Raw genomic sequence first — 72089 nt, 5'->3', positions numbered from 1 at the left:
ATGGGATTCTTATTGTTCTAGCAAATTTGAGATGAATTTGCAATGTGGGCAAAAGAATGGAAAATAACATTTACTGGGTTCCTAATACACACCAGGAAGGTGGGCTGGGTCCTTTTCTATTGTTTCAGATCTATACATGACTTCTACATGATGACTATGCATTGTCTCATTTATAGCCAACAAAACGAAGTCTGAGAAGTTCGTTCACTGAGATGTTTCTTGAGCAACTACTATATGCCAAGCACGCTTCAGAGCAGTTGGGATACAATGAGTAAACAAGACAACCCTGAAACATACTTGACATGGGAGATGGGTGGGGATCAAAAAACAAGTGAACAAAGAAATGAATGAGACAATTCAGACAGTGATAAACGCTATCAAGAGCATGGAAGTATCATCAAGTATAATAGGGAAGAGGGTGGGAAGAATTTCATGTACACTGGTTGATAAATGGAAGCTTCTCCAAGCAGGTGCCATTGAGCTTAAATCTGAATGATGAGGATGAACCAATCAAGTGAAGACCTGTGGAAGGAAGATTCCAGACAGAGAGAACAGCAAGCACAAGAGCCCCAATGGGAGATTCGCCTTGACATTCTCTTAGGATGGAAAGGCCTGAGTGGGCTGGGTGCAGTGAGCAAGGGAAGATTGGTAAAGATGAATTGGAGAGATTGTGAGGGGTGGGAGGGCAGATCCCAAAGGCTACTACCAGGAATTTCAATTTTATTTTAACTTACAGGAAATCACTCAAACCTGGGTCCAGGCCTATATCTCACATTTGCAGGGTCCAGGACAAGAGTTTAAAGGGAAGCCCCAAGCACGTTTCTCTTCCCCCTCTGCTCCATCCTGCACCACAAAGAACTTCACACTCACGTGTGTGGACACCCTAGCTCTTATATTCAAGCTCTGCCCCTGCTCCCTTACCCCAAAAAGCCATCCTTGCTCACTCCTCAAGCCAAGGAAACCAGGTGATCCACCCTTAGGAAGAACTCCAGAAGGATGCTTGTATATCTTTGAGCAGGAGATCCTAGGACCCTAGTGCCCAAAGTGTGGTCTAGGAGGTCTCTGGGCTCCAGACAAGAATGTCCCCCTTGGTCCCTTGGACTCTTCCCCAAACAGAACCTCTTGAATTTCAGGGCCTGGGACAGAGACACTGGTGGTTCAGGTCTAAAGGAACACTATGCAGGTCTGCCTGACTTCAAGTTCCAGGCTCTTTCAACTAAGCACGTTTGTTCCAGTAGTGGGATCTCCTCAGCAACATGGGTCCACCAAATCTCACATGTCTGGATATCCCATAAGCACAGGGGAATTGAATGATTGTAGGTTAGACATTCTGGGCCAACACCGTGGTCATTATAAGCTCCAGGTTTAAACTGAAAGCTGGCCAAAGGGAATCTATGTAGGAACACAGGCAGTATCCACCCCAAAAGTGCTGAAAACTCTTAGTTTTACAGGCTTTTCAAACTTCCAGGAAAGTCATCTTCTTAAAAGCGATGCTGTTTTATCATCCATTTCCACTAATACAGTCCAAATATCCCTGCAAAGAGACACATGAGAGCTCATATCCACTAATGCCTAGTGGGCAACTGAATCCCAATGAAGACTGGTTGACCACACGAGGAGGTCAAGAAGCTTCCAGCTGTCAGCAGGGAGGGGACATTGTTCATTGACAGGAAAAAAAAAAAAGGTGAAATAGACTATAAGTGGGTTCTCAGGACAAACTTCATCCACTAAATTTATGTCTGGAGCAGAATGTTCTTTGAGAAGCGTCTATAAGAAAAATACCTAGCCTGACATATTGGAGAAAGAATAGATGAAGGAACGTATATTAATTCGTTGCCTATGGTTGCATAACAAACTATCTCAAACGTAGGGACCTAAAACAGCAATAAATACTCACTATCTCTAACAGTTTCTGTGGGTCAGGAATCTGGAAGGGGCTCGGCTGGGTGCTTCTGGCCCAGGATCTTTTAGAGGTTGTGGACAAGCTCTTGGCCAGGGCTGCTATCACCTGAAGGCTTGACTGGGGCTGAGAGTCTGTTTCTAGGAGAGTCTGGAGAGTCTGCTTCGAGGAGTTGTGGCTGTCTCCCACAACTGGCCGGCCGATGCTGGCTATTGGCAGGAGGCTGCTGGCACCATGTTGACTTTCCCCAGACGGGATGATCAAGCAGGGGGCCAGGCAGAAGCTGTTATGCCCTTCATGAACTGGCTTCAGAAGTTACATTCTGACATTTCTGCAATATCCTACTGGTTACATAGGTCATCCCTACGCAGAGTGAGAGGAAACCCACAGGGCATGATCATCAGGAGGCAAGAACCAAGAGGGGTGATTGGAGCTGGCTTTCCCACAGGAAACAAGAGCATGCATCGAATCTATGGAATCTTACTGTGATATTTCCTTTTATTCTCTCAACAACTGTAGGAATTGGTTATCATTGTTCCCTATATTAGGCTCAATGAAGTTAAAAACTGACCCAAACTCACAGTTATTAAGTAGCAGACCTAAGAGTCAAACACAGATCAGACTGGACTCCAAAATCATAATCTGTTAAACTCTATAGTGCTCTCTCTCTGGGTAGAAGAGACAAAGCACAGGTTGTTAGCTGGGAGTTCGAGTTGGAAAAAAGAAAAGGTAAGTGAGACAAGCCCCACCCCCCCACCAACCCCGGGATTCTAGCCCTAGCTGCCAATACTTGGGCAAGCTACTTTACCTCTTTGTGCCTCAGTTTACTTATCTATAACATGGGACTAATACTAGTACCTATTTAGTAGGGTTATTTTAAGGATGAAATAGATTGATAGTCAAAAAATTCTTAGAATGATGACTGGCACATACTATGTGCCATATGAGTGGGGTTTTTTTTAATCAATAAATTATCAACAAATCAATAATTAATGGTACTGAAAGCCCTCCATATTTTAATCCTGAGTTATCCTTTAATCTGAGTTACACTGGGAAATTGTTTTTATTATTTGTCCGCATCATCAACTTTGATCTGAAAGCCTGGGGTTGTCGAGGTTGCTGACCAGACAACCAGTGATCATTGTAAGTATTGTCATGTGTGTTAGAATGATTGGTTGGCATGTTTCTCTCCTGTCTCCATCAGGAGCCTTCAGAGAAGCTCTGTCTCTTCCTTTTCATGTTCCCTGTGCCTTGCACAGCACCCAGCTCACAAATAAATAAAGGACACACCCATGCAATATTAATAATGCTATTTTTGATGATGACATAATGGCTTCCAGAATCACCGAGAGAAATCCTGGAATATCTTCCACAGGCGGGGCTGCTACACCATGTCTGAGTAAACCCTCCTTTCACTGTAAGAGTGCTATTTTTAACCTTGGGCGGGTAGATGACTAGTTATTTCCAAAGGATGGTTGAGAACATGATGGCTGTGACCCTTTGGAATTAAGGGAAAAAATGTGCATGATGAGGAAAACCATGTGCCCTTTTCTGGCTCTGTCCTTTACCACTGTCCTGCCTGATTCCAGTTTGTTCACATTGCCTTCTGTCAGGTCAAAACCAACGCAAAACAAAAGAAAAGAAAAAGAGAAAAAAATTGTTTCAATGTGCCATCCATAGTAATGAAAAAGCACACAATTTTTTTTTTTATTACATCAGAAAGCCTGCTAAATGGCTGAACGCCTTGGGAATTTGGCAATATAACTAAAATAACAGCTCTAATAAAACCACATTTTTACTTAATATCATTTAAAACAAGATGCCATTTTTACAAAATGAAAGGAACAACCACAGAGCACTGGAATGATCTTATGAGACTTTCATGCAATTTTTAATTGGTTTGGCTGTTTCCTAATTCACTAATAAAAAGGATTATAAGAACATGACCATGTTATATCTGTCTTTTATTTCTAAGTAAAATTGAATACGTTTTGTAATAAAATTGAAAGAGTAAATTGATAGTTCTCATTCCCCACCCCCAAAAAATCTATTTCTAAGTGACCTTGATCCAACCCGTTCTGGTAAATGAGATTTAATAGTATCGAAAGTATGTCTAATAAGGCATGAGTAGGGTAGCGATGTTTTGGCATAAGAACCCTGGTCCCCCCAGGGACTCACAGTGGGACATTTGCCAATTTTCAATACCTATTTCTCTCAGAAGACAACCTTTCTTTCTGCTGAGGAGACCGACAAATTAGAAGGCTAAGTCTTTCTCTGACATCTAGTGTCAAAGTGTGAAATAACAGACTGGAAAACAACCACTCATTAGGACAAGGACGTCAATCTGATTTGCTAACTGTGTTGACAAGCAGCACTCCTTAAGGGTTGGCTCTCGATCTCAAAGCCCTAAAGGTTCACCAGGAAGCAGCTGGAAGCTTTGCCAGCTCACAGGGAGCCCCAAGATAGAAGGAGCAAAGAGGTATCCAGAAGTTGGAAATGCATTATTTTTCTTATTATAAAATATGTCTTATTGATCCAAGACTGATATAAAATCCTCGGTGCTTATTTATCTTCCAGTTAAAAAAAAAATTCAGAAATCATTGCTCATATCTTGCTAAACTGCCTTCTTATTCCAGGTCCCTTTTATTCTGGGTCTCCTCCCAGCCCACACGCTACCTTCACATGACCTTTTTACTCTTGAATTTCTCTGGCATATGGAATTTACACAGAATGCACAATATAGGTCAACAGATGCCAATGCAAAAAAAAAAAAAAAGTGGGAGTAGTTTCTGATTTCTGTTTTCTAATACTTGCTAGCTAACACCAGGACATAATGATACATTACTATTTTTTTTTTAGCAGAGAGCTCATTGGACCATCTCACATTTTAGGATTTCAGGCAAGTTACTGGTAGCACCATTAATTTGTTTGAGAAGGCATCATCTTTCCTCTGAAAAACTGTTTGCCAGGTTCATACTCTCAAAACTGTTTCAGGATAAGTGGCTTCTGTACTTCGGTGACTGTAAGGAAATTACAATCATCCAGGAAAATAGACAGAGTCAACTGAGGGAGCAGAGGAAAGGGGAAACTTCCTGGGAACCAGAACCACCAAAGTCAAGGGAAGGATGAGAGCCCGTGAGTAGTTAATCCATGTCTTCCTCCAAGCAGCCCACTGAAATCATCCCAGAATTATCGAAATTCTACGGTGACCATGCATCTCCCTAAACTATATAAAACTTCCTCAGTAACCTACAACAGACTTCAGTAATATTCCCTGCCAAGAAATCCCCCTGCAGTTTCACCGATTCCTGATGCTTTAATGTAAGTCCATTTCTCCCTCCTTTTAAGATTTTTGTATTTATTCCCTTATTCAACTTGTTCGCTGCAGGTTTACTTGCTGTCTACTATGAGCCAGGTAGTGTGTGGGGTCTGGGAGAATAATGGAGGAAAAGGTCATGGGACAAGTCCTCAAGGTACTTGAAGCCAAAGGTGGTACACTTGATGTTAATTAGATCTTGTCTCCATGGTATTTATGATCTGGCCTTAGGACAGAGCCCCTCAAGCAGTCATTGCATTTCTCTACCCTACAACACTGAGGTCTCTCCTGGTTGCTGGCTCTCTTTCTGTCTTTCTGTCTCTCTTTCAAAAATAATCATTATCAAGTCTGGCAGGAGGCTCCCCTTCCTTCTGAGCTCTGATCTACAGGTTGGTCAGGTAAGCCTACAGTCCATAGGCCCACAAGATGGAGACAAGAAGAATCAACCCCTCACTCTGTGGTTGCAATGTTCTTGGGGGAAAAGAGGCACTGTGGTGGCTATGTTCTAACTGGAGTCTTGACCCTGGAGACCCCATCTGAGCTTGTCCTAGAAAGTACGTGGCACAGCCATAGAAACACCATATACCCGAGTGACAGGCTACAAGATGTTTCCTCCAATGGGATTGCATACATTTCTTTGGCCTATCAGCCTCATTGGCAACTATAAAATAGCAAATTCCTAACAGCGGCTTATTAGCTCAGATTTCAAGAAGCTATTCCACTCAAAAAAAAAAAAAAAAGGAAGAGATTATAAATAAGGAAAAGATAGGAAAATCAATAAACACTAAAGGTTAACAACTACCACACACACAAAAAAAAAAAAAAAACAGCAAAAATATCTTTGAAGACTGATTTTTTTTTTCTTTATTATGTTTCAGGGATGAAATTTCAAGTTAGTATATGTAAATGTCTGACTTGGCAGAACATGGTGAATTAGTCTAAAATATGGTAAAAATTGTTGCTGACCTCATTGGAAGAAATGGCTTTTTAAAATCCCTCTTATTTTTGTGTTTCAAATTCAGTGACTCCAGAATGTATGTTTCTGAGCCAAATGGCACCGAGAAAAATGCTTCCCTTGAAACTTAGCATTAGGAAATTCTTAAGGTTTTTTTTTTAAGCGTAATTATTTCTTTTCATTTTATTTTAACCGATTTTATAATCCAAAAGCTTTCCTTTAACGAAGAAACTATGCTAGCCATGGTTAGAAAAGTTAGACAAATTAGATGGTAGAGAATAAAATTCAAATATTAACGGTTGAATTACCTGCCACCTTTTTAATTGACCTGCTATACATCACCATGTGTTTAGGGTATATATGGCAAAGATAGAAACTTAGACCTGCCGGGAAAGAAGAAGTTTATAAACAACTAAAGTTCAAACAGTGTGATTTGAAAAACAACATCTGTCCCTTTCATCCGAAGCGTCTCATAATTTACTACAGAGTAACAGCAAGTATTGATTTCTGCCCTTCATCTTCCTGATCTGCCATTTATCACTGTTTACCTCCCAGAGACTCATCGTCAGAATACCATTGTTCATCAGGTTTTGTTTTTTGTTTTGTTTTTTTTCCCCCCTCATAACAACACGTAAAGAACTACAGAAAAGGCAGAGATTTCAATTAGCTTCATTAGTGCATAAAGATGCCTTCCTCAGCCAATCAGCGTTCAGGGTCAACCCAGAGCCCAATTTTCTTCTCGTGGGCCAAATAGTACATTTTGAAGAGAAGGTCCTGGGCGTGCTCGGGTGGCTCAGTTGGTTAAGTGTTCAACTTTTGATTTCAGCTCAGGTCATGATCTCATAGTTGGTGAGTTCCAGGCCCCACATGGGGCTCTGCAACCAGTGCAGAACCCATTTGGGAAACTTTCTCTTCCTGTCTCCCTCTGCCCCTCCCCACTCACGCATGCGTGTGCTCCCCCATGCCTCAAAATAAATAAGCTTAAAAAAATAAAAATAAAGTCCTGGTAGAAACTGTTCCCTTATAGCTAGTCCCATCGAAATATATTTCTTTTTGTTCGAGCTTATCAGGATTCTGTGATCATCAAGGCTGTCTGTGAAGAACTTGTTTGAGAAGACAACTAAACTTTATATTTTAAAATAGTAGCAAAATTCCCCATTCCTTCACTAAAAGCGTTCCAAAAATGTCCCAGTTTGCTCAAAGGGTCAAGATCCATCATTGTTTATAAATTAAGTCTATTCCTCATGAAATTCATGATGCAAATGATTTAGTAGAGCCATAGTTCTGGAAGAATCTTTGAGAAATCATCTGGTAAAGTCTCAAGCCCTTACAAAGCAAAATGTCTAAAGCTAGACTAGCAGATGTGTTTCTTCTTCTGTAAAAGTTTCAAAGGCTGCCTTGGAATTCTGGGTTGAGGATTTTTGAGAATTGATCCAAACTCTGCAGAAAAGAGTGTTGTGATTAATTATTAATGTCTGTCAAGGGTACAGGAAAGGGTAAAAGGTTGACTCTGGCCTAAATTATCTGAGGGCATTTTTTCTTTTTGGGGGTTTGCTCACAATCTTTATCATACATTCTAGTGTCTTATTAACCATCCCCTTATAAAAAAAAAAAAACTTTCAGAATCATGTCCCACCTTTGTCTTCCCTTCCTGAGACATCAAAAACGTTTTCATCTTTCATCCTGGAACCTATTTTCCAAGCCTTTAATCATCTTGTTGCTTGTTTCTACAGTCACTTCAATTTCTTCACTTCCCTTTGAACAGTGGTGACCAACACTGAGTAGTTCTCCAATTCAGACTATAATCTGACTAATTCAGAATATGGAGAAATTATTGCCCCTCATCTTTGTATTTCTTCATCCATCCTGGTATCACATGGGCTTTGTCATAATCATCTGACTAATGTCGATGCCAGATCACTGTTACCTGTGTCCAGACATCATTCCAGATCTCTCATTGGCAAGAGGGATGTTCAGAGCTTAGCATCAAAATAGTTGGCCCAAAAGAAATTTCCATTTGAGGGGTTAGAAAGTTTGGACAAAAGTAAAAGATGTCTTTAAGAATATATATATGTAACCATTTTTAAAATGAAAACAGATGTTTAAAATGTTCAAAAGGAAAATTTAGTAAAAGGCAACACTTTTGAAAATCAAATTTAAGAAAATCAGATTTTAACAAGATGTCTCATGGGATACCAAATTAAAGCTCCAAGCATGACCCACATCTATGTCCTGTCCTCTTGTCAGCCCTCCGGGCCCACCCCACCCCAGGCCTTGTTCTCCAAGGGACTACAGGCTCTGCATCAGAACTAACATAAAGAGAAGATATGATGCTAATTTGAGGAAGCTAAATTTGGCGATAAAACAGCTTAAAAGTAACATTTTAAACGAGGAGACAGCTGAATTAAAACAAATGTAAGAAGGGTCAGTCCCAAGTGAGTTGACACAGGATGATGGATGTGCCCAGAAAAGTTTAACTCTCTAAAGTTAACATGAGAAATATGCAGCCTCCTAGGGATTTCTATTTTGGGGTGCTCCAGGGACTTCCAGGACCACTCTGGAATAGAATCCTTCAAGATTATCCTAGAACATTTTAGGCTTAGAAGGGAGAGCTACCTTCATGTCCAGCTGGCTCCTTACACTTCGCATGCCCAGATCTGAGCCCATCCTTATCCCCCTCACGTTAATCCTTCCTCCAGCTTCCCCGCGTCATTAGCATCGTGGCCAGTTTCCCACTGTCCGATCTTGTAACTCGGAATACTCTCTGATGTCCTCTCATCAAATTTTTGCTGAATCATGTGGCATCTAAGTCAGGTCTTTCGTATTCATTTCTTCCATTCCCATCCCGACGGCTTTGTTTAGTTACTTCCATTCTACTTCTTTCCTCAAGTACTGCAATAGCTTCCCAGCCCTCTCCCCACCCTTCCTTCTCTTCCCCTAGAACCCACTCTATAATCTGCCAAATTATATCATGCCCTCCTCAGAAACATTAAGTGACTCCCCCACGATCCCACCAAGTCAGTTTAAAACTCCTAACTAGGAGAGTCAGGATGTTCTGTAGATCCTAATCTATTTTTCCAAACACATCACTTGACCCGGGGAGCTTTTCCATCCCTATACTGTTGTTGTTGTTGTTGTTGTTGTTGTTGTTGTTGTTGTTTTGGCTCATGCCTCTGAACTAGTTTCCCTCTTCCTCCCATATGTACAGCTTCCAAAATTGTATCCACCCTTTGAGTTCATCTCAAATGCTCCTGAAATGCATGTGCCCATGGAGCACAGGTGGATGAGGGCCAGAGCGGGTTGCTATAAGGCAGAGGTCACTGTTACCCAGATCTAAGGGTCGTACTACTTAGGAAAGCCATGGATGGCTCCAGGGAAACTTGTGAGTGTAATAAAGTCTATGAAAAAAAAAAATACACACACACGCACACATTTTTGCAGAAATGGATTTTATCCCATTTAATGACCTTAAAAGACAGAAACACCCACCCAGAAGTATCTTTCCTCCTTCCTTCTCAGCATCAACAACACTTCACCTGCATTGGAAACCCTTGTCTAATTACCTTCTAGTCAGAAAGCACCTCAGGGAATGGGCTCTATCACCCATCATGATATCTCCAGCACCTTCACTGGTATTTCTCACACAATTATATTGAACATCTGCTAATTGCCAGGCATAATACTAAATGCTGGAAGAAAGAATATGAAAGATGAGTTCCCTGCCCCAGTGGAGCTCAGTCTAATGAGGGTGCCACTCAGTTAATGCCACAATTAAAATATTTTGTGAAAAATACTCTGATGGAACATGAACATGGTGTTATGTAAACATTGATGAAAGACATCCTAGTAGGGCCTGAGGTAGTTAGAGTTTCTTTTCAGAGATGGGGAATCTGTGCTGAGTCTTAAGGAATCAAAATGGGATAGCCAGATACCAGAGAAAGAAAAGATCTTCAGGGAAAAGAAATAGCATGTGGAAACACTTCAAAAGCATTGTGTATTATGTTTCCTCTCAAGGATAGAATGGCATGGGAAGAGAAGTTTGCAATAGACGGGTTTAGGATTCTAAATTTTATCATGAGCAAAATGAAGGGGCCAACGAAAGATTAAAAGCAGAGAAAGGACATGATCATATTTGCATTTTAGGACAATCATTTTTGCAACACAGTGGAAAATGAGTTATAGCAGTGACTTTTTAAGAGACTATTCAGCTATTTTTTTTAATGCCATTAAAGGTCTAAATTGGTATGACAACAAAGGGGATGGAAAGGTAGGGGGAAAGTCTAGAAATTTTAGGGGGGTAGAATCAACAAGATACAGTTACTAATTAGATGTGAAGAATGAGGTAGGAGGAATCGTGAATGACACTTGGGTTTCTAGCCTCTACATCTAAGTGATAGGTGGTTATTTTCTGAGACCGGGAATACAAAAGAAAGGGGCAGGACCTAATGCGTTCAGTCGAATTTGTAGTTTTTGTGGGCCTGGATCCAGAAAATTGGTCTGAGTCAAGATGCAAATTTTAGATTCATTACAAGATACGTGGTGATTAATTATATAAGTTTTAATTAAGTCATCGTGCAGAGTACAGAAATAAAATGACTAGAGGGTCAAGAAAAGAAGAAGGAGCAGGAGGAAGAGGAGAGGAAGAAGAAGATACAGATTAAGAGTGTTTACTGTGCTACGGAATCTAAAGATACCCATGGGAGAGCAATCACTTTGGATTGGTGAGGGTAGAAGTAGATTTGCTTGAAGTAGGCTATGAAAGAATGAATGAGAAATGAAACAATTGGCCGGTTCCCTTAGAGACCAAGTGGGAGGGTCTTCACTAGGCCTGTGCCTGCAAGACTCAACTCTGACCCTCCTCCAACCAAACCCTCCCATTGACTAAAAGTCCTTGGGCTTGGGGCCAAGGAGCATACCCACTGGAGCCCACAGGCTCCTTCAAGATTCTATTCTGATTATCCAGGACCCTAAATCCCTGCCCAAAGTCCCCATCCTCACTTCTAGTCCTCTTTCCCCTGGGTCTAGTCCAATCAATTCAGAGGTCAAAACACGTCACAGGTTTGCACATTCCTAGGCTGGAATGGCTGAGGGGCAGCCATTTGCAGGATGGAGAAAGACTGAGGACTGATCGTGGATACGTGGACTGGGGTCTCTGCATGCATGAGCCTTAGTCCCTCATGATGAGGAATGGAGCCAGAAGCGAACAGCAAGGAAAGCCTGCTGTAAGCGGGAGGCACGGCACCAGCTCTCCCCTACAAAACCATCCTCTACCCCAGAACTCCAAGGACTGAGAATTCTAAATTTGATGCTGACCTTCTAGGTATGTTCCTCAAGACGGAGCAATAGAACACATATATTTACCAGCCTCTTAACTTGAATACGACTTAAATATTTAGATATGCAGTGTGCAGCCCTCCATTGCTCTCGCCTAAAGCCCCACGAATGTCACGTTGGGGCCCACTAGAGACACAGACAATAAGCCACAGTTTCAATAAGGTGAAGAGACAGCAAGAGGTTAAAGTATTAGGACAGAAAAAAAGTGTTTCGTTTTGTTTTGTTTCACTTCCGATGAGACAAACTCATGCTCATTTTATGCACAAGAGAAAACTTCCGATAGAGACAGAAATTGGAAATGCAGGGGAAAAAGAGGTATCTATAAGAAATCCCTGAGGACATAAGAGAATGAAATTCAAAAAATGGTGGTGGTTGTCGTGGCGGTGGTGATAGGCATGAGCACAGAAAAGAGGGAGGAGAGCTCCTTCCTCCAAGTCAGGAAGAGCAGCTCTTGGAATGGGGATGTCCAGTGAAAGGTCATAGGAATGGGAAGCTGAAATGAACTTAAACGGAACATTTAAGGGTTGTCTGCATTGACCTTTTACTTGTCCTTCGAGGAGCTCTGACAAGTATTAAATACGATGAGAGGTAGAGAATGTGAATTACTCTGGGAGAGAAATTAGCAGAGTCAGTGCAAGTAGGCAAGTAGGTTGAAGCGAATTTGGTAATTTGGCTTATGGAAAGAAATCTGGATTTAAATATTACTGCCAGAAAGATAGTAACTTTTTAAAACAAGATGACTAAATGTCAGATTAATTAGTATAATCTACCTCCCTCATAAATCCAGTACTATAATTCTCAAACTTGATTTTGCAATGCCTAGTTACCTCAAAAGCAATTGCAAAATTATACCCAAATAGTCAAAACAGGTTGGATCTTGATTCACCTTAAAACTTATAAATATATTTGCCCTATATCAGCATTTTGTAAGAGGGAAGAGAAGTTGTAAAATAAAACTAAAACAATAAGATCTCAGAGTGCCCAAAAGCGTGTCAACAACTATACTAAGGAGTTAGAATCATTCTAAAGTTCCTGGATAGACTGGATTGAAGCCACTAATACGATAACACATGTGGGAAAATTAAGATTGATTTTGAGCCATGAGATCAAGAGAGTGGAGCAAGTCATTCCAGCTTAACACCCAATTTAAAAAACTATATAGTGTGTATGTTTCTAGACAGACAGAGTCATGCTAAACACCATGTTCTCCTGCACTCAGTGACAAACTCTGAACATGGCCAGGGAAAAGGGATTTCCTGGCCCACAGGCTCCCATGGCTTTGGAATATGGACCCATATCTACTCTCCATTCCGCTCTCCATCAGACACACTACTCTTACCATGAAAGGTTTGGAAAGGCAACAGAGGGTTCTAGGTTTCCAGAATTTAAACTAACTCATTCCCACTGAAAATAATAATACTGTAATAATTATTAAGCTTATTTCCATGCTAGCTTATACAAGCCTTTTAGCCCATTTTATAAGTAAAATCATTCTGAATTGTCTCCATGGAAAAATATGCTCTGAGTTTACCCAAAAACCAACTTAGGAAAATAGCTTTTGGAACCCAACCCATCCCTATAGTGGGAAAGACTCAACAGTTTGTTTTTGTTTTTCCACCCCCACCCCTTGTTCAGTTTATCTCTTAATATAATAAAGTCCCTCGTTTGCCATATGAAGACAGTCATTCTTGCTTTAGGACTCACTCTGTAGCCCTTGTGGGTCATCAGTTAACCCGAAGACTGAGTATGAACTCCCATAAACATTGGCATCGTCTGTGGGAATTCTTGTTCTCCCAGCCCTGGATTGGCTCCCTGGTGGTGATGCAAGCATCCATCAACATCTATCCGGACATTAGCCAAAAAGAGAGACTGGAAAGAGTAAAGATATGGAGGCCACTGGAATGTTTCTCACCTACAGTCATTCAGATGGAAGACGAGGAGAGCCTGGAACAAAAGAGTGGCCTGTGGGGCCGGGGGATTTGGGGAGGTAAGAGAGGTAGCAGAGGTAAAATCCACAGGAGCTGTCAGCTAATTGCTCACGAGGTGGGATAAGGATCATGAGAAAGGGACGAAGACCTGAAAATCGCTCTTCTATCCTCCCCCCTGGTAGCAAAGTTCCCATCTCCTCTGTGCTCCCAGAGAGTCTCCTTCCATTTTCTCTAGGTATGAGTCTTACTGCCCTGCTAGACTGTAAATTAGATGAAGACAGGAAGCATGTCTGCTGAATCTTTCATTTGCTAGCCTCCAGGTACAGCACCTAGTGCCCAGTGGTTTATCAATACATGTTTTAATGGTCACCTTCCTGCCCCGTGAGTAGGCTTCACATGTCTCCCTTACAGAAACAGGACTAGGTAACATTCCAAAACACTCCTTTCCTTGGGCTCCACAAAGTCAGTGGACATCCTTCCCTACCTGCTGTGTTCAAGAGCTGCATGTTTCCCTGGACTGCAAATACCTCTTTACATTGAGTCGATACTCTTCAGAATCTACTCCAAATTTTCCAGCAAAGTTTTCTCTTTTCATCCTGCCCCCCACCACCTTACCCCGCTCCCCCCTGTTCCCCAAAATCTAGGCTTCTTTTAACCTCATGTGTACTTTTTTTTTTTTTTTTTTTTTTTTTTTTTTTTTTTTTGGCTAGGGAATTTTATCTTTATTTTGGTCTATTCTATTTCTTAGTAAACATAGGAGAGAGCTTCTCTGTTTAAGTATGGAGTCCTGCACAATACTCTCTTTACTGTTCATATACCTTCATTCAAGGCCCTCTGGAAAGATCTCTCTGTGCCTGAAAGTCGTGGGGTTTGGCACAGAGACTGTAATGGCTTAGTCCAATGTAGAATGGTGTAGCTATCTATTGCTCATTTGACACCTCACATTTATCACTTTGATGAATAAAAACGTCGCCACTTGCCTGCAGCCCCCATTCTTGAGCGGTAATGGAGAGCTCTGTAGCTTATCTTCCTGATATTCATAAATTTGGACCAGTTTCACCTAAGAGCACTTTCTTAACCACCTTAATTCAATTTGACTCTACCTAAGACATTGAACTTAAGACATTGATTAAGCTCCACTATAAAAGGGACTCTGACAACTTCCTGTCTTTCATAGGATATCTAAGATCATCTTTGAAGTTAACCCCGTGTCTTACTCTTTCACTATTTGAATTAAGTATCAACTGTAAACATAAAGATTTCCACTGCTCAAGCTTCTTTTAAATTATTTCTGAGAACGTTTGTGCCTTATCCTTAATAAGAATGTTTCCCCGTGATGCTTTATTTTGTGTCACATTGGCTGAGCCATGGTGCCCAGACATGTGGCCAAACATTATTCTGGATGTTTCTGTGAGGGTGTTTTGGATGAGATTAACATTGAAATTAGTGGACTCTGAGTAAAGCAGATTGCCCTCTATAATGCGGGTGGGCCTCATTCAATCAGTTGAATAGAACAAAAGACTGACCACCTCCACCCCCCAAACAAAGGAGAATTCTTCCGGCAGGCAGTCTTTGGATTTGAACTACAGCATTGGCTCTTCCCTGGGTCTTCAGCCTCTGCCAACCCTATTCTCACTGCAGATTTTGAACTTGCCTGCCTCCATAATCATGTGAACCAATTTTTTAAAATAAACTTACACACACACACACACACACACACACACACACACACATCCTATTGGTTGTTTTTTCTGGAGAATCCTGAATAATACACTCCCATTCATCATCCAGGTCTTTGAGGTGGAAGATTTCATCTTGGCAGAAAAGTTTTGAAAGCTTATTGGGGATTCTGATTAAAGATCTAGAGAAGGAAGGGGGAAAAAAGGATGCTCTGGAGGTCTGATCCACGGCGAGGCAAATGACATGAGGGAAAGAATGCTAGGGGGAGCTAAGGGAGAGAAATAGCCTCTTATGATAGTATCCCAGAAATAATCTAAGAAATTACATAGGTCTCTGAGAGAGTATTAATAATCAATGCGCTTTGATTAATTGACTTGAAGATATGTTGAAGTTGCATTTTCAGGTTCCATTGTGTATACTCTCTGGGTATTCCTTGTGTTGTTACCTCATCCAAAACCGCAGGGGACTGGCAGAGTGCCTACTCCACATTAAAATCATTTGTATGATATGGGTATTGACATGATGCTAGGATACACAGTATCTACCCTGCTTTTCCACTGTTAATTCCAGTCTTTATTATTCACAGAAAGCAGTAAAGCTTTCCTTTTCTCATCTGGCTCCTACAGATATGCCCCAGTTTATGCAATGAATGGGTTTCTGCAAAGGCATGTATGTGATGCTTATCTTTGTGAATTGCTTTATATTTTGAAGACACGTTAGACGAATTGTGTTTCAAAGAAACTTTATGAGTATCTCACTTCTTAATGTCATAAGTCATTCTGATTCAAGATCATAACATCTCTCTAATGTATTAGCTTACAAAATTCTGGTTTTTGCTTGAAGAGGTTTAATTAAAGCAAGATAAAACTACCTAATAATGTTCACTTGCTGAGTTACTGTAGAAATGCCTAATGTATTACCAGAAGGTAACTTAATGTCTCCAATAAATGCCAAGTGGTCCAAACCACACTGACTGACAACTTAATTAGGTATAAATGTCATGATTATTCCTCATCTCTTGCATTTTTTAGGAAGAAAACATTCACTCGGTGAAGGGAATCAGAATCTATTTTTATATCCCTAGAGTTATAAACATTTGTATCAAAATATTTACAATTATAGTATATGAAATATCAATCTATTGAAGAAGAAGCCAAATACAGTACTAGATCAACCCACCAAAGTAATGCAAATTACATGAGACATAAATGTCACAGAAATAAAGTAAAAGACAAGGCAATACATGGTTCACTCCAGTCATAGTTCGACTTTCCAACCTAATGCAAGTATCTCTTTTGGGTATATCTAATATGTAAGTGTGTTTCTGCACATAAGACAGCCTTCTCTAATCATGTGATGATTAAGTCACAATTAAAAAGGTCATCGTCCCGCAGTTTTGGCTTGCCGTCTCTCTACCCCCAGCCACGATAATCTGGTGGCCTGCCCTCAATACTCCCTTAACCAGAATGAACACAGAGAAATATACTTAGTCATAGTCCTTTTACATAAATACCACTAGTCATGGCATAACAACTCCCCAAAGAGGAAAATCATGTGAGAAACGGGATAAGGAGAGAGCTGGGAGAAGGAAAGTAGGCAAGATGTCTCAGATTCTCCCTGGGTTAGATCTTCTCAGGCAATAGAGGAAATGTCTTCCCATAACAACCCCTTTAGACAGAATCTGAGATGGCTTGAAACAGCTCCTCCAGGCCACAGCAATGCCTGCTTAACCAGGAATAACATACTGCAACTAAGTCCTATATAGAAATGCTCCTATGGCAACAGACAGCCAGTTACCATCTGATTGGGTACCACAAGAGTTTTTGCTTTTTTTTTTTTTTCCTTAAAGAAATTATCTGCCCATCACCTATATTTTTAATTATCTCATGGGAATTTTCTAACTTTCCTGGGAATGCAGGCCCTGTATTCTTACCACGACCGAAATCTAGTATGCTTAATACTTCACAATTATATAGCACCTTTAACCCAAGGATCTATTTGGTTTTGTTTCGTGTGTGTTTTACTAAGCTTCCAGAACGGCCCTGCATCACCTGTGAAGTGGAATAGGCAGGACCTCTGAAAGGTGACTACTCCAGGCAGAGTCAAAGCGAGAGCCACCGCTGAGCCTAGGAGTCCTGATCCCCAATGTGTATAATTAGACAAAACATCCTCAAAAGTTATCATTGAGAGGGAGGGTAATAAATCGTGTCACAGGGAACCGTGTCCATCTCTCTCCCATCATGTACTTAAAAGAAATACTGACTGTATGGACAGGGGGTCCTAAAAACATAACCCTACTGTAGCACTGTCACAAAACTGCCCCTTGGTCCCATAACTTGTGTGGTACTTTCACCACTGAATTGGTCACTAGTGGTTTTACAGATCGCCAGAAGAGCTGCTTTGGCTTTAAGCAAGAGGCCTAGCAAAGTCCATAGCGAGAGGTCTCCATGAGGGACAGCCGCGTGAGGTCTTGTCTGAGTTCTGACCATCCCCCAGGCCTTCCACTGTGAAAAGTTCTCTTTCTTGGTTTAAGCAATCCACCCATTTGGCCTTAGGACTGTATCTCTTTCTCCCATTTTTGTCACAAATACCACTGAGTTCCACAGAGTTAAATATCTGTTCTAAAGAGGGATAATGGCTCACTGGCCAGAACCCTCCTGTAGGTCCTTCAGACTGGAATGTGATGTTTTGTTTTGGGTCAGAAAGGCGGATGGCTTCCAGGCTTAGCATATTCAACCCCAGAACAAGATCTGCTCTTGCTGGAACTTGTACCGCTATTTTAACTTGATGCAATAGGTCTGAGGACCGCAGTGCAAGACCCAGAATTCAGCCTCAGGAGTGGAGCCAGTGGTGTGGCAGCTGATGGGGCCCCAGCGTGTGTAACTGAGGACAGTTGGAGGCCAAGTGTGGTGGCTGGAGAGAGGCTCTCCTGGGGCCCGCATCAAGGGAGCAGCAGAGTACTAGCCAATTACTTTCTCCTAAGGGCAGGGGTTCCACCATAGAGAACCTCCTCAGGAATGGTTTGGATTTCAGCCTCTCCCACCCTTACTTCCCCTCCCCGCCCCCCGCCCCTCTCTTGGTTTTTCCTGCATGGCATCTTCCACTTCCCTCCCAGATTCAACGGCTTCCTTCTCCCCACCCCCACCCCCCCGGATCCCCATGAATTTGTTCAGCCTTATTTCTTTCTCAGGACCAGATAGAGAATGCCAATGATGAAGCTAAAGCAGAAGCAGATCCAGGTCAGGATGAAGGAATAGCCATGGTGACTCTTCATGTAGAGGTTTCCGTAACCACTGGCATAATGATGAGTATAGATGGACACCCCGACCATAATGCACAGCCCTGCAAGGGGGGAAAAAAAAGTTTAGGTTTGTTTGTTTGTTTGTTTGTTTACATTAAAACAAAGAAAAAAGATTGTATAATTTTTATTTATTTTTTTTAACGTTTATTTATTTTTGAGACAGAGACAGAGCATGAACGGGGGAGGGTCAGAAAGAGGGAGACACAGAATCTGAAACAGGCTCCAGGCTCTGAGCTGTTAGCACAAAGCCCGACGTGGGGCTCGAACTCACAGACCGTGAGATCATGACCTGAGCCGAAGTCGGCCGCTTAACCGACTGAGCCACCCAGGCACCCCGATTGTATAATTTTTAAAAGATCCTATTTCCCTCATCGGGAGGATAAAATCTGGCCATTTAGCCCCAAAGTGTTGTTCTTATGATTTGCCCTGGACCAACCTCGATGGTTGTGTTGGTAAACTAGAGGTGTTTGGGCCCTCATATCTCTACTGCTCTGAGAAGCTAAAAGTGTGAAGCAAAACACAGAACTTCATGTCCACCACTCAGCTTTCCCTTCTGGACCCCCCGTGTATGTAGGCAGGCTGCCCAGGATACAAAAGAACACAGCCTCTCACCAAATTCTGTGTGTTTGGGAAGAAGGACGAAGAATAAGAACAGCACTAAGGCCATGCACTGAGGCAGTGGCTTCGGCTCTCTAAGGACCGCCAGCTTCCTGCCCTCAAGTGTCCACTGTACAAGGACTAGCGACAGGGCAGCCCCAGGAGCGCAAGGTTTAAACAATGAAGCAACTGACAGCACTCATTCCAAGCAGCGATCAGGGGTTCTCAAAAAGAGAACAAACAACCAGGGAAGAAAGCTGTCCAAAGTGACTTCACTGAGCCATGTGCTTGTCTGTCCGAGTTGCCGGGAGCACCCACGGTAAGACCCACGTAAAAGCTTTTCCTGCACGAATGGGAACCCACCACTGCGATACTCACAGCACACCAGCATAGTGGCCCCCGAGAGGAAGAAGCGGTTTCCCTTCTCCATGGTGAAGAGCTGGAACACGAAGACCACGAGAGAGATGACGGAGAAGATGATGGAGAGGATCATGAAAGCCTGCACGGCCTTGAGGGCATCTGTGGACACAGGAGGAGGAGAACAAGGGCATTAGACTGACTCGTCCCGGATGGGCTGGACTTTTCTCTGATCACGCCAACCCTCAGGACCAAGCACAGACCTTGAATACATACCTTCATCGGCATACGACAGGGCTCCATCACAGTTGCCACCCGTACAGTTTTTCCAAAGGCCTACCGATGTTTTTGTATCATCTGAAACCACCCAGACCTGAAACCAAAAGGAAACAAACAGTGGTTGAAAAACTCACCCTCTGCTTTAAAAGAAAAAGAAATAACAAATCAGATTTGGGCCGGGATCGAATCTTAAGCAATACACAGTACTGAGCCACAAATACGGCTCAGCACCCCCAACCCTTGGTGGAAATGAGATGTGACTCAAACCGAAGTCACAAAGGTCCCAAGAGGAAAGATGGAAGAGTGTGTGGCTAAAGACAAATCACACAGCTTCTCTGGGGCTGCGTGTCAAGAAGCCACTTTCATCTAAACAGAAGACTGTCGAGGCCCCTAAAAGTAGAAGAGTGACCAAAACATATTCCCCAAGGCTCACTGTGGTGCCGGTGTCCCTTCCCACCTGGACCAAGAAAAACCATTCTTCTTCTGAAAAACAAGCATCCACTTGCCCACACACAGCACCTGTTAGAATGAGCATTGCTGGAAGGGCACGTCCAAGAACGTGTGATCACCTGCTCTTGATTCAAGAAGCAGCTAGGTGCCAAGCCCTGTATTAGGAGCTGATAATTCAGGCATTCAGCACTCTTGGCCTCCACTTCTGCGGTTTGAAGTCGTTCACTGGGCTTGTCGTTATTCTCAGAGACTTAGGGGCTGGTGTATAGAATGGCCAACCTACAGTCTGGAGAAGGCCTCATGGATGGGGATTCTGTCTTATCAGAGTTGTACTTAAATTAGCCCTGCTTATGATCACACACCCCCGCCCCCCAATGTTAGCAAACTCTTCTATCTGAACTTTAAAGCCCATTTGTTCTTTAACTGTAACATGGACCTAAAGAGATTCTGGAACCACCGTTGGCCCATCTAGTGACGGGTGGCCTTGATTTTTGTGTGCGAGGAGCTGTCTTGTCTCTTTCTGAGAAAAGCGCAACAAAAGCAAATGTGATGCTATCGACTACCACTAGAGGTCAGAGTAGCCCAAGCTTCGGAGAGAAAAGGCTCCTGCTACCTCCATATTTTTATGTTGTTTTGTTTAAGTGAGTTAATTCCGTGGAGCCAGGTTAATCACGCAAAATGCCACTTTCACGTGCTACTCTCAGCTCAGAATTTGAATGTATCAGTCTGGCAACCACAGCTTCTCATCCTCTCTCTCCCATCTATCCTTCTAATCAAGGTTCCCAGACGGAAGAGAAGTTCTGCTCCTGCTGCATACATGGCTGTCCTCATTCCGCCCTGAACAAAGGTTCTCCCTCAAGGAGGCAGGCACCTCGGCTGGCTAGCGCTCCTGCCTGGAACGCGTCGCTACTCCTTCCTCGATTCATCTCCTGCCAAGAGACCCCGCCCATCTGCCCATCCTCCAAGCTCCACCTCCGGAGAAGATTCTGCTAGAGCCTGAAGAAGTCTCATTGTCTTCTCCAGCCCCTAGACACCTAGAGCCCTGGCTGTTGACACTGGCTTTTATCCCCCCGCTGTTTAATCGTTGGAAGTGCGCGTGTGTGTTTATTGTTTTCCACAACTAAACTGTATATTCACAAGGGGCAGGGGTTGTGGCTCAAACTTCTTTTATAGCGCTTTATATAAGTATCCAAATAACTTCTGGGTGAATGAATGAAAAAAAGAACGTTACTCACATTGGCAATGGTGGAGACAAACAACATGATGACAGTGGCGATGTGGACCACAAAGATACCAGCTAGTAATACCAGCATCTTGGCTTTTTGATGCTTCAAGAGCGAAGAGAATTCTGAAAAGACAGAAGGCAAAGGAGGGAAAAAAGGTTACTGTCAGTTTCAGTAAGATGATTCAGCTTTCCCACATGCGTGGACTATCTGCTAAAGTCAGGAGGAGCTGCAATAAAAACCATCACAATTTCATTATAAATTCCTAGAAACATCTTATTAACCTAGTTTCCTAAGTGCCTATTCGTCTGCTTACATACACCTCAATAGAAACATAATTCCGCTTCTCAAGGATTTATATACTCCTCTCTCTAATACAGCCTGTTTCAAAAAAGAAAAGCCCACATTTTATCACCGTTGGTGTTTTATCTCGTTTGTGGTGTAAGCACCAAAAAGTAAAACTTGGATTTTTAAAAGGCCTTTTCACAGTTGTAATTTCCAGGTCTCTGTGCAACAATGTCATATAAATTTCCATTTTCCACTGAGGAAGGGTCCGTGCCTCTATCAAACTGCTCAGCCAGTGATATTAATAGAAGTGGATTCCTTCTACAGAACAGCAGCTATTACTATGCCCAGAGACTGAATAGGCCACTAATTTGATCCCGGGTGAGCTATAAAATGTGAGAGCCACAACTTCTGTTATTATAATGTTGTTTGGTATTCAATAATTATAACAACCTAATTACAGTTTAATGGTCTGATCACCTACTGATTGAACATTTCAGATTTGTGTTACTGCACCTGAGCCTTTGGGCTGTGTGTGGCTCATGGGAGGGACTCTGCTATTTGTCTAGGGCACAGTGCTGTATTTCTGTTGATGCACGATGTCGATTCTGGGGCTTTAGAAGCATGCAGGCTGAAACACCACTAAAGGTGCCATCTATTTGTGCATGACATTTACACAAAGTCCAATCCTTCAGGACCCAATGGAGAAGACAGGCAAATGCATAAATCACGTGCTAGGAGGACTGGGAAGTAATATGCATTAAGAATGGGTATGGATGGGGCGCCTGGGTGGCGCAGTCGGTTAAGCGTCCGACTTCAGCCAGGTCACGATCTCGCGGTCCGTGAGTTCGAGCCCCACGTCAGGCTCTGGGCTGATGGCTCGGAGCCTGGAGCCTGTTTCTGATTCTGTGTCTCCCTCTCTCTCTGCTCCTCCCCCATTCATGCTCTGTCTCTCTCTGTCCCAAAAATAAATAAAAAACGTTGGAAAAAAAAAAAAAGAATGGGTATGGATAACAAAAGCGTTCAGCCATAATCTCCACAGAGGAGAAAAAGGGAGCCCACTGATCATAAAGAAAATACGCAGGATGCACACGGGAGTGGCTATTCTGATTTATGTCAGCTGCAGAGGGAGTGCTTTATCATGCCCACAATAGTTACGATGCAGTATAGGCTCAAGGGACTTCAAAAGGAAAGGGCTGGAGGTTATTCACAGCAGAGTGGATATGTGGATGTCCCCACCTAGGAGGGGATGGCTGTGCACATCCTGCAATTGTCCTGCTTCTCTCTCTCACTCCACCTAATTTAATTGAAGCTTTGAGCGTGCTTGAGCCACTTTCCTGCTGTCCCAGGTATTTCGTGGCCAGCACTGATGCTATCGTCCCAACACTTCAGGTGCCTTTTATCTCCTCTCACTTTCCTCGTCAGTACTCAAAGTCTACAATGTTCTAAAACAAACAAACAAAACCCCACAAAGTCTAGAATGTTCTAATGTAACTGAGGGAGACTTGCTCTTTACAGGCCAGGAATGAGAGGCAGACACTGGCTTCCCCTCCGTGCATCCCAACTGTCTCCAACAACCCCTGCCTTCCTTCCCAATCCCAACACTTCCCTTCAACCCAGACTACTTTGTAGGAATGTGTCCAATTTCACTGTGAATGACAAAAATCATGAAGTTTATCCTGCCGCTTCAGGGGAGAGCTTGGAGCTTTCATGCCTGCTATTAATAATCTTCCTACACATTCAAATTTATTTTTGCTTTTCGCAGGTTCGTGCATACCTCCTCAATTTTCTGCTTGACTTTAATGCACAGTGAAAAGAGGTTTCCGAATTAAACAGGTGGAATTAGAATCATATAAGATCACTTGACCTTTCAGTCTCAGTCTCCTCTTATATAAAGTGGGGGCTGCAATGTTAATTATACAGGGAGACAGGAGGGTTAAACTGGATCATGAAAGTAAAACTAGCCCAGTGCCTGCCCCATGGCAGGTGCTAATAGGGCGGCTTTGGTTGTGGCTATTAGTATTCCTATCATTATTCTATGAAACTGAGAGTGGCTGTTGCCAATATAACCAGTCAGTCACTAGGCTGCCCTATGAGAAGTACAAGTAGTAGGATATCTTCTATGTACATCACAAGGCAGTGTGTGCAGATCATTTTGGGCTCCTAGAAATTGTCATTATGCCTAATACCTGCCCTGTGAGTGGGGAGACCACTAAGAACACACCCTCAGGAATCAGAAGGAGAAAGCTCACACCATCCCTGGATCCTGATCTTGACCTTCATGGGGAAAGGAAATGGCTGACTTCAAGGGATTACAAATTATTACATAATGAGTCATATGTTTAATCCTCCTTGGGCTCTATAAATGCTTTTTTTATTCCTTTGGCTTCTAATTGACAAACACCCTCCTCCTAAAAGTGGGAAAAGATTGAGGGGCCAAGAACAGAATACAGTACACCAAATGAGGCTTCTTAAACGAGGTGGAGGAAACATCACGAGTTCCCTGCCTTGCATGCTGTTGGGAATTCAGTAGAAATTTCTGCCCTCTTGGGTTGCTATGTAACCCTCCGAAGTAAGTCTGATTCCTTTCATCCCTGCTCAGCTTACACTCTCCATTTTGATGACTTGAACATTATTGCATTCCATACACCCTCCTCCTACTGCACATCCACCTCAGCCCACCCAACTTACCCCTCAGCCTCTTGATCTCTCTCCTGATCTGGAAGGTAATGGCCTTATGAAGGAGAGGTCCTATAGTGCCCTGTCGTGTAGTATTCCCTTTCTCCAGGGACTGGTACCTTCCCTTGTGTTTTGTGTGTGCTCTGCTGTTTTTTCCTGGCTGCTTTAACCTTCAGGCCAGTCATCTGCAGATGCTCTCTTTGCCTGCTGTAAGCACTGTTTGCTCCCTGGACTGAACGTGGTGTGATTTAACTAGGTGTGCTCTGGTCTGCTTGTGAAATGAGACCTGTAGCCACTGCCACCAGAACCAAGGCTGGATCTCACTCCTGATCTAAGCCAAAGCCCCACCTGATCATTATTTCCCTGCCTGTGCAAGCCGTAGGAGTAGGTGGGGGAATCAAGCAAAGAAGTGACTCTCTTTCATCTTACATTCCTGTGATCATGCCACATCTATCCGCTGAGGAAAGGAGCAAAACGTCTTGAATTAGCAAGCGTGCTTAGTGTATAGAACACATAATTTCCTCTGCTTTTGGCTGCTGTATCCAACCAGAAGTAAGGGGTATTTAGCTGGAGATAGCACATAATACATATAACTTCTCCATCTTTTCACTGCCCCCAATTCATCAGGTTTTATTAGTGTCATCCATTGTCAGCTTAGGAGGGCTTCCATTGTTTTCCGTGGCCCTCTGTAACACATTTGGAAACAGAATAAACTATCTTCTTAAATTTCTCATCTGGATTGTTCCTAGTAACCCAGTCCCTATACTAGAGTATCCCCAGCACAGAAACCCTCACCCAGAGGTGAGGTGGCAGAGGAAATCTTGATATGTTCATAGACAACCATTCTACAAATGGGTGAATGTCTGGAGATCTAATAGCAGAGCAGAATGGAAATAAATAACAGAAGTTCTCGTGCTCTTAAACCTTCCGCCCACCCTCTACCAGCAGTGCAGCTTGCAAGGAGACTCATTCCCTACCTGGGTATGTATCTCACTTCATACAAAAGCACTGAAAAGTAACCATTTCTGAATATCCATGTCATTGGAAGTATTGACTGTTACAACTTTTTTCCTTGGCAGTTGGTTTCACTAAAACAATAATTGGCTTCTGCCTCAGACCTCTCTAAAATGCTTTGGATGGCACTCTCCAGTGGAAAGCATACTCTTAGTCACAGCTGGGCAGCTCAAACCAGGAAGTACAAAATAACAGCATTGCAATTCTAAATAACTAGGTGCAATGCCTAACCTTCAGAGCATTTGGTGCATTGGGCAGTCCCAAAGTTTGTCAGCTGGTTGTTGGGGACTCCCATAACATTATTTATGGTACTTAAACCTAAGCCAACAGAGCTAGTGCACTCACTGTGTTCTTAAAGGCTAGGACATCCACTGACTGTTCTATGCGAGTTGCAAGAAACATATTTCTCCACCCATCACTGTAAGCAGAGTAGGATTTCTTGAGACAGGGGTGCTCAGGGATATGATTGGGCTGAGCAGGAAACTGAGAAAAGCATGGGAGGCATGAATTGTGACTCTAGAGAGAAGTTGAGTATTAAAAGAAAAGGAAGTTTGAGACTTAGAGCCACACAGCAGCTCTCTCTCCTTTTCTCCCAAACACACAGACCAGCCAGTTCCCTTTCCACCACCGCCATCTTTTATTCCTGACCATGCTTCCCCTTTTCTTCTCAAATTGCCCAGCCCACATAGGAGCGGCAGTCTTTTTATGCTCCTAGTCCCAATGCAAATCTCACAACACTCACCATTCTAGGTTTGCATTAAGTTCTTTGCTAAAAGAAAATTATCACAGTTAGTGGAAATGACCTTGAGAATTACAAATTCTATAAGGTAATTGGAGCTCTAAATGACTACCTAAGGTGGGGTGGGGGGAGGGGGGATAACTGTCGTCTCCAGGTTGTCTCCATCCACTTAAATCTTTATTGGTTTCTTGCCTTCCTTTTATGCCCTCCAACTCCCAAGAAATATGAAAGAATCAAAGGAACATAGCTATTGAGACTGCTTTGCCTTAATTTTTAGGATGCTCTGACCACGAGAAACAAATCAGGCTCCTATGGGCACCTTTCCTTTTCTGATGGGTACGTAATACTGCAGAGACTTTGAGAATAATTGACTTCTAAAGATACAGAAGAGGAGTTTAGATGTTGGTAATTTGGCTCCATGGTTGTTAAGCTAGGGTCAGATAAGTTCTTCCCACCACAGAGTATGTGTATTTATTGAACTGCCACCACCAGAGTCTGGGGGATGCAGTTCTTTAAGGGTGGTGGTCTAAGTCACAATAACTGGGAGCCACACAATAGAATAGGACAATGACAAACCCACTCTTCCAGCAAAGGAAGTGGTGGAAATCCTGGGCTTCAATCACTGAAGAACTAGCCAGAGCCTGGGGGTACAACATAATCAGAAATGGGGGTGGAGGGTGGGGAGGTCGGAGGCTATGTGAGCAGAGAGGGAGTCGCACAGAGGTCAAATGTCCCCGATTCATTTGAGAGTGAGTGAGATTCTCCCGGACAAAGACACAGGGAGGCATCCTTTACCAGATGGTGCAAGAGAGCTTTCTGAGAACATGTGAATCAGCTGCCTAGCACGAAGACAGCTTGGTCATTTTCCTGACAGCCTTGTATAACCCAAGCTTCTCTGGGGAGAAGGGAGAAATCATGGCCAGCTGCCAAATTCCCCATCTCTCCTTCCTTTCATCCCTATTTTATAGCTCAAAAAACCATAGTCAGGTCATGGGTTCTTCCTCCATTATTTATCCCTCATCCACCCCTTACTTTCTGTTCGCCTTGTCCTTGCCCAGTTCAGATCCTAACCTGGACCACGGCATCAGCCTCTCCGGTGGTCCTCCTTCTGAGCTCTTCCTTCTCTGCTGTACCCTCTATGCCACTTCGTTATCTGACCTTGTCACTCCTCTGCTCAAAATCCTCCAAGCACCTCACCACCCCCTCCACCAACCACTGGAAAAGAGGCTCCAAACGCCTTACTCCGGCCCTGGGAATCCTGAGGATTTGATTTCCAAAGAAAGAGCCCTGCTTTCAAGTGTGCTTCCTCCAGGAACTACCTATCAAAATTTTTTCAAAGAAGCTCAAATCCTGCCTTCTCTAAGAAGCCTTCCCGGATACATAAGTCAGAAGTAGTCATTTTCCCCCACTGTGTAATAACCTTACATAGCTCTTTATTAAAACCACTAGGGGCAATCTGCCTGGTAACAAAATTACTTATGGTAATGTTTGGCTCTCTCACCCCTAAGATTCTAAGTTTCCGAAAGGAGAGTCTTGTCTATGACAGGTACCAAGAAAACTTCCATTCAGTGAGCAAATAAATGCTATTAGGAAGGCTATATATATATAGCCTTCCTAATAGCATTTATATATATATATAAATATATATGTATTATATATATATATATTTTACATACACAAACTTTATTCTTTTACAATTTTTAGAAATCATTTGTACATGATTATAACTATGTATTGAGCATATTATTATATGCAAGCTCCATGTTATATATTCCTATGTAAATACTTATGTAAACATACGAATATTTTCCTGAGTAATTTTGACATTTGAACATACAAGGGTATATATGTGTTTGTTGCCTTTTATTTAAGAGGATATAAGTGAATGCAAAGAAAATATCTTAAATTTCTAACGACTAATTTGTCCACAGATTTAACTTTTCTATCTTTTTAAGTTATAGAATCTCTAGACTGAGAAGGGGGCCTTAAAATTTCTCCCTAATATATGAACCTCAGCTACAAATCCATACCATGGAACTATCTAAGTCGTGCTTAAACTCCTCCAGTCACAGGGAGCTCACTACTTGCCAAGACCCTCCCATTAGAAACGTCCTTCTGACAATGCATCAGAATCTGCTCTTGGCAACTCCTACCCCTTATCTTAGTTCTGCCCTTAATCTAAAGCTGCCTCTTCAGGGGCGTCTGGGTGGCTTAGTTGGTTAAGCATCCGATTTTGGCTCAGGTCATGATCTCACGGTTTGTGAGTTCGAACCCCGTGTCAGCACAGAGCCTGGAACCTGCTTCGGATTCTATGTCTCCCTCTCTCTCTGCTGCCACCCTGCCCTCTCTTTCTCTCTCTTAAAAATAAATAAACACTAAGAAAAAATTTTTTAACAAAATAAAAAATAAAGCTGCCTCCAGGCATTCTCTAGAATGGTCACCTTTGAAGCAGCATTTCCATGCTATCAAAGAAGTAACCAAAGGACATCACCGTAGATCCCTAAATCTCAATCACGTCATAATACGGTCTTGATTTTATTCGACTTTAGACACGACTCTGTCTTTTCATTGGATTATGTTTTCCTGATTGTGAAATCTCCGTGCCTTTCTGGGTAACTGTAAACTTTGAAGAAAGCTTTCTCACACCATCTGACCAAAGACGTGGTACTTCCTGCGAGGCACGAGAAAAGATGAAAGATGAAGCTGCCCTTGATCACATGATTTCCCTGAGTCAGCCTCTATCTCTGCGCCACCTCCCTTAGCGTGACACCCAACGGTGGCTGCTTGCTGCTCCTCCGTAAGGACACTGTGTAGAGTGGCAACACCAAGCCTTTCTATCCTCCTCAGGATCATTCTGCTTTGGTTGGTTTGTTTTTGATGTGTTTGTGTCCCATCGAGGATCATTTGGGTTGGCAAAGTGGATGTCCATTTAACACAAAAGCAGAAAAGGAAACACTCTCTTTTGGGAGCAGTCGGAGAGGATGTGTCCGGAGGAGGAAAAGGCTGGGATTAAAAGCAGGTTGAGTGGATGAGACCTTAGATGAGCTTTTCTGGCCATTGTTATTGTTGTTTTATGTCAAGCGTGCTTTCCATTCTAAATATTGTTTTTACGTAGGGGTGGGAGAGGGCGGTGTTAATTTCTCCGTGGGAAACATGTGGAGAGAAAGGATCCCAAAGGGCCATTTCCTCCTGCCTCTGGATGTCTGATGTTTGGTGTGGAAGGAAAGAATTTCAGGTTGTCTCTCACTATAGCTACATCATCACGGGGCCTGATGTTTTTACATGCAGAGCAGCTTATGACCAGGAGAAACATCAGGAATCAAGCTGTAAAACTACATGCTCTAGGGGAAACAACTATTTTTTTCATGGTCCTGGAGGAAAGGGGGCTCCATCTCCCAAACGTGGTCTATCGATAATAAATGGGGGTTATTAGAGAAAGAGTAGTGTTTTGACTGACCTTGATATAAACTAGCACAAACTCTTGCATAGTTAGGGATGAAGAACCAGGGGGTGGGGGTGGGGGAACAAGCATGGTATTGAAAAAAAAAGGAAGGAGAAAAGAAGAAAGAAAGAAGAAAGAAAGGAAGAAAGAAGGAAAAAAGGGAGAAAGGGAAAAAGAAAGAGAAAGAAAGAAAGAATGAAAGAAAGAGGAAGGAAGGAAGGAAGAAGGAAAGAAGGAAGAAAGGGAAAAAGAAAGAAAGAAAGAATGAAGAAAAAGAAAGAAGAAAAGAAGGAAGAGAAAGAAAGAAAGGAAGAGAAAGAAAAAGGAAGGAAGGAAGGAAGAAGGAAAGAAGGAAGAAAGGGAAAAAGAAAGAAAGAAAGAAGAAAAAGAAAGAAAGAAGAAAAGAAGGAAGAAAAAGAAAGAAAGAAGAAAAAAAGGGAAGGAAGGAAGGAAGGAAAGAAGGAAGGGAAAAGGCAAGCACCTATTAGAAAACCAAAATCTCCAACAAATTCTGCCTCTAACTTCTGACTTTGGGAAAATCACATCACCTCTCTGGTTGGTGCCTCCTACAGAGAAAGAGTATGCAGTGATAAAGAACTTGGGCTCCAGGTTCAAATCCTGATTCCATCCCTTCTGTTTTTAACTTCAGTTTTGTGGAGGTATAATTAACATGAAATTGTAAGACATGTAAAGTATACATTGCGGTGATTTGTTGACTGCAGCACTTCTTAACCGTGATCTGTAGACCTCAGAGGGCTAGCGTGAGGATTGAGGGGCTCGTGCCTGACAGAGCAAAGGCTAGATGGCTGTTGAGGATTCTTTTTGTTCCTTTACGTGAGAGGCTCAGGCCGGCCAAATGGACTTTCAACTTCTCTGGCAGAATCCAAGGGCTGACGACTATGCTAAAAACAAACAAGTAGCATGAATCTTGCTTTTGCAGATGCTCCCAAGGAGAATAGCCTCTCTCTCTCTCTCTCTCTCTCTCTCTCTCTCTCTCTCTCTCATTTCCTCTTGTCCTCCTTTGTGTCCAAGCAGGGGGTGGATCTGGCAACATCTGCAAAGGCTCAGGCCAGACCTGGGCTGTGATGCGGGGACCAGCCCACGCCCCCAGACCGCAGCTGGCCAGGTCGCTGGGGCGACAGCCCCCAGGGTGAGGACAGAAGCTGTGGTTGTCTTCTGCTTCTGACAAAAGAGGAGTGTCCTGGCCACCAGAATGTCTTTGAGGGAGAGGTTGCCAAGACAATAACTAGGGTCTGGGAAGAAAATCAAGGTGTGGCCCAGCCCAGGGGCACTTGGGCGGGTCGACAGTAGGTGGCGGCAGCATGCTTCAACCAGCAAAGCGGCCTGGAGAGCCCGCAGGGCCGGGAGGGAGGCCGCCAGAGGCAAGTGTGCTGGGGGGGGGGGGGGGGGGGGGCGGCACAGGCCTCCTAACTCTTTGTGCGTTGTGAGAGCGCTTGTTTAGAGGTGTGGAGGTTCTTTAGTCCAGTCCCTGAACCAAGGAGAAAATGCACCTTCCCCGGAGCTAAACTAGAACAGGGAACTGAAACCCACCGTCTCGCACCCTCCAGGCCGGGCCTCCTCCATTCCGGCATGATCTTCTCTCTCCCGTATTTGTCTCAGGGTTCAGCAGACGTTCTAGACCTTCTACCATAGCTACCCTTCACTCTGTTCCTTCCACCACCTCCTGGTTCATCAGAGGGTCAGCAGTGCCCCCTCAAAACAGTGCCGGGGGCAGCTGCTTCTTCCTGTCATGTTGCTAAGGAGGCCCACAGCAGAACCACCAAAAGTCCAAGACCAGATCCCCACACTGCAAACTCTAAGACACGCTTCCAACGTTCCATCCTGGCCCCCACCCACAGCACAAGCGTCCCTTCTCCACCAAAGCCACATCCGGCAAAGGGAAGCCGGGACGCACCCGCCAGCCTAACTCACCGTTCCAGGATACCAAACCTCTCTCCAGTTCCCCATCTCCAGCACCCCCGCCCCCAAAGAGGGGCCTTTGATTATTTGAGAGAAGTCAAAGTATCAAGGACTTCATTTTGCTCTTAGCTCTGATCGGAGCCTTCTGAGAAGAGGAAAAACATCAAGGGAGATCACTGCCCTGTTGGCATAAATTTTCAGTGGAAATTCAAATGACACCAAGGATGTATTGACCAACATTTGTAGCTTGGGCAACAAAGGTTCTTCACAGGGGACAAAGAACAAAATATCTGACCCTGAGGAATGTTCAGAAACATTGAAGGGGGGGGGGGGGGTGTTCCCCAGACAAGAAGGGAAGGAAATAGGGTGGGATCCTCCCCGCACTTCTCCCTGTCTTTCTCTTTCCGCAGCGCTCTTTCTCCCTCTTCTAGAACTGTCCAGTGGCACTTCTTCTTCTCCCTCAACACACAAGCCTAAGGAAACACCTGCCTTTGCACCCGCTCCCTCTTCCTCCTCTACGACTGTTCTATTCGACTATTTGAATTTGAAGATTCTAAGATTCGCTCTCATCCACACCTTTACCGCCACACCCTCACGCTGCAAGGTCCCCCTCCCAGACAAGAGGGTGGAGCTCCTTTCCCAGGACCAGCTCAGTTTCTTCCTAAACCTGGTTTGGTTACTGGTGAATCCTTTTTTGTTGTCAGTGTCTTAACAGGCTTCTATGGCCTGCCTCTTCTCATCTGAGCTGGCGCCCTTTGTGTGTAATCAGTCAAACCTCTTCCTTTTCTTCCAAGAGCTGGGTGAATCATTACTATCTGATGACAAGGTGAAAGGAATCTCAGAGCAGATGAGCCCAGGAGGCTGCCTGGACCCTCAACCTTGTGTAAAATACCTTGCGATGCAACACGATGCCTCAGTTAACTTTTCTCCCAACTTTTATGGATTGAACTATCAGCATGAGCCAAGGGATTCCTCAAAAAGGGATGATAAGACCTTAGAACAATAAAATTTCAGAGCCACAGGGAGGCCGTGGAGACCATCAAGCTCTGTTCCCTCCATGAAGAAGACAAGTGACTTGCCCATGGTCACAGGACAGAGTGGGGACCAGACCACAACCCTCCCTCCCCTATTCAGCCATGTTGCATCTGCCCCGAGATTCTTACCACCACTTTCAACCTATGCCTGTGTTCTCAATTTTAACTACCCCATTTGAGGGAAGAATTCGTGAAACAGACTCAGGAAATACGAAAGCTGCCACATCCACATCAAGTCAATGGCACCAAGAGCGGGGGAGTCCATTTTAGTTCCAGGGAAATGCCCATTTCCAGAAGAAAATGCTGACCCAAATATTTCTTCAAAGGAAGAGAGAGAAACAGAGATCTCCACAAGGATTTGTACTTTTATCTTTATGCTTCAGTGTCAGTGGATCTCTCAGTTAAATTGAAAGAAATTATTTCAGGGCACCAGGGACTGATGTATCACAAAAAGTGGTCTCAAGACATATGTGTTTGGGGGTGGGGTATTGTGAATTCAAGCAATCAAGGCTCCCTTGATTACTGAACAGAAATCCGGGATCATCTAAGCAGAACTGGGAAGAGTCTTGGAAAAGAGAATTTCACGGTCAGAAACTTTCAGATCTACACTGGCTAAAGGTTATGAGCTCTTCTCCAGGACTGACATCCATTGTGCTGGCCAAGCAATTAGTCTGGGGTTATAATGGATTGGCAGCGTGTTCCTGGAGCTATCATGACAGGTGGTAACAATGTAAAGGTGTGAGCTACGTGAACTGTAAACCAAGTTACGGGATAACCCTGGCAAGGCCAAGTTCGAAGCCTGTGCCTCTGGTATTAGATTGATTGATTTAACCATCACCTCCATAAGTAGCGACTGGGTGTGTCCCCTCTGGGTCTGTACATCCGAGAGTCCCAAATGTCTCTGAGCTTTTGTGTTCGGCAGCCTTGGATATACTCGTGGTAAGTGAAAGAAGAAACCATATTCATGTGTTTAGAAAATGAAATCCCTCAGAATCAAATCCTGTGGGTATGGCTGACGACGTGCATAGTTGTAAAGTTTTAAAAATGCTTCCTGCTCTCTCGGAGTCTTAGGTAATAATGATAATACCAATTCATCAAGTTTTATCCATTGAACATTAATTAAGGGTTAAGCGTTTAGAGAGTAAGAGTAGAGCGACAACAAAAATGGAAGAGATATTTTCTGCATGCCCAGGAACAGAACTAGGAGCACAGTATAGAAGTTATAGAGACGCCAATTGTGCTGAATTTAAGAAATTCTAATGATTAGAGTTGTCTGGCAAAGTGGGCGGGTGGTAGTGGGGGAGCATGGAGATTCTCACTTGGAGGTAGTGAGCACCCCTATTCTGGAAATTTTAAGGAAATGTAAAGTGGCCATCTGTCCAAGGTGGTGTAAAAATAGGATTTCTGCATATGGTGGAGAATGAATGAATTGATCCTCAGACTGAGAATCTCCCTCAAACTGAGAATTTGATGAACAAAATTAAAGACAAAGTGTAACTAAATTTGCCGTGTGCCCTTTTCTATGGCCATTTGTCAGATATACTTCCTATCGGGCTCTGAGGAGTCTACAGGAAAACATTTTGCTTCATCTATAAGCCTTCTAGGTCGCTGACTGCTGTCTCTCCATTGATCCCTGTGCATCTGGCATGAACCAACCCCCCAGTGCACCCTCCACACCAAGCCAAGAGGGTCTGCATCCCAGGGTGGTCTTTATGGAGCCCACTCACAAGGCCCCCTGGAGTCTGGATGGCCCCTGGGAACTGGATAGGCCTGAGCTGGTCTCAGAAGGAAGCAGGAAAGAGTTGAGAAAGTCACAGTAAGTTTTTCTAGCGGCCAGTAGAAGGGATGCCTTTCCTTTCCTCAGAGATGTGCCCTGTAGTCCTGGGAAGTAGCCAGCATCTGTTCTGGGATGCGATCTGCTCTGGGTTGGCCCTTGATGGCCTTGTGCCAACTCTCAGGACACTTTAGTGCCCTCAAACAATGTAAAATCTGGGGGGTCCTCTGACCAGGATGCCAGACCGGATGTCCTGCAGCCCTCCAGACAGCACTCCACCCCCGCCCCATTCTTCAGAGTCTGTGGTGGAATTCAATCCGACTCTGAGGGTGGGAGGCTGCAGGGGGAAAAAATAACCCTCACATTTCAGTATTTTTCAAAGACTTAGAGCTGAAATCCAGAAACACTCCTGCAGCTAGGGAGCTCCCTCACTACTTCTTAGAGGCAGTGGGAAAGGCAAGAATTAGAACAGCATTTCAACAATTGCCCTAAAACTCCAGGAAATAACATACAGCGTATTTTCTCACTGCTAGAACTACAGTGTAATGTGAAATGCACACACAAAAAAAATGCAATTTGTGATGGTCGACACTCCCAGATTTGTCAGTATTTTCTATGTGCTGACTGGATAAATATTGCTTATAGCTTTAAGTTACACAGAACTACAAGAAGATTCATGCTGGATTCATAGAATACCATTACTATCAACTTAATAATGGCTTCCTTGAATCCACATCCATGTAATCTGGAAATAATAAACATTTTAAGCAAATGTGGGAGTTCCCTGCATCTTGAAAAGTTTCCCTTGCACTTAGTTAATCATCCCCTCGAGGGCAGTTTTACGAGGCGCCTTGTCTGTACAATGTACACAAGCTGATTGCATTGAAATCGTCTCTTCCAACGAATTGCATTTCTAAAGGAAAAGCCTAATTTCGTCTGACAAGCTGAATCCTGTCATTTTCCTCATCTTGTTTATGTGGAGGAAAAATAAAACCAGTATCTATGTTGAAATGGGCCACACCTAGGCCAAAATGCTAACTTAAAAATAAAACAAATCAGGGGCGCCTGGGTGGGCTCAGTCAGTTAAGCGTCTGACTTTGGCTCAGGTCATGATCTCACGGTTCATGGGTTCGAGCCCTGCATTGGGCTCTGTGCTGACAGCTCAGAGCCTGGATCCTGCTTCAGGTTCTGTGTCTCCCTCTCTCTGACCCTCCGCCCCCCCCTCAAAAATAAATAAACATTAAAAAAAAAAAAAAAAACAAATAGAAATCACCCTTCTTCTTTTCTCCAGACTCTCTTTACCATTAATACTAGTGTTTGCATTTGCACAACCACATTCTGGAAGAGCGAGAAGATAAAATGTTCCAAAGCAATCACTGCCTTCCATGCCGAAAACTTCCACATTCAGCTAAAAAAAAAAATTATTTTCTTATTTCTGATAATAATGATTATTTCTCTCCACTCAGAACTAAAGTTCAGCTGTTTCTGGGGTGGAAGCACAAAGCCATTCACCATTTTTCTACACCAGATGAAGTTCCCCTGCCCCACCCTCTCCTGCAAACCCAGTTTCCCTCCCGCCTCTCCCCATCCTCTACATCTGGCCAGGAGACATGGAGCTCTGGAATCCACATCAGGCTGATTCCACCAAACGCAACTCTCCCGCATTTTCTCTGACACACCAGTTGATTCCCAACCCGCCCGCTCCACCCCCCCCCAACCTCTCTGTTTTCTTTAAACAAACCAACCCCCTCCTCCCATCCTGTGGGGAGAAAAAACACATTTAAACAGAAGTGAATGGACAAGCTAAAAGAGCAGGAGCAAATGCAACAACTAAAATAAACAGAAAAGCACGTATCTACCTATCATCCAAAAGAGACCAGCAAACGACCAAGAGAAACAACCCAAATCCTGAAGCAATTGAATCCAAACGGACAAACTGGAAAGCATCTGGCAAGTCGGTGCGCCCTTTCAAAGGCATGTAGTGTTTCCCCATGAAGAATGCCCTATCCTGGCGTGTTCCAAAATCCCTGCTCCCTCCACATTTCAGAGCAAGGACCCAGTTACTGCAAAACATTATCACAGCCCAGTCCCGCGGACTTACCCCCCACCCTCCACCCCGGGGTCCCCCAAACTCCCGGTCAAAAGGCATTTTTCTGAACCTTATGGAAAAAGTTGTCTCAGTATCCACTTTCAGCCAGATGTTTCAAAGAGTTCAATTCAGAGACTCATAGACAACTACAGGGAAAAAGAAAACGCGGAGCTTAGGTGACGAGGTCAGAAGAAGGAGAGCAGAGAAGGAAAGAAAGTTTGCCAAGCTTCCCCGCAGCGCTGGAAGCTGTCCTACCTGAGGGTCCTAAGCGACAGAGGCGCCCTGAGGAGCTGGTGGCTGCCTGGTCCGCTCTTCTGAAGGTATGTGACCACAGTGAGGGGAGGGACCTGCCTCCCGAGGTTATAAGTTTCCAGCGCTAGTGTGCTGGGGTGTGTGATGGGCGGTTTCTTTTCACTGCGTTTTAAAGGAGTTTCTATGAATCAGTCTGCCTTTAAAAAAAAAAAAGATTTGTTGGTAAGCTACGCCCTGCTAGGTTGGCAGTTGGTCAAGAGAGGCTGGGAGTGAGCCATCAATTCAAAGAAGCCTGTTTAGGCTCCCTCTGACTCACACACACACAGACCACAGTGGAAAAAGGAGTGACATTGCTTCAAATGAGTACTAGGAGTCACACAAATAGATCTATTTACCGAAGCCCGTTCCTCCTCACCAAAAAAGAGACATGGTTACCATGGGCATAGGCAAACACAACTTATCTGTCCAAATGTACATCTGGGGAGGAGGGGGCGAGGGAACAGGACAGAGCCCTGCCCGTTGAAATCATCAAAGGAGATTCCCCTTCCTCCTCCCCTGCCTAATGCATCCGGGTTGCCAGCCATCAGAAATGATCAGATTCAGGTCCTACTTGCTTGCCTGCCTCACTTAGGTGCACCGTCCTAGGGACAGCTGTCCTGGGAACCAGAACAGGACACAACGCGAGCCCTCGTAATGCCTCTGAATGATGGAGCACTGCTTCAACAGCAGACTGGTCTCTAATTACGCTGTGTGAATGAATGCCCATGTGGACTCTTCACATTCAGGAGCAAGTCCTCTAGTTAAGAACTTTGCTCTCTGATCTCCATGTAATAATCATCTGGACCTTGCTCCGCAGTTGAGCTTCGCAGGGAGGGGCCCTGGAAGTCACTTGGTCCTATAGCCAAGGCATTCCACTGGAGAAGAGAACTCAGATGCCACAGTGCAAGCCCAGCTCTCCACTTACTGGCTGTGCGGCTGTGATAAATCGGCCTCCCCAGGCCTGTTTCCTTGTGCATCAGATGGGGGCAGAAGGTACCCATTTCACAGAGCTGCAGTGAGAAATAACACGGAGAGAGCTTATGATAATGCTCGGCACCTAGTGAGCACTCAGTAAATGTTAACTATGATTATTGGACTGAAGGAGAAACTCAGGCCCAGAGAGGTGATGTGACATATCCAAGGAGCCACCATAAATTATTAGCTGCAGCTTGGATCCAAGTCTGCCACATCCAGGCAACTCTATTTCTGTTCCCTGTTGCATCGTGACAACCTATTTTAATTTTAATCCAAATTATTCTTTTACAGTTATGCATTTATTAAACCGACATATCTGCACGTTGCCATGCATGAGGCACTGTTCAGAGCTCTGGGTCACAGATGTGACCAAGATCCCTACCCTCTTGGGACTTCTATTCCATAGGAGAATAGAGGACAGACTGTGGCTATTCACCAAAATGTTGATAAAATTACATGGTAAAATTAATAGGTGAATTTCAGTTTCTTGTGGGTCACATTTCCAAATCTTCTGCAATGAACCTACATTACTTTGTTTTTTAGGAAAAATATTTCAAAGTGGAAAGGAGAAAATATTTGCTGAAGTGGATGCTGGGGAAAACACACACACACACACACGCAGGCACGCATGCATGCACACACTGATTTAATACTGCATCTTCGCAACCCTTGAAAACTGAATTCTGTCCCCGTAAGGATGAGACAGCATAGGTTTTTCATTACAAACTGATGATGTGACAGAAGACTGCATCAGCGTCTCCTATCTTTCCTCACCTCCCCCTCCCCCATCACTCATTTGATAATAAAAGTGCCTGTTTGAGAAAAGCCACTCCCAGGAATAGGTTAAGAGGCCCAGTGATCTCTGAACAGCCTAAGCCTTGGAGAGGGGAGGATGGTGAGACCCAGGAATCCTCCATGAGCTGTGAGGACAGAATGGACAGCACATTCTCTCTGAGCCTTCACCTCCCGCCCCCTTCAGCTTGCCTTCACCTCCAATGCCTTCTACAAGTTTCATACTCCCTCCCGAGGAGAGCTGGGCTCCGGGGATAGAATCCTGGGATGCTGAGGAGTATGTGGTCTGGTTGCATTTTTTATAGAGAAATCTGGAGCCAGGAAACATTGTAGGAGAGGTGCTCTTGGGTTAACAAAGGAGCAGTGGAGGAGTCATTTGGTCCTTCTGGATTCCCACAATGGGTTTGAAAGGGAGAGGCAGTGCGCTGAGACAGGGGTCCTGGAGACAGGACTCCTGGAAACAGGAGCTCTAGTTTTTCTCTCCCACTGCCTGGCCTGGGGGTAAGTGAGCCACCCTCCTACCTTTCAACTTTAAAGTGAGTCCACATCCTAGCCTTCCAAATGTGCTTAATAAATCTCACCTTCCTGTGTACTTGTGCAAATGTTTAGGGTTTGGAAAGAAAATCTTAAATGCTTTGAGCTCTTAACACACACACACACACACACGCACACACACACACACACGTGGCATCATATAAAGTGAAGCTGTATAAATATTTTTAAAAGATCAATGCCGGTCCAGGATTTCTAAAGTCTCCTAATTAACCCTTGAAATGTCACTGAACTTATTTTATAAAGCAAAGTTGTCAAGTCTGGGAAGGAAATCAGATCTGTTCTGGCTGAAGTTCCAGCTTACCGTGCCTCTGGATGTGATTAAAATGTTAAGTCTGATTCTGATTCTTTCCACGGCCATGAGCTTAAGGCTATGGATAGGGAAGAGTTCAGGGGTCTAAAACCACATGGGGCCGGAGAGCACAGCTCTCTCTGCCATCTGCACGGGTCTTTTCAAACACTTAGGGGTAATCTGCCTGTCTGCTCCGTGCTCCCATGCCCTTCATCTGGAGGGTAGATTAGACACTTTCGTTTTCCATGGGGGTAAAGAACCGGGCAAAATTTCATTTGACCTCAGTAAAGTCATTTATTCTTGGCAAGGAATGTCCCCTCTTGCCCAGTGCCACAGCGTCACCCTCAACTACAAGAATATTTTTCCCTCCTTCTGAAGCAATGAGAATCAACTTCTGGCACAATGCCATTTAGGGCAGCTTTTCAAGTTGGAGCCGGCGTAAACACTTTTAATGAACGTATGAATCAAGAGCTTTTAATGATGAGATACAAGGAGAAACCTCCGAAGGTAGATTTGGCCCCTTATGGCTCCCAGAAAAGAAAACTAATAATAGCTTTAACTTGTTTTTGCTCAAACTCAGTTAGCCAAAAAGAATCTCAAACATGTTCCCCATTATATGTGCAGGGGATGTCAATGCTAATATTAGCAAACACTGCTTGAAAGGTAAATAAATTAAAAGTTACGTAGGTAGTATCCTCCAAAATCAAATGGGTGTTTTGTCCCTTGCCACTCACATTTGCAATTTGAGCATTTACCAGAAATTTCATATTCTTCCCTCTTTCCTTCCTGCCACTCTCCTGTCCTTTTTTCTCCCTCAGACTGTTTTCTTCCACCTGTATTGTTTCCTTTCTCAGGTCTGTCTCACTGAGATGTCATTTTAGTATAATTCCCCCAAATAGAGAGTCTCTAAAATCCTGTTAGTCTCCCCTGCTTTCTTGTCTCAGCGAGCTCGTCCTGAAACTGGTTTTGAAAGATAAAATTCATGAAACTCCAAGAGCGTTCCAAGAATGTGGGCCCTTGGTCAGGCACTTCCAGCCAAGTGGAAAGTCTTGCCGACCCAGCGGTGTGATGTTGCCGTAGAAGAGGATGGGCTGTTGAAGACATCTGAACTCGGCAGGGGAAAGGAGCCAGTGCAGCCACCTTGGACAGTTACCAGATTGATGCTAATTACTGCCTTTAAGTTCTTCAGGCAGCTGGGATGTGTATGGATGTTCAAAATGGCTAAACGAACAGAACTCCCGAGCCATGTCCACATCACTGCAGCTCCAAAGCCAGAGAAGAATAACCAACAAACAATAAGTGGTGATCAAAACAAAAAGTGAGAAGGTCTTTCTCCAGCTAATGTCAACAGCAACACTAGAAGACGGATATTAACCGCATATCGCCTTCTTCACTTTGCCCTTCATGTTACTGAATGCATTATTACTAGTGCTTAATGGACCATTTCAGGTAAAGCACTGAATATTTATAAGGAATTAAAGAGTGACTGTCCCTCCTTTTGTATAGAGTGGGCATCAGGTCCAGTAAGTAGATTCTGGCTACATTGCAGTTATCCAATTAAAACCTAGTACATTTAGGGCACCTGGGTGGCTCAGTCAGTTGAGCATCTGACTCTTGATTTCAGCTCAGGTCACGGTCTCACGGTTCGTGGGTTCGAGCCCCACACCGGGCTCTGAGCAGAGCCTCCTTGGGATTCTCTCTCTCTCTCCCTCTCTCTCTGCCCATCCCCCATTCGTGTACCCTCTCCCTCTTTCTCTCTCAAAAATAAATAAATTTTTTTTAAAAAACTAGTACATTTAATTAGTAAAGTGTCCAATCCCCAAATAAAAGAATCTCCTGTTCTCCCTCAAGATTTTCCCCTTAAACTCAGATGCTGATCAGAGCACCTGTATGGCTAAACTTCCACAGATGTGAGGAAGCAGTTAACACATATCTTTACATTTGCCCAAGGAAAATTGCCAGGGAAGAGGGCACAAAGCTGGACAGCACAGCTGAGGGGTCCACTTGGCTCTGTGTGGTCAGGAGAGCACACAGACATAGTGACACTCTAGAAATAATCTTGAGACTAAGCACTTTCAAGGATATGAACTGTTTCTTGGTGGAAACAAACAAACAAACACTAAGTAAGGGACTCCATTATTCAGCCTCATTGGAAAATGGAGTACTCTTTCCAGTTAAATTTTAGGATAATTGAATGAATATTTTTAAGTCCTACAGGACTAATCCGAAGTCTTTCCAGAAGTCTTAAGACTAATCCAGAAGTCTTAAGACTCATTCACGTGTGCACACACAAGGTGGCATTTGCCATTCCAAACACGTGGATGCCAGGCGCTCTCTACTCTTGGTGGGTGGTATGTAGGAAGGTCTTTCAAGGCTCTGGAACATGGCAGAGCCGGTGGCCACAGAATTCACAATTGCTCTTCCCTAGCAGGGCTGGATAAATGCTGACCAATACACAGAGCTCATTTTCCAGACCCTGTACTGGTTTTTCCCCCTTGGTTAACGTGCTACGCCTTCAGCCAAATTACAGTGCTATCCAATGCAATTAATTCAGTTTCATCTTTCCAGTTATATTTTTGCTTTAGTTGTACTTGCCTGTGGCTACACCCAAGCATCTCAAATAGAGTTGAGGACCCCTAATCTCTGCCACACATTTGTTCAGCGTGGTCACATCCACAGAGGCTCAAATCAACCATTCTGTTCTTCCTAATTTTTACTCTTAAACAGAGACATTTTCTTGATGCTGTGGGAACCTCTTAATCCACCCGTGTACTAACAACGTCTATTTGAAGATCCAAGGCATCATGCCCTCCGTAACACCGTTCCTTTTAGATTGTGTGCTGAGCAAACCTTGTAGATTTTTGAGGGGAAAGCTACTATAAGGGAACCAGATGTGGGGGAACTCATTGCCACCCTCCTGCAAACCTCTGAAACTGCACACAGATATCTGTGACAAAAAGGAGGATGTCCTTTTACTGTTTGGTTTCAGATTATAAAAAATGATACATGATCTTTGAATAAAATTCCAACAGTGCATGAAAATGTAAGTAAGAAAGTTAAAAACATCCAAAACCTCACCTCTGAGATAATTATTGTAAACGTTTTTTCACATATATATTGACATATGCATACATATATACAATTTTACCCCAGATGACTTACATGCTACATTGACATCTGCTATTGTCACACAACAGAGAGTCACAAATGTCCCTCTAGCTCGGCCCCAGGGCTTACCATGTCAGTAATGTAGATCTATTCCACCATTTGTAATGGCTACAAAGAATTCCATCATGTGTATCCACGTAATGGATACTTACGTTGCTTTGATTTTTTGTCACCGTAAACAAACCTGTGGTAAAACCCTTTGTATATAACATATCTATACACATAATGACATATTTGCCATATTTTTAAATACTGTGTCCCTCATTCATTGGACTGACACAAAGTACAGATGTCATCACCCAATTGTGTGCAGGCTTAGAAAACTCACTTAAGCACTCTGGATCCTATTCCTCATGATGTTCAGGGTCCCTTCTAGTATTAACATTTTTTGGTCACTTTCCCCATTCTAAAAACTCAGGCAAAGCATGTATAGATGGATACCAACCAGCTGTCTCTGGCCTCTTCCTTCTCTTTTTATCTCATGAACAATAATCGACAATTCATATTGTTGTCCTTCTAATCTATCATCTGACCACATGAAGCCAAATAAGCCTGCCCAACCCTAAAGATATAGGGCTGGGTAGTTGCCAGCAATTTGAGATTTAAAAGATTCTTTAGTTCTAGCTAAATCTCCCTGGACTGCCCCGTCAGCGTTCTCAACTCGCACACGCGCATTTCCCAAAATTCCAGGCTCATGGCATCATTTCACCCTTAGTTTATGCCTTAATCCCATGGCTCAGGATGTGACCCTAGTCAGCTCCGCAGGCTGGAGTCACACAGAACTCAGAGGGGCAGCAGGAGTTGTGCCAGTGATCCGTCCCTAATGAGCGCCTGGTCTCGGGGGATGCCCTCAGCAACCTACAGGTTCAGGGAAACAAACAAGTCTGTGGTGGTAGAGCTTTTGCCAAAGAAGTTCGAGCCTTAGCTCAGAAGCAATAAAAGGCAAGGTCCGTGCTAGCTGGTGGAAAGCGACAGCTGCTGGATTCCTCGCCCTGGTGCTGGCTGACTGATGGATGGGGGAGGAGCTGGCTCACTGGGCATTGTCTCTTGGACGTCTTCAGCCTGTTGAGGGAGAGCTTTTGGCACAATTCTGAGGATTAGGGTCCATCAGACTGTGGACTCCAGAAGGGAGGCCTGCTAAAAATCACAACACTAAAAACTTACATTTGCATAGCACCTTATGGACATACATTCCTTGTATTTTAACCTCTTCTTCCTTTCTTTCTTTCTTCTCTCTCTCTCTCTCCCTCCGCCCCCTTCCTTTCCTTCCTTCTTTCCTTCCTCTTCTTTCTTTCTTTCTTTCTTTCTTTCTTTCTTTCTTCCTTTCCTTCTTTCTTTTACACTATTGGAAGGATAAAATTGAGGTTCAGAGAGTCCTAATTGTTTGGCCAAGGCCACAAAAATATTAAGGAACAGCACCTAGTTTTCTTAGGCTTTGGGGTTTGTTGTTTTGGTTTAGTTTTTTTTTTTTTAACTCTTTGTTAAGTTTTCTCTTTCCTCTACTTTGCTTACCTCTCTCTGGCTCATGGGAGCTAGAAGAAGTCTGCTGAAGATCCAGAATGGTCCAAAAACGTGGAGGACTTCCAGATATGTGAGGCGGTTTTGAACCCCTCCAGTCAGGTGCTATCCAAATTGGGGCTTCCTAGACCTTCGTGGAGGAGCTTATGACTTAAAGAGATCCCTGCATCCATGTTCTCTGAGTGAAGAACTCACTCAACCCAAATGAGCCCTGCAATGGCCTCTAGGTTCCTCATCCCAGGCTTATCTTGCAATCCCAGAGATCTGGTGAGAACCAATCTCCCTAGGAAAGTTTACTTGAGTATCCTGCCCCACCAAATTCAGTGAACTATCTCAAGGTTGGGTCTCAGGCACCCTTTGGTCATATCCAGAGACTTTCCCCCACAACTCTTAGTTGTGGACAAAGAATTAAATGTTATAAGGACTTTACGACAGAAGTTGTACATCCAGTAAATAGATCATTGGGAGGATTTAAGGAAACAGTTAAATTATCTTCTCAAAAGAGAGCATTAATTGTTTTCAGAGTATATAGAGGAGGGAGCTGCCATCTATGGGGTTTAAAAAGAAGTTATGGTCAGAGAAAAGGCCATGACGTTGACATTCAGAACTCGGGCAAAGTACTTAAGGTTCTATTTGGGGAAATTCCCAGGGTAAGGAACTGCTGTGCTGTGAACAATCCATTCTAGGGAGATGGAGAGGCTCATGTGAAGGAGAGCACAGCCCCACTTGAGAAAGGGCTGCAGGGAACATTCTCCTGGCTGGGAGGGGACAACCCATCTGTGAATATCCCAAAAGAGTGACACAAATCAAGAAGTGGTTAATCACTGAGGCTGCAGAAATGGAAGGCTGCATGAAGGTAGAGTCCCTTCCTTATTCATGGATGCGTTCCATGCAGCTACAAGAGTTCCTGGTGCCTGATAACTACTTGTTGGGTGAATGAAGCAAAACCTTACCCAGGCTTGAACAAAGATTGTGGAGCACTCTCAGGAAGGAAGTAGACTGATCCACAACAGATAGTGTTTCCCCCTTAATTAACCCATCAGACAGTAACAATAAAAAATAAAGAGAACAGTACGTGAAAGAAAGCAAATCATTCACCACAATAGAAATGAGTAAGCTAAAACAAAACAAACAAACAAACAACAAAAAAAACAAGCCCAGGTAAATTTTACAAACGCTACAACACCTACAGTGAACAGCTAATGGAAAGGAACTCGGGGGAAGACTCCCAACCATGTGCCCACTTATACTGAGCATTTTAATAGAGGACAGAGGGAGAACATGACCACAGGAAAGGAATGTGTCATGTGAGTGAGCAAGCTGTCTGGACTTTTAACTGCCACAAAATGAAAAGCATCACGGGGGTACTAGATCACAGAAATTGCTGGGTTGAAGATAAGGCTCTGCTCAACAAATCCAAAATCAGATTTGTGATCATCTCTCTCAAACGTGCACTCCTCCCGTGTTCCTTATCAGCAGAGCCTTCCCTGACCCCCTGCTTCCTAAGACTAGGAGAAGTGCCCCTCGGTGCCCCCAAATCTCTCTGTGCTTACCCTCCAACAGACTTCCTCACTAAGTTCTGAGCTCCTTCACAGCAAGGCACTGTATCTTATTCTTTGCTGTACCTCAACCCCTAACACAGCATCTTGCATAAATACTAAGTACTCAACAAAAAATTGTCCCAAAATTAAATGAATTAATGGTTCCATCATCTACCCACCCAACCTAGAGTTCTCCCTGTCCTACCCTCCATGTCCAAAGTCACAGTCCGAGTTAGTCCATTTAAAATGTGTTTCAGGGGGCTCCTGGGTGGCTCAGTCGGTTGAGCGTCCGACTTCAGCTCAGGCCATGATCTCGTGGTTTGTGAGTTCGAGCCCCGCGTCGGGCTCTGTGCTGACAGCTCAGAGCCTGGAGCCTGCTTTGGATTCTGTGTCTCCCTCTCTCTCTGCCCCTCCCCCGCTTGTGTTTGCTCTCTCTCTCTCTCTCAAAAAGAAATAAATGTAAAATGTGTTTCAGGCCTGCCCCCTCCTCTCATTGTGCGCTGCCCAGGCCTTTGCCCAGGTCTTCTTTTGTCTAGACTCTTACAAAAGCCTCCTGACATTGGTGTCCTTGTCTCTGAGCGCTCTCTGTTCTAATCCATCCTCCACAGCACAGGTGGCAAGCCAGCAGTCCACACCTATGACTTGTTCAACCCTAAAAATGTTCTAAAAATACTATGAATTCATTTTCTACATTTTAAAATCAAGGAAGTTCCAATAACATTTTGACTTTCCAAAGTTTCTTTAAAAATTAGAAGGACTCGGTTAAGCGTCTGACTCTTGATTTCGGCTCAGGTCGTGATCTCACAGTTTCGTGAGATCGAGCCCTGCGTTGGGCTCTGCACTGACAGCTCAGAGCCTGCTTGGGATTCTCTCTCTGCCCCTCCCCCAATTTGCACACTCTCTGTCTCTCTCAAAATAAATAAATAAACTTCAAAAGAAAAAATCAGAAAGACTAGAAACAAAGGCACTTGATTCCCACATGGCTGCCATGAGCTGAAAGGAGCTGGAGGCATGGAGCTTGTCACCTTCAGCAGGGACATCCCCCTTCTCCCCACGTGGCCCGCTTCCCTTGGCTTATGGGCCTGCTCCTCGACAGGCACGGATGCTTGTGACACCTCTCCCGTTCTCCCATCAGAGTTATCTGCATGAAACACAGATCTGATCAAATTGGATCACATGACTACAATCTTACTTTGCTGGCAAAATAAAATCATGGTATGCATTCCATACCCATCACACACACTGGCTCCATCCAGCTTTTTAAGCCTACACCTCCCTTTTTCATCACCCTGCACCTTGAGCGTAATGGGCATTTTCCCATCTCTGAGGCTTTGCTCAAGCTCCGTTCTCTAGCCTGAGCGACTGGCCCTGTGCTGTAGTGGTCGAGAGAACATGCTGGAATCAGACTGCGTAGGTGCAAATCCTCTCTAAGACTTCCTCATCTGTAAAATGGGGATAATACTAGTTGATACTTCGTGGGGTTATGGGGAGGAGCAAATAAACAGTATGTGTAAAACTCCTAATGCAGGGCCTGGCACATAGCAAGGGCTTAACAGGTGATACTTCTGTTGATGTTGCTGTCGTCTTGCCCTTCTGTCCCTGAAGAAATGCCGTTCTACCTCCATGTCTGGTTCAAATGTCGCCTTCTTGGTGAAGCCTTCCTCATCCTTCCACCCCACCCTAAACAGAATGAGTAATCTGTCCCGTCCCCAGGCACCAGAGGATTTTGCACATACCTCTAGGAAGGCAGTGTCCACATTCTCTCGCCTTTAGCTGTACGATGCCCATCCCCTACACGCACCACTCACTCGCTAAGGGCCAATTTGGACATTTTCTAGCATCCAGTGCCTGGACCCCAGCTGCTCAGTGTTTCTGGAATGAGTTAGGTTGGACATGAGGATGGCAATAGCCAGAGGGTCAAATTTTTCCCCAGAGTTCTACACACCAAAGATTGTCACCTGATGCCATTTGTCACCTGAATGCCATCCGTAAAGGGCAATAAAAAAGGAAAAGGATAAATTCAGAGCACTAAGAGAAAACTACAGCACTTAACTGTATGGTTTTTGCTTTTCTCACCCTCAGTTTTCTTACCCGTACTATGGAGATAATAATGCCTTTCCCACCTCACTGGAATATATAAGGATCCAATGAGGATAACGCAGGTGCAAACATTTGTAAACATTTGTAAACTACAAACGTGAATTTACGTACGATGTTAATAACATGAGAATGAAAGCATACTATGTATTTTCTGATTTGGAATGGAGGGTAACTGAGTGTTTAAAACCCTCGACTCTTCTCTGCCCCTTCCCCACTCATGCTCTGTCTCTGTCTCTCAAAGATAAATAAACGTTAAAAACAAAAAAAATGGGGCGCCTGGGTGGCTCAGTCGGTTGAGCGACCGACTTCGGCTCAGGTCATGATCTCACGGTTTGTGAGTTCGAGCCCCGCGGCCGGCTCTGTGCTGACAGCTCAAAGCCTGGAGCCTGCTTCAAATTCTGTGTCTCCCTCTGTCTCTGCCCCTCCCCTGTTCATGCTCTGTCTCTCTCTGTCTCAGAAATAAATAAACATTTAAAAAATAAATAAATAAATAAAACCCTCTACTCAGATCAAAGCCCTTGAAGCCCTGCTCCTTGATCCCTCACCTGGATCACTCTGCAGCCCCTTCCTATCTGTCCAGGGGCTATGTTCTGGTCCCTTTCCACTCTCGTCAGAGTGCCTTTCCCAAACTATTATTATGAGCCTCTACTATGGGAAGCTGTTCAATGGCTCCCCACTGTTGTTAGGACATGGACCCTCTACTTGGCGATCGGCAAGGCCTTTCACAGTCTGATTGTACCTATCTCACCAGTCCTACCTGTCACCAACCCGTCTCCCCACCCCTCATACCTCACATCCCTGCCACACAGTTCTAGCACACCTCCAAGGCTTTTATATCCTGCCCTGATGAGATACCTCTTCTCTCTGGCCTGTTCTCTAAGATTCGGTGTGGGCATCAACTTCTCCAGGAAGACACTGTCTGCCCCAATGGGGATTTGGTGCCTGCCCTGGATGCTCCCACAAGCTCTGAGCACACCTGTCTTTATCATAAATCACCAGGAAACACAATATTCATTTACTTGTCTGTCTTCCTCTTTCCATTAGATGGCAAGATCCTGGAAGGTAATAATGGTCTTTGGTGTTTGAATCCTCACCAATTACTGACCACGTCTAAGCATAGTTCGTCCTCTATTATTTTTTATTGAACAAAATATATTTATAAGGGAATGGAGAATGTATTGGTTATAACATTAATGTACTACAAGTAAGTTCATGTCTTTCCCCCTCCAAAAAAAAAAAATAATAAATCGTCTCCTGTCTTCAGGAACTTGCTTTTACAGACATAAATAAATCAGAATTTAAGTGATGGCGGATGTGAGGCCTTTTAGCACTGTGTTTAAGCACACAGACATTGGTGTTAGAGGCTGAGTTTCCATTTTGGCCATATTACTTACTAACTGTGAAGGCATGTTGTGCAACCTCTCTAAAGCTCAGTTTCCTTCTCTACAAAACAAATATAATGAGAGTACGTGCTTCATAAATTTTTTACGACAATGGGACAAGATGATGCAGGTAAAACACAGTGCCTAGTGTATAATAAGTGTTCAATAAATGTTAAAAATAAAGTAAGGGTGGAGAAGTCCTGGTAACTGCCTTTTGATCAATGAATCAGCAAGGGTTTGAATGTGTCTATTGGACCCTTGGGAAGCAAAGAGAGATCTGGATCCCCAGCATGCCATAGACTCTAGATGGTACATAGGAGGACAATGTAGGAAGCCTCAGAAATGCTTGCTCCCTGTGCAGAGAGGCAGGCCTGAGCTCAGGGGAGAGCACACCCATTTGCAAAGTGGCTTAAACACTTCAGAAACTGAATGTGGTCCTGCTCTTCATATCACCCAGGCTGTTAGCCTCTCTCACTCACCATGGACTTTCCATTTGCTCTGAAACGCTCAGGTCCCTCAGCCGCATGCTTTTCCCCCCACCCTTCCAAGTGCCTTCTGGCCTTCTTGACTCACTTAACTTTTGATTCCCTCAGGCCTCTTCCAGGCCAGTTTTAAATGCCTGAAACTCTCATAGTGTTATAGTCAGTTGTATTAGGTTTTGATCATATGGCTTTTGAGCACCCACATGGGTAAATTATGCAGACCAATGAAAGAAAGGAAGAGATAGTGCCTGGGGAGGGCAGAAGTCCCAGAGCCAGCTCTCCCAAGGTCCCCTTCTGATTGATACTCCCAGGGAAGGACTGATAGGTGAGCTGCAACTCCGTGATGCTAGTGAACAGGCACCTTCTGGTAGGAAGGTTTCCAGGAGCTCCTGGACCCTTGGATGATGTTTGCTTTAGTCCTGCTCCTTGGTCACCCCATCCACCTTCTCTTTGCCTCTTCCCGACTCCCCTGTCCCAGCGGCAGGCCCCAGGCCCTCAACATGCTCCGGTGGCCCCAGGTCAGAGGATGTGACCCAACCACACCCCCACCTCTGGTGACAAGGGTACATCACCTAACCTCTCTATGTCCCCCATTTAGTCATCTACCGCGGGCAGAAAGCTCTAGAGTGAAATATGAGCTTGACTGCTATTAGCAGCCCCAGACCTATGACACGATTCCACAACAGCCACAGGGTGCCCATCATTTTGTGTCACAGAGTTATGCGATATCCTGATAATGGTAATAATGGGTAGGCTTGCTGAATGCTTTATATGTACCTTACAACACCCCTGGTTTGGGTGTGTTTTGTTTGTTTGTTTGTTTGTTTGTTTGTTTTTTAATGTAGCATTCCCAATTTGGAGATGAGGAAGCCGAGGTTCCGAGAATTAAGTAGCACACTTGATCACAAGGTTAGGAGGCAGCCAAGTGAGACTTGAACCCACATCCCTCTAGCTGAGGGCACAGCCCCTGCTTTTCCGCCCATGCCACCACCACTTCCTGGGGCAAACAACATTCCCACATCCGTGCCACCTCCCAGCTCCAGCTGGAGTGACTGGGACCCTCGGACATCCCTGGTAAATTTCTGGATGCTGCTGTATCTTGCCCAAAGAGCACGGTTAGGCACTATGAGTATTTTTCTTTAAAGTGTGTAATATACGGGGCACAGATAAGAGAAGACACTCATTGCAGCGTGCCAAATCTCAGTATACCGACACCACTTTTTGCCCCTTTCATTCCTTCTTTAATTAGATAGTTTTGTCAACTTTCAAAGGTATAGATTGAGCCCCACCCCCCCGCATGAATTTCCACTGGCTACTCCCTGGCCTTCCCCTCTGCTATGTACTTACTCAGCTTGGACCATGCAATTCCAGTACTCGTATCTTTCGATTGGTTACTCAAACGTCACCTTCTCAGTAGGAACTCTTCCGGTCACCTGTTCTAAAATGGCAGCCGCTCCCCAACACTTCCTACCCCACTTTGCTGTTTTTCTAAGCTATCTCCTCACTATCCGACATGCTACATATCCTATTTATTTCTCCACTAGAGCATAGCTACCTGAGGGCAGGCATTTATTTATGCTTTTCCTTATGGCTGCATTCCCCGAGCAGTGTCTGAAAGGTGCCCAGTACTTACTGGTTGAAAGCTTGGCATGCTTGGTTTCCGGTTATATCAGTCGAATTAGTTCTTGCTCTTTCATTAACTATAAAGTCCTCGAAAACACTACACATGCCCTATAGATCTTTTGTATCCCCACACGCTTGGGGAGATGCCAGGAACTCCGAAGTTATTTTTTTTAAGTTTTATTTATTTAGATAATTTCTCCACCCAAGGTGGAGCTTGAACTCATGATCCTGAAATCAAGAGTCTCATGCTCTTCCGACTGAGCCAGCCAGGTGCCCCAACATAGAAGTTATTTTACAATCCACTTGCCAGGGGTGTTTGGGCATCTGACTTTGACTCAGGTCATGATCTCACAGTTTGTGGGTTTGAGCCCTGCATCGGGCTCTGTGCTGACAGCTCAGAGCCTGGAGCCTGCTTTGGGTTCTGTGTCTCCCTCTCTCTCTGCCCCTCCCCTGCTCACACGCTGTCTCTCTCTCTCTCTCTCTTTCTCTCTCTCTCTCAAAAATAAAATAAACATTAAAAGATTTAAAAAGTAAAATAAAATCCACTTGCCTGGTTGAGTAGCAAATTATGCAAAATTGAGGGCCATAAGTTCAGTATTGAGGGATGTGGATCTTTCCATCATTGTGAATTTACCTCTGTTTGGAGAAGTTTAATCTGCATGGCAGGGTTAGAGGTGGAGTCCTCAATGGTAAAAATTGATTTCTCTTTTACTCCAAGATTAACTGCTGGTGACCGTTTGTACCTTCTCAAACTAGTTTTCTCTTCCCCTAGCCCTGGAAGACAATTGGGTTCTCTCTCTATCCGTCATTCTGACAGCTCCCTACGCTAGGAACGGAATTCAGCGTGTTGCACAAATTCTTGTGCCTGCTGGGTCTGGGTGAGGATGCACACTCCCCAGCCCATAGCAGGAGTGAGTGGCTCAGAGGGCAGAGCCCAGCATTCACAAGACTGCAGGGCTGTGTGCCGCCTGCTCTGTGCACAGGTTGTGTGTGCCCCGGGGAGATCATGGATTTCCATGGCTGTCTCACCCGCAGCAGCGTGCACGTGTGTGCACGTGCCCGTGCACGTGTGTGCACAAGCACGTGTGTGCCCAGCCAGCTCTGCCTGATTCTTTGCCCTCCCGAAATGGGCTGGCTCCTCTGGGAGCATCGCTGTGTTGAAATCCTGTGGGAGGGACCAGCTTTGACCCTAAGAGAATGCAGAGGATTAGCTCCGTCTGCCACCACCCAAATCAGGCCACAAGTTGCAGTGGTTCGACAATGAAATCATCTTTTCTTCTGGTTTTGGTGGTTACTATTTTTAACTGGGTTGAATGGCCAGGAAGAACCTGAGGGGAAGGTAGCCAGAGCAGCAAAGACCAGTTTCCTGGCTTAGGAGCCCCACAGCCCAAGGATAGTTTCCTGTTTGCTGGAGGAGAGCTCTGTGTGTGTGTGTGCGTGTGTGTGTGTGTTGCTGGGGGTGGGGGGAGGGCCATTATTCCCTCACAGTTTTTAAGGTTTTGCAACATTTTAAGGAAGAGAAATAAGAAATCTTTGGCTCTGCCCAGGCTTAGACTTCACAGCAATTATTTTTTCTGTTGGGGAAGGAGGGTGTTGATGAGCAGGAGAGAGCAAAAGAAAGAGAGAGCAGAATGGGGGGGCGGGGGGGGGGTAAGCTTTGGTGGAACAGGATGTACTTAAAATTCTCCCTGTCTGTTATCCATCCAAAAACTGGCCTCTCCATGGGTGTAGGAGGCCACGGCAACTTCATACATATTTATAGTATTCGACAGATTTGTGGAACACAACTCTAACGATGTATTTTAAATGAAGCTAGAAGAAATGCATTTCTATTTCCCTGGGAGAGTTCTTAATTTTTTTGTTTTGTTTTTTTGGATGTAACATGGTGTGGAGAGATGGTGCTGGAGGAAGTGTCACGGATAATGACAGTGTGTGAAGCTGACGTGAGTCTGGGTGGGAGCCGGATGACCCAATCTAGATCGGGCCACCCTGGAAGACCGCCAGCCACTCGAACTAGCCTGACTGTTCCCAGATCTAGGAGACCCCAGAAGCAGGGTGAAGCTGAAAGATCCCACCACTTCTCTGCCTACCACGCTTTCCAAAGGCTTTTTGATGACCTGATTCTCTCCACTCATGTTAGCCCCCGTGCAAACTAACTCTGTCCCCTCAAAGGTCTCCGAGGATCAGGACGTCCCAGGGGTCAAGATTTCTGGAACCAGAATGCAGACGTCATGAGCCCAAACCCAATATTCTATTTCCCCTGGTTTCCCAATTATATCGCAGGAGTTTCTGTGTCCGAATCCCAAAATACATTTGTTATTTTCCAAAATAAATACGGGCCTCACTGAACTTCACCGGCCCACATTTTTTTCTCTGCATCAACAGCTTCTTTACTGACCTGACTATCAAAAATGCCAAGATTCAACAAAAATATATTCACTATCACTCCTCCAATCCCAAAGCCCTTTTTTTCCCCCGAGTCCTGCTAATCATTCCTCTGACTTTCTTCCCGTTTTGTGATCTTTTTCTCTATCCCAAAGGTATCAACACTAGTTCATCATTTAAGCTTCTCAATGCTAGACAGACTACTGAGCTGTCTTCCTCGGGATTTCTTTGGTTTCAGTTTTTTTTTTGTTTGTTTTTTGTTTTTTGTTTTTGGGGTTTTTCTGTCTGTTTTTTGTTCTTGTCATTAATTGATAGCTCCTTAGCTCCTCAGAACAACCAGCTTTGGAGACCACTTCATATCCAATTCAGGACCTGTAGATGGCTCCTTACTTTCTCATCCCTACACCCACCTCAACCCCATCACCCCCTGCCACCGTACAACATGGCCTTATGGCCCTAGTCATGTTCGTTTCCTATCCAGTCCTCCATTCGCCTGGAAGAGTCCCACTCCTTTGCCGTCTCACTAAGATTCCCATAGTTTCCCCTTCTCTCCGAACCAATCTTTGTCCATCCTTCCTTCAAGCCTCAGCTTGGCTCCACTGCTGGGAGACTGACCCTCGTTCCCTTTTGATGCTCCCTTCATGTTCTTTTCTTTGCCATTTTGATCAAATACCTCTGTCATGGCCTCATGGTTTCATGTTTACTCAGTGACCCCCCCCCCCCCAAGGAAAAGTACAAGATCGTGCCTGCCCTTTCTTCTGTAGCAGTTAAATGTTGCCATGTCACAGCCCCTGCTTCCTCTCCTTGGAGCCCAGTGTAGTACGTGGCACATACATTGCTGTTGGAGGATTGACAACAACTAATTGGCTTCCATTTGCAACTAATTCGACAGCAACCGGGCTTGCTCCGTCCCATTAACTACATGTGCCCATTGCAGCAAGGGGACATGTCGAGGGCTCGGAGTTCAGAGGGAGGCTCACGGGCAGAGCCCAGGGCTTGGCTACACAGGACAGCTTGAAGAAGGCTGAGCTCCCAACGTGTTTTGCTTGTTCTGCAACTAGTGAGCTCTCTTTGTTTTTATTCTCATGTCTGTAAATTACGGGTGAGATGACTCAGCCAAGAAATCCCATGCACGGGGGTATCATGGTATTTTTGTAAATAGGATCATCTCCGTAGAGTCAATCCATAAGGCAGTTTATGTAGAATGATAAGGACTCCAAAATGTTTGCTCATATTTCCTGTGCAAACTTAACATATAACCTGAGGAACCAGAGGTTTTGGTCTCCCCACCACCACCAATGCCACATCCACTATTGGCGAAAATGACCAGGAGTGGGGATCCTCAGAAGGGTATGGCCTTTTTTCCCTTTATCTGCACTTAAAAAAGTATGTCAAGACACTTTCCTAAAAGTTTTTTTTGAGTGTTCAGAAATTACACCCTTTCCCCCGTAAGTCTTTCTGGATGCCATAGGAAAAGTCTTCTGTGCATCCTCTAGAAATAGCATCTCTCATGAGAAGACAGCAGACTTATACTGCGGCTTTCAGCTTTAGGCCTTCTGTTGGAGGACTTGTTTGATCCCCTCAGGACTGTCTGCAGAGCTCCAGAAGCAGGCTGAAGATGTGGAAGGTCATGACTGAAAAAATGGCTCTGCTGGGGCCCCTTATTATTGTCTGTACTCTCAGATGCTCTGTGGAAGGAGGCAGAATGAAGGGCTAAATCTACACTTGACCACACTTCTATGCTATGCTCACATAGGCTTGTCCTCTGGTGGCCAAGAGAGGTTGTTCTTGAAGGTGCCGGGGTATGCACAAGAACATGAAGTTGTGGGAAATGGCTTATATTTTCTTTCAATAGGAACACTATCTTGTTACAAGTTCCAGAATGAAAACCTGTACTTTGTCTTGTTTGATAATATCTCATTCGGATACCTCCAGCTCTGTGCTCCATCACCAGGACCTGCCAGTTAAAGTTCTGCATTTCCACAACCAGGGTCATGAACCTGGAAGGAATCTCCTCAAGCAGGTTCAGCTACAGAATTAAATCAATCCACCAAATGAACAAGGTGGTGGCAGGCTCAGGCACCTTTGGCAAAAGTCATTCTGAGGGAAACGTCTCATTGGTAACCCCAAATCTTCCTTTCAGGGTCAAGGGGGTCATTTCCAACCTTTCAGGATACGACACTGTTTTCTCCTTCTTTTCACTTCATTATGTCACCTATGAGACATACGGACATTATTACCATTTCTGTCAATAAAATGAATGGGAATAGATTGTTTTGGGAATTTCAGAATTTCTTGAACGCAAAAAGAGCCTCCTGGCTGAACCAGACTGGACACCCGTGAAGAAGAGGCTCTGGAGTCGGGTGAACCAGATTTATCTGATTTCCAGCTGCAAGGCCTTGGATGAGGCATTCAGTCTCTCTGAGCCTCGGTTTCCTCATCTCTAAAATGGGGCTAATGCCACCTCGCTGATTGAGTCACTAGTAACAATAAATGTGATAAATAGAAGTAAATTCCTTGGCACATAGGCATACAATAAATGGTAGATTTAATCTAACATATCACCATTGGAGGAATAGGCACCACAACATGCAGGAAAACACTCATAGATGGAGAAAAGTTTATCGCTGAGGCATTTTCTCTAGCTTAGGTCACCAAAGGATTAAATTAATGCATGCAAGAGGGTAGAGCTAAGCATAACAGACAGGTGAAAAGGAAGGTGGAGAACAAGTCAACAGAAAGGAACATTCCACAGGAAATTACACCTTTGGAATCCAAAGACAAGGGCTGGGCTTTTGAACTTTAGTCACTGCTGAGGAGCAATGAGGTAGAGAGCTCATGGTGGGTGTCCTCTCAGGCAACAAATCCACGCGGTGGGGACCTGAGCTGTGACAGCAGAAAGGCCATTTCCCTCCTCTCCGGGAAAGCCTGCTGGCACCAGGGGAGGAAGTGAACCCAAACGCCATGTCTCCTTCAGCACATGTGTAACTCGGGGCCAGGAGGCATGGGAAAAGCTTAGAAATAAACAGGGTGGAGAATCTCTATAAACCTGGTGTCTGAGCAGAATGCAATGACTGCAGGTCCCCTGTGCAGCGTTGTGGAGCAAGGCAGGCTGACTGCAACACCAGCCTCTCTGAAACCTTCTCAAAATAACAGTGAACACAACCAACTTACAAGAACGAAATAAAACACCTTTGCCACCACGAATGCTAACCAGAAATCTGTCTAATTCAGAGATGAAACACACCAAGTTTGTAGTTAAAAGCCAGAATGGAGTACATACATTTTCTGAACCACATATTGAACTAAACCTAACTGACTCGTTGGCCAAAACCTCAAACCAATGCTAAGTGGTTTAAGTATAAAAAATTTAAACACGTGTATCCTCGTGAGCCAGGACAGAATCAATGTCATAAAACTGAATCAGGTCTTCTCTGGAATAGCAAAATATGCCTAGAACCAAATTCAAACAGTAGCCTGCGGTTTCAAATCCAATTAGATTAAAGCAAAAAGAAATAAAGAACTCACAATTAGCCAATAGTGGTGATGATGAGGATGATGAGGATGATGATGATGAAAACACTATACTTCCCGAAACTTGATTCCCAGAGTAATTACATCTATCTATGTATCCAGGGTGCACTAATCCCGGGTTCGCCCTTCAATGATCTCAATACCTTCCAATTAGATAATTTGCCTCTGATTGGTGCGGCCTTTGAGAAATGTGTTGGGCTACAAATCACAGGAGATTAGGTCCCACTAAGGAAAACAGAAGACGGCTAATTAACTTTTCAATTTAGTTTTTATTAATTGTATTGTTAGCATATTGGCCAGAGATTATACCACTGTGTGTGTGTGTGTGTGTGTGTGTGTGTGTGCATGCGCGCACGTGCGCTCAGTATGTAGGCATTATTGCATATGCACATATTTTAATAATATAAATAATTAGCAACTTAAATATACTCATTTTGTTGGCATGTGTGCTTTAGATCTTGAGAACCCCTAGAGGGAAATAAAAATGCGGACGCCCCCCTCCAGCGGGACCAGCACAGAGTGAGTTATTTGTGTCGCGGAAAAATATTAGGCGGAAGCGGGAATCAAAATCATACTTCCAGGGTGGCATGGAAATTGAAGCAGGGGACAGTCTTTGCACGGAAGAAGAAAAGGGTAGGGGCAAGTGGGAAGGTGGGGAGACATACATCTGGAGCAGCCATTTGTCAGATCTTCCCGGAGAAGGTGAAGATGCCAACAGAGGGAAAAGAAAGGCGTTTTATGTCACGCAGCCAGGACTTTGACAGTGGCTCAGAGTCTCAGAGGTGTGACAGACCGTGATGACTCGGCCACAAGGCTTCAGTTTTCTGCGGTTCCAGCTTTACTCATCTGAGAAACCTGGGACCTCCTAGCCGGGGTGAAGGAACAAACCCGAGAGAAAGAGTTGCTGATTCAGAAGCTGAAGCAGGAAAGGAGGTGCAGTTCCTGGCTTCTCCTCCTTCCGCATTCTGGCCTCCCTTCTCTTCTCCCCATAAGACTCAGAGCCCGTCTGGCCTGCTATACCACCTCCACTGGCGAACCTCAGATTCGCTCAGGTCTGAGGGGACTGAGCTCCTGGGGGCAACACCCCTTCGGAGTTTTCTCTCCAGCAGGACAGTTTGAGGTGTGGCCTCCAAGCGCGCCGCATATCTGAAAGGTCAGCCCACGTGGGAATGATTCCTTGAGTTAGTCTGGCCCCATGGCGAAGAGTTTAACTTGGATTCCATGTCTCTCATTTCATCTCTCTTCCCCTTGTCCTACTTTCCCGTGTGGCTGGGAGCAGTTTTTCCATTTCATTTTGCAGACATGTGAGGCATCTCACTCCCCCGGCTCCCCCACCCCACCCTTCCACACATCTGGAAGAGCAATATTCACATCTGGAGACCATTCGCATCTGGAAGATTTTTTTTTTTTTTTTGACATTCTTCTCTTTGAAACTCAATCCATGTAACCTCTTGTTCAAACGGGCCTCTGAACTACTGGAATCATTTGCAGAGGCTCAGGAAAAAAGTCCCGAGTTTTATCCCTACATGGTGGAATTTATGACTCAAACCAAGCCCAACATTATGTTTCTGATTGCTTTCTTTCTTTTCTTTTCTTTTTTTTTCTGTAGTAATTACTTTTCTGAGCTTCATGTTGGAAAGGGCTGGAAGTGCCAGCCTAGGTCACACACAAGAGGAAGGTGGGAAGTGAGATGCTCAGCAAGCACATTGGTTTAAGTCTGGTGCCTAGCTAGGTGACTCGGAAGAAAATAGTCATTTCCTCATCAGTAAAATGTTTTTTGGGGGGGGGGGGTGTTTTTTTTGTTTTTTTTTGTTTTTTTTGTTTTTTTGTCTAAAACTAGGTTAATGAACATGCTTCGTTGTCACATAAGATTGTTTGAGGATAAGGTGAGATAACGCAGCCAAACGTGCCTGGTCTCACACCTGGGTAAGATAAGGATCAGCGGGGGTGGGGGGAAGGAAAGACCCCAAGGCTATTGCTCTATGATGTACCACTGAGCACAGAAAGGCTGGAGTCTCTGGAACACGAATCCCACTGTTGGCCACATGCTGTCACGTTAAATGAGTTGACACTGGAGTATTTGATCAGTGGTTCTCCGTGCGCATACAAATCACCTGTCCGTTGTGGAAAAAAATGTAGATTCTGGTTCAGCAGGCCTGGGGAGGGACCGAGGTTTGCACTTCTAACAATCCCAGGTGATGCCTACCCCGTCCCCAGACATCCTAGGTACGAGGAAAGTAGAATTCCCCACCCCAAAACTTCAACCTCTGCTAACAAGTGAATCTGCCATATTTGCAGTGCCAAACCTTAATCTCAAGCACAGTCAGTGGGAGGAGAGGCATGGAGAGAAATGAAATTCACATTCCTGAAATGCACAAAGACCTGTTCAGCATAACTTTGACCCTCTCCTGCCTGAAGGCAGAAGCCACGTGGCTTTGGGCGTGAAGGGAAAACTAACTGCCCTATTTCACCCCATTCCCTGCCTTCGAGTATTTCCCCTCCTGAGTCAGGTTCATGCCAAGTCAAGAGTGCCACAGCTATGGATGGCTGCCTCTGACCTTCAGTGAGCCGCTCAACTCCCAGCCTGGCTGCTATGAAAGGGAGAAAGACCAGCGCCTTTCCGTGGGGCACTTGCAGCCAGCCTCTCTTGCCCCTGAGCTGTGTTGCCTGGCAACCAGAGGGCAGGGGGACCAGGGTGATGGGAGTCTGTAAGGAGGCTGGGAGGAAATAATGGACCAGGAGAGACAGGGCTGAAGCCATCTGAGCTGCGGTCACACAGACTCGCACACCCAGCAGGGTGGAATGTTGTTATAAGCCTCGGAGGGAGGGTCCAGTGGGTGTGAACCTAGAAAGCAGGAGGCCAGAAGTTTACAAACATTCATTTTTCCCATTTTATTATTTTAAAGATACTAATAACAAAAAGGGGGGGGGGGGGACATCCTCCTTCTTCGATGAGTTGGCGAGGCAGGAAGAAAAAACTGAAAACCTGCTTAAAAAAACCAAGGGAATCATTAAAGGGTGTGGAGAGGAGTGAAAAGAAGTTGGTAAAAATCCTGTACTGAAAACTAAAACATGCCTTGGAACGTGGCCCAAAAATAGTTTATAGTAAGGTTTAAAAGCTAAAATAAGACGCCTGCCCAGGGGGGCTCCTAGCGGCTCCCGAATGAGGAGGGGTGGGGCAGCTCCACGCGGTCCCCCAGAGGGCCAGGGTGATGGACTGCGGGCCAGGGAGGCAGCGAAAGTGGAAGGAAAATTTGCTACTCCATCACCATTTCCTCCCAGGTTGAAAGCCTTCGTTCAGGCCCTGAAGAGTCTCTTTAAGACTGTTGTGCCTGCTTCTGCTCCGGCGCCCCTGCTTCCTGGCGTGCCCACATTTCAAATCCTACCATAAGGATGTCACCATAAGGATGAGCCTTCTAAAACACAGATGGAATCGCACTGCTCAAAACTTCTCATGCTTCCCCGTTGCCAACAAAGGAAATTCCAAACTTCTTAGCATGGTATTCAATGCTTTCCACAGCCCTGCCCCGGTCTACTTTTCCAGAGTCATCTCCAGCTACTCCTACCGAGCCCCAGCCGCCCTGCAGCCCAGACACCCTGAAGCACACCAGTCTCCACCAAGCCCCGAACCCTTGGGCCCTTCTGTGTCACTGCACACTGCGCTAACTCCTCATCTGGCTCATCTCCCAAACAAGCCCTATTTACCCTTTCAAAAATACAAAGCGATAGAAAGGTAAACATTTCAAAGGAATACGTGGCAATGATTTAATAATTTTTAAAGGTGCAGAAGATTTGGGGGTGCCTGGATGGCTCAGTGGGTTGAACGTCCAGCTCTTGATTTCAGTTCAGGTCATGATCTCAAGGTCCTGGGATCGAGCCCCACATGGATCAAGCATGGAGCCTGCTTGGGATTCTCTCTCTCTCTCTCTCTCTCTCTGCCCCTCTCCCCATCTCTCTCTGTCTAGAAAGAAAGAAAGAAAGAAAGAAAGAAAGAAAGAAAGAAAAGATAAGAAATAAATTTAAAAGGTGCAGAAGATTTAAAATGCAATGAAACAGTCTCTTGCCTTCTTCCTCCCCTCCCCAGGCCCTCTTCCTCAACCAAATCACCTGCCACTCTTAAATTTTCTTTCCTGGTGGTTCCCTTCATTTTTCTAGAATCTATTTCTTGCTTTATTTCTTATTTCAGCAATTTTACATAGGATTTTTGCCTTCTGACTCTAATAAATGAGTGTTTGGCACACATAGAACATATCTCTGTTTTTTATTTTCCCGGTGGAAACTTTTAATCACTTTAAGATCTGGGCCAAGAATAAGCAAAGTATGATAAAAGACTAAGAGCTCAGGCTAGGAAGTCCTTCTGGCTGGGTCCAGATTGCTAACTGCTTATCATCCCTGTGATCTTAGCCAATTGACTTAACCTTTTCTGTGCTTCTGATGTCTTCAAAATGGCAGAGGATACAATTAGTGTTTTCTTCACTGTGAAATCCGTACTGGTCTCTCCCTAGACCTTCAGCGAAACTTTCATCGGCATTTCTCTTCACTGCTGCTCAAGGGCAGAGGGGCTGTTTCCAGAATCCAAGTCCCCCTCTGGCTTGTTTTACTCTCTCGTCCGACAGGTGTACATTTTCCAATGACTTCCTTAGAGAGATGGTGTAACAAGACTCTCCACAACTCATCCGTCTGAAAATGCCTTTTCTTCTGCCTTCAAAATTCACAATGATTTTTGCTGGATACAGACTTCTAGTTGAAAGTTATTTTCTTTATCATTTGAAGCACTGCTTTATTATCTTCTAATATCTACTGTTGCTCTGAGAAGCCTTGGATGCCCATTTATTTGTGGGTTGTCGCTAATTTTTCTTCATTTCTCTCTCTCTGGAAACGTTTAAGATCTCTCTTTCATTATTAATGTTCTGAATTTTTATGTTGCATTAGGATGGCTACTAAGTAAACACTTCTTTCTTAACTTTTGTGTCCTTGAACTCCAGGAAATTCTCTTATAGTGTTTCTTCCATAATTCCTTCCCACATAGTTTTCTTTTTAGATCTCCTCTCAGGTGGATGTTGAGTTCCCGGGTTATTCTAAATGTTATTCTAAATGTTGGTGGTGGTCATTTTATACTCTTTTTTCTTTCCTTTTTTCTCTATTTTATCCTCCCTCTTTTTAGTTGGCATTTCATAGTGTCTTCTTCTTGTTTAATTGATGTCGTATCTTCATGAATGTCTCTGCGGTTACAAATTAGTTTCTTTCAAGCTCCTTATTTACCTTGAATTATCTCTTGTGTTCTCATGGGATCTTTTCTCTATTTCACAATGTCTCCTTTTCATGTACCACAATTCCCTCAAATACCTAGTCATTGACGGGATTAGCAAGGCTGACGGTGAACTCCGTATAGACTGACAGGCATTGGTTGAGTATTGGAAGAAATGGAGTATTGGTAGAAATGGAGCCCAGAAGTGGCATTAGCTCCATCACTAAGAAAAGGGTGTTCAATATCGTTAGAGAGGAGCCAGCCGTCTCCCATGAGCTCACAGTGGAGAAGTAGGGGGTTTCTCTCAGCCCAAATTCCTCTCTTGCCTCCCATGAAATCTAGATATTTCTCTAGAGAAATCTAGAGATTTTGAAATCTAGAGTCTTGAGTCCTTCCAGGAATCTTCAAGAAAAATTGCCCTTGACGCCTGCCTGCACTGTGGATAATCTGTACTGCATCTTCCTCTGTCGACTTCATCAGCCCTCAGTCCTCCTCCCACTTCCTACAATCCGTGTATCACGCAATTGTTTATCCTCTGAAGACCTGTCCACATTGTCCTCATTGCTGGTAGTTTATACTAGTTTTTATTCCTTTGCTGTCATGTCATGAGAGCTCAGAAGGTTAAAAAATAATAATAAATGTGTGTTTCAAGAAACCAAAAATAAAAATGACAATTCTAAAAGTTTCCGGAGAGAAGGTTTAGATCTCCTGAAAAGGAACAGGAATTCCCAATATCAACAATAGATACTGGCCAAAAGAATAATCTTTCCAGTGTTGAAAGACAAGAACCTTTAACCAAGAATGTTAACACTGATTAAACTATTTTTAAAACTTGGGGCGAATTAATGCTATCTCAGGCATGTGTATAAGGTCCTTTAATATTCTCTTTGAAGAAGTACTCTAGTAAGAAGAGACAGAAATGCAGGAAAACACTATGAGACTTATGTTAATTAAGAATGAATAAACACAGGGGCACCTGGGTGGTTCACACGGTTAAGCTCCGACTCTTAGTTTTGGCTCAGGTCATGATCTTGCAGTTTCGAGAGTTCAAGCCCTGTGTCAGGCTCAGTGCTGACAGCACAGGGCCTGTTTGGGATTCTCTCTCACTCCTCTCTTTCTCTGCCCCTACCCCACTCATTCTGTCTCTGTCTCTCTCAAAATAAATAGATAAATGTAAAAAAAAAAAAAAAAAGAAAAAAGAAACATCATTTTTTTCCCTGAAGAAGAAACAATAAAATGTAAGTTAAAGATACGGAGTAGGAAAGTAGGACTGAGAAGACTCACAGAGTGTTATATGATACAGATACATAGTGCCCTCCACACCCAGGCACATTACAAGTATAAAGTATCAAAATTAGCAAAGAATGAATTAAAAACTTGCATAGATAAATAACCATTATAGAAATTAAATTATCAATTGCCTGATGAAGCTAATACGTATAAACTTGATTCCAAAACAGGATGAGAACACAAGACAAAATTCTGTTATCTACATACATGGATAATTATATGTCTAATACAGATAAGAAACTCTTACAAATCAGCGTGAAAAAGATTGGAAACTCATAAGCAAAATGAGCAAAATGTATAATACTACGCAATTTAGATAATGGATACCAAGGATGAGATGAGATATGTATTTCTAGGAAGGCCTAGAAATCAGAGAAAATTTTAATACAGTGATATACTACCTTATACACACGCAAGATAGAAAGATTAGATAGATCTGGGTAATACCAAGTGATGGAGAAGATTCAGAGAAGGAGACTTGCTCATGCGTTTCTGAAGCAACATTAAACCAGCCCAGCTATTCTGGAAAGCAAACAGGCAGGTGAGTGCGTACCTTGCGCCCAGCAATCCCCGGTGCTGGGTATGCAGGAGCTCATATATGAAGGGTATTTGTCTTATCATTAGAGAATGCCATATGTGTGTCAAGGATTGGTGGCTGGAGGAAGTGAGAAATGAGGGAGGGGGCAAAAGGGAAATGGGGACGAAGATCAGGGATGAACAGGAAAAACGAATAACAAACTAAAACCAAAGTGCGACCTTGCATTCAGTGTTCACAAACTGCAGAATGTGTTTAACTCAGCTGTCTGTATCTGAGGTTCCACAAAGCAAAGCTCACGATGCACAAGCCTCCATTTACCACCTGGTATCCTCTCCTGGGTCAGGGCACTTGTGGTAGAAAAATAAATGAGCAGGAGCTGCCAGACTGTGTCATAGCTTTGACCAAAGACCTGAGCTGTGGCACGGAGGTCACCTTCCCTGTCCCTGACCTTCCAACCATCTACCTCCCCCCCATTCATCTGGAAAAAAAGAGAAGGCCTCACCTTTGGTAAACAAACCCCTCCCTGGCCCTCATTGATCTCCAGGCTTAGTGTTTCCCACCCAAATCTCCTTTCCTTTGACAGAACCCTCGGGAGTGCATTGCTCAACCCCCAAGCGATCCTGTCCACTTCACCTGAGGTCACACTAGAGCAGTCAACATCTGTGCCCGTACTCACCAGAGCGTCACTGCAGCCACCGCATGGGTCCCAGACCCGTGTGCAGAAGAACTAAGAAAGTAGATGAAGGCAAGACCTGTGTTTTCTGGGGGAAATTATTCTCACAGCTTACTCCTGCACCCTCCTAGGTAATAAATTGCACACCAGGATAAAGAAACTCCACCTCCGGCAGATAAGGATTTGAACGAACTTTCTGAAGTGGCCCAGTGATACAGACAAGACAGTACAAAGGTGAACTCTAAGAGCTGGTGAAGTTACAAGAGGCAGATCCTTTTAATGGGCGCATGGTTGGCCCCTTTTTCCTCCCGCATAGGCCCACGCCAGACTTCTCTTTTAGAACCAAATCTTCAGTTTTTCTATTTCCCCTCGATTCCTCTTCCATGGATCTTGCCTCATCTGATTCCCCAGCTCAGACACCCACACAGCATCATCTTCCCCACCTCCCTCAACTCACCTAGAGCAGGGACCCCCAATCTCAGACATCTCCAGACTTCACCAGACCTCAAAATGGCCTCACATCCTTTCCAGCTCGCTTGTCCTCAGCTACCAAATAGATGATCAGCAGCAGCCCTCATTTGATTTACCTTACAGGCAAAGCAGCACACTGAGGCCTTACGGAGAAAAACTACAGAAATAAAAGTTATAGATAGTCCTTGCCCTTAAAGACTGTGACTTACTGTCTGTAGATCACCTGTTAAGTGAAAGCCATTATCCTCAGCACTTTGATATACTTATCATTGCAATAACCCCAGAAGTTAAAGCCTCATTTTCTCCGTTTTCCAGATGAGTAAACTGAGCCTCTCAAAGGTTGAGCCTCTCGAGCTGGCAAATGGTGAGTCCAGGACTATTTTTTTTTTTTTTTAATGTTTGTTTTTGAGAGAGAGGGAGAGACAGCAAGAGCAGAGGAGAGGCAGAGAGAGAGACACACACACACAGAAGCAGAAGCAGGCTCCAGGTTCTGAGCTGTCAGCACAGAGCCTGACACAGGGCTCAAACTCACGGACTGCAAGATCATGACCTGAGCCGAAGTCAGAGGCTCAACCAACTGAGCCACCCAGGTGCCCCTGCCAAGTCCAGGACTTCTGACTCCAAGCGTAGGCAGTGTTCACAACAGCATAGTTGCATTAAAGACAATCAATCTGGGGTAACTGGGTGGCTCAGTTGGTTAAGCATCTGACTTCAGCTCAGGTCATGATCTTGAGGTTCATGAGGTCGAGTCAGGCTCTGTGCTGACAGCTCAGAGCCTGGAACCTGCTTCCAATTCTGTGTCTCCCTCTCTCTCTGCCCCTCCCTTGCTCATACTCTGTTCTCTGCTCAAAAATTAAAAAAAAAAAAAAAAATTTTTTTTTAAAGCAATCAATCCTACTTGGAAATTCAGCGCACTGTGCCCTGAAATTGACTCAAAACATTTTCAAAATAGCCTGTCAAGGAGAACTAATGTGTGATAAAATAAACTCTGAGCTTGAGTGTTTTGCTCTTTTCTGTGGAAAGGAAGGGTTCAACAGAGAAAGGTTGCTAACGGGGACACCTTTGAAATCAAGTTTGAAAGAACAGAGGGCTCTAGTATTGGCAAGGGAGAGAAAATGAAGTGGGAACAAGCATCTTCCCTTACAGTTACTTAGACATTCCTCCTGTACCAGAATGAATTTTCCACTCTGTCTCCCAGAGTAAGAGGAGTCGTGCTGAAACGTGGCAGGGTGAATTCAGGTTAAATAACACAAAGAAATATCTCCGGTGATGAGATGGTTAAAGACCAAACTATTTCACTAAAGGAAGTGGTGAAATGTAGATTTTTTTTTCCCCCTTCGATGATTTTTGGCTTCCTCCTGCTGGAGACAGGGGTTGGAATACGCGAGCTCTAGAAATCTCATCTGCAAACGGCAGTCCCACAGCTCCCAGATTACTTTATTATGCTCACATAAAAAGGGTTCAGGGCAGCCTGTGTAACAACAATTACTCAACCCCAGACCCTCCCAGAGAGCTATGGCAAAGGCTTTTCTCACCTTTCCTCCCTGGTTCCCATACTCCAACAAGCATGAACCAGAAAGGGCCTGAGTCACCGGGTCACGTGACAGAAAGTGCACACGGGGCCTCTCCGCACTTGGCACGGCCTCATGAAACCGAAATCACTGGTGCCCTGCAAGCTGAGGAGCACTGGGCAGGTACAGGTTTGTGCTGGGGAAACAGACCAGCGCTGCCCTCTAGCCACTGGAGCTTTAAAGGAAACTCTTACTTGGAAATGATGGAGTCCCAGGCCCAGTGGCCTGGCCAAAAGGCCAGTTGAGTGGGCCACTTAAGGCCTGTTGTTCACATTTAGGGTCTGTGGGAAGCTGCAGGGCCGGGCCGGCCGAGGCGAGGTCTCAGCACTGCACACTGTTGTCCACAGCAAAGGACGCTCGCGCGACGGCTCCTTCCCGGCCCTCTGGCTGCTGCTCAGCTGTGTGTCCATCAGTCAGGCAGTCAGGCAGTTGATGAGCTCATTGATTGGTTAGTTAGTTCGTTAGTTTTCTAAATAGCACAAGGGCACAGCCCACCTCCTAGAAAATGATGTTTCACGGGCTCATTAATGATTTCACTGCCCCTGAGGGAAATCAGAAAACTGCCTGGAACAGGAAGAACTCCTGAAGAAACGTTGCTCCTCCTGCGAGAATCATTTCCATCTTCCCAAGAATCACGGGCTCAGACAGAGACTATTCAAATTAGTCAGATCCTAGGAATCATCTAGAGCAAGCTCCTTGTTTTCCAGGAAAGGAAGCCCAAACCCCGTTGGGTTTGCCTGATATTGACAAATACAGTTTTACACGTTTTTGCCTCTGGTCCATGTTTCAACCACCACCATGGTCACCAAACACACACATAAATTGCCCGTTCTACTGCTTCTGAGAACTCACTAAGCCTTTTAGTTCCATGAGAAGATCTTAAATTTATAGGTGCCTTTCATTCCTTCTAGCAGAAATGGGAATGGCTTCTGGCCCACAGAAGGGGGTGGCTATCCTTGGCAAGGTCGGGCTGAGTGGTGAATACAGGGTTTCTTTGCCATCCAGAGTTTTCATCCACCTTCCCCGCCCCCTTCTTCCCTCCCAATTCCCAGAACCCACCTCCTCACCACTAAAGGGGATCAGTCAGGTGTAGACACGTGGGTCGTTGTAAGAGCCAGGGTTTTCAAACCAAAAAGCCTTCATACACGTTAGCTGCATGGCATTACTCAAGACATTTAGTGACTGGAAGCTTCAAATTGAGGACAGTAATGCCATGGTGCCATAAGAATGAAATGAGGTCATATTTTGGGAAAGCCCTTTTGAAATTGTTGAGAGGAAACGTAAGAGATTTTCATTGCCGCCTCTGAGCTGCCCTGTGCCTGATCATTCATTAGAGTTCACAGCCCGAAGGAAGGGTGTCAGCAGCAGGGCTGGGCCAGGGACAGGGCTGGAGATTGGAAACGTAGTCTTCTCCACCTGTGTACACAGGAAAGAGTCTCTTGCCACAGTCCTCAGAGGGGACTCGGTAGAGGCAGGTCGTGTCTGGGGCCAGATGTGAGCACAATCCCAGAATGCACTGTGGCTGCTGCTGTGTGTCCGTCTCTGAAGCTTTTTTTTTTTCTTTTTTTCTTTCTTTCTTTCTTTTTTTTTTTTTTTCTGATCTGGGTTCTCATGGAGCATTTTGAAGAGGCTGTGTCACTACCAGCCTGGCCAACTGGCAGCTTGTTCTAGGGCAACAACTCATTTTTTTTTTCTGAGTCTGAGCTTGTGTGAGTGGAGAATACTGGGGATGTGGGCACATATTCCCTGCTGCCCCATGTTCTTCGATCACTCGGTTCACCCTCTGACTCCACTATCTTCAGCACTCTTGACAGGACATGATAGTCTCCTATCCAACGGAGAGTGATGTCCTTCTCCATCTCAAGACTTTGCTCCTTCCAGAAAGAGCATCCTCTCTTACTCAAGTTAACCACGTCACTTATTTCATCACTTCTTCCCAAACCCTCCTCTCTCCCTCACTAAGCATGGCTGACCCCATTCAGCAGCCCCTTCCATTTCTCCTCTCCACAGACCTTTACCCCCTCTGCTTAGGAGCACGTTCAGACTTCTATTAATTTGCAAAATGCTCCTTAATGCTTCTTACCCTAATTACAATCTTATTTTGATTTTCTTTCCCTTGCCACACCTCTGAAATCAGTGATCTACACAAGCAGTGTCTTCTTTTCCTAAAATCAGTTATGTTGCCTTAACCTCATGCTCTATACAAGTGTTACTCCCAAAGGTCCCCAAGATATTATCACAAGATCAATGGCTAATTTTCAGCCCTCGTTCTTCATTGGCAGTATGGATTCTCCACTCAGTGGGATTCACTCCTCCCACGACGTTGGCGGTAACACACCATCTCATGTCTCCATCTCTCTGCCTGTTGCCATGTCCCCTTTGTCAATTCATTTTCCTTTTACTGGCTTCTTAACATTGACGTTTGTCGGGATCTAGCTCCCACAGCCTCTGCTATTCTGTTTATTCTCTTCTTCTTGTTATTTTCACCCAATCTCTTAGATGAGTGTTTGTTTCATTCTGAAAACGTGTCCAAAATCATAATTTTTATATATGACTGCTCTGACCTGAAAATTCCTACTGGATGTTGTCTTCCTCAGGGTCTTCATAGTGATTTGATATATATAAAATTAATTGCTTCATCTTTCCGGATTCTGTGTTTCTTTTAATAATACAACTTCTCTCTTAATTAATCACTGAAGAGTTAACCTTGAGAACCATTCTTAATTCCTCTTTCGTCCCCATATTTAGTCAATTTACCAAGTCAAGTTTATTTTTCTAAAAATTTTTGCAATCTCCTTTTCTTCTTATCCATTTTATTCCTATTGACTTCGCCTTCCCTAATTCAGAAAATTCACTCTTCATTTATTCATTTACCAAATCTGTATTGAGTGCCTATTCTGTGCCAGGCTTTGTGCAGGGAACTAGGCAAGTGACAGCAGACATAGACTGCCCCTGCTTCAGCAATGGAATTTACAAGCTGGTAAGAGAGACAGATGTTGCTCAAGAAAATATTAATGAACATATGACTGTAAGTTGAAATGAGTATTCTGAAAGAGAGGAACGCAATTAAGGAATGAAACATGAAGTATGAGTAGAAGTTGATTAGAAAAGTGGGTGTGGCATGCTGAGAGAAGGAAGAAAGTTATTCACTGATGGAATAATTTATTCAGACTATTTGATCAAAGGGAGCAGAGTAGGTAGGTTCAAGAAACTTAAAAGCGGCCAGTGAGGGTGGAGCTGAGAGGACAAGAGGAAAAATGAGACTGGAGGGGGGAAGGGAAAGGCCATGTCAGGCCTGGTCCATCAGGGTAAGTTAACTGGTTGGACTCCATCTTAAAATTGATGAGGAGCAAATGAAGAGTCTTTACTATTACTCACTTTGACTATAGCAAAGGCTTCCTGCCTGAGAGTCTGGTTTTCTTACTCTAATCTGCACTGTATGTCACCACAAGAGTTTTTATAAGATAAAACTCCAACCTATCTAGATTTCTTTCCCAAGACCAGCTTACACAACTTGTACATCACAGCCAAATGGTTTACCCTTTGAGCTCTGGGCTATTTGGTGCTTTTTGACTCTGTGCCTTTGCTTACCCCCACCTCTGCTTCAATTGCCATCTGCTGCTCTGCTCTCCCGTACAGCTGCCTACCAGTGAAGGGATCATTTAAATCCATTATTTTCTGGAAAATCAGAAATATCCTGACCATTCTAACTAAAAATGGCTCTCCGTGTGCTCAACAACCATGATGCTTGCCACCTGCATATTGCAAGAGCCTGAGTTTTAGAGCTAGAAAGTTTTGGGTTGAATCCTGGCTTGGAGCAAATTACTTAATTCTGGGAACCTCAGATGCCTAATCTATAAAGTGAATAAAATCATTGTATTTATAGGCTTATTGGTAGAATCAAATCAGAACGCATTTCTAAAGTATCTAAAAGGGTACCGCACACATAGAAAACATTGAATATTTGTTAATTACCTTGCCCCTATTCAGCTCTTACTTTCCTAAAGAAATGGTAGGCTTTTTAAAGAATAGGATTGTCTGTTATTTACTTTTGCATTTTTACACTTAGCATAGCGCCTGACCTATAATATCCAGTCAAAAATGGTGAATGATTGAAGAATTGTTTAATGAAGCGGAATTCAACATCAGAAAATTACATAACTAACAAACCAGAAAATCAGATTAAAGGGAGGAAAAGTCTGATGCTTTTAATAAACACAAAATAATCAGCCAAAATTTAATTTGGTCATGAAAAAAAAAATCTTAACAAAGAATAAGATTCAATGTTCTTCATCCAAAACGTGTGTTCATTGAGATCCTATAGATAATGTATTTGATGGTAAAATCTTAAAAGCAATTACATTAAAGTCAGGAATAAGACAAGGATGACTGTAACAGCGTGTCCATTCAGTACTAGAAATTCTAACTAATGATATAAGACAGGGATTAGAAATAGAAAGTGTACAGAGTCCAAAGGAATTTACAAAGCTGCTCCTACTGGAAGAGGAAAGGATTATCTATAGAAAATCTATATAGAAAATTAGTATCAATAAAATTAATACAAGCGTTCTGCAATGTTATTTTAAAAATCAATATATAAAAGTCAATAGAGCATATACATGCAATGAAATACTATTCAGCCTTAAAAAGCAATAAAGGACTAGTATATGATGAAGCATAGATGTACCTTAAAACATTATGCTAAATGAAAGAAGACAGTCAGTCACAAAAGACCACCTTTCATATGATTCTATTCATATGAAAATCCAGAATAGGAAAATCTAGAGACAGAAAGTAGATTAGCAAGCAGTTGCTTGGGGCTGGAGGAGTGAGGAGAAATAGAGGGATCCGTGAATAACTTAAACATACCAGATTTTTTTTTGTAATGAAGATGATTGAAAATTACGGTGATGGTTGCACATATATATATACATTTTAATTAGGCTCCACGCCCAATGTGGGCTTGAACTCACGACCCTGGGATCAAAAGTGGATGCTCTACCAACTGAGCCAGCCAGGCACCCTGGTTGCACATATTTTTGAATATACCAAAACCCATTGAATGTACACTTTCAATGGAGGAATTGTATAATATGTGAATTATAATTCAATAAAGCTGTTTAAAAGTCACAGATGTCTAAAAATAATAAACAATTAGCAAATTTAATGGAAGAAATTTCATTCACAAAATCAACAAAATCTGTAAAGTGCCTAGAAGACTAACAAATGTTGTGTAAAATCTTTATTGAGAAAATTACAATATTAAAATGCTTGCGGCACCTAGGGCGCCTGGGTGGCTCAGTTGGTTAAGGGGCCGATTTGGGCTCAGGGCATGATCTCATGGTTCGTGAGTTCCAGCCCTACGTC

At 44.1% G+C, this 72089-nt stretch overlaps 1 protein-coding gene across 2 annotated transcripts; it reads right to left on the bottom strand.

The window, feature by feature from the left end:
• Positions 1 to 16163: 16163 nt before the first annotated feature.
• On the bottom strand, positions 16164 to 64781 carry EMP1 (epithelial membrane protein 1). 2 transcript variants are annotated; one of them, XM_060658321.3, is made up of 6 exons: positions 64684 to 64781; positions 36552 to 36745; positions 21333 to 21445; positions 19645 to 19741; positions 19390 to 19530; positions 16164 to 18455 (listed from the first exon to the last, which is right to left on the bottom strand). In XM_060658321.3, the coding sequence occupies exons 3-6, from the start codon at positions 21408 to 21410 to the stop codon at positions 18289 to 18291; spliced, it is 483 nt and encodes a 160-aa protein (XP_060514304.1). In that variant the 5' UTR covers positions 21411 to 21445; positions 36552 to 36745; positions 64684 to 64781; the 3' UTR covers positions 16164 to 18288. The 2 variants fall into 2 exon arrangements, with proteins under 2 accessions (XP_060514304.1, XP_078306203.1); XM_078450077.2 differs by lacking the exon at positions 36552 to 36745 and having other exon boundaries at positions 64684 to 64707.
• Positions 64782 to 72089: the final 7308 nt, after the last annotated feature.

This window comes from Panthera onca, chromosome B4 (genome assembly GCF_046562875.1).
Source record: "Panthera onca isolate mPanOnc1 chromosome B4, mPanOnc1 haplotype 2, whole genome shotgun sequence".
In the NCBI taxonomy this organism is placed as follows: Eukaryota; Metazoa; Chordata; class Mammalia; order Carnivora; family Felidae; genus Panthera; species Panthera onca.
Note: the sequence above shows the minus strand (reverse complement) of the source record. Positions and strands in the feature narration are given on the sequence as shown.

Excerpts from the sequence above, each read along its gene's own strand:
- EMP1 (XM_060658321.3), bottom strand. The coding sequence starts at position 21,410 with ATGCTGGTATTACTAGCTGGTATCTTTGTGGTCCACATCGCCACTGTC. Across the intron at positions 19,742-21,332 it reads TTGTCTCCACCATTGCCAAT|GTCTGGGTGGTTTCAGATGA; the intron begins GTGAGTAACGTT and ends TTTTGGTTTCAG. Across the intron at positions 18,456-19,389 it reads GGCCACTATGCTGGTGTGCT|GGCTGTGCATTATGGTCGGG; the intron begins GTGAGTATCGCA and ends CCCCCCTTGCAG.